General features: G+C 34.7%; 1 protein-coding gene across 2 annotated transcripts; it reads right to left on the bottom strand.

Annotated features, from left to right (window-relative positions):
• Positions 1-12,936: 12,936 nt before the first annotated feature.
• Positions 12,937-35,548, bottom strand: MYL1 (myosin light chain 1). 2 transcript variants are annotated; one of them, XM_039844154.1, is made up of 7 exons: positions 35,277-35,548; positions 22,924-22,951; positions 18,886-19,029; positions 16,671-16,844; positions 16,164-16,241; positions 13,791-13,833; positions 12,937-13,248 (listed from the first exon to the last, which is right to left on the bottom strand). In XM_039844154.1, exons 1-6 carry the CDS (start codon positions 35,394-35,396, stop codon positions 13,805-13,807), a joined length of 573 nt encoding a protein of 190 aa, XP_039700088.1. In that variant the 5' UTR covers positions 35,397-35,548; the 3' UTR covers positions 12,937-13,248; positions 13,791-13,804. The 2 variants fall into 2 exon arrangements, with proteins under 2 accessions (XP_039700088.1, XP_039700090.1); XM_039844156.1 differs by lacking the exons at positions 22,924-22,951; positions 35,277-35,548 and adding exons at positions 23,193-23,217; positions 23,952-24,019 and having other exon boundaries at positions 12,942-13,248.
• Positions 35,549-71,064: the final 35,516 nt, after the last annotated feature.

Genomic DNA, 71,064 nt, shown 5'->3' on the forward strand with positions numbered 1-71,064 from the left:
CTCAGAGCATAATTGATAATAACAGTATTACTTAAGACAAGACAGGAATAGTAGGATCACTTCTGATGAATAGTTGCCTCGCGTAAAAGTAAATCAATTTTTTTTCTAAAAAATAAGAATAAACATTTATAATTACATGGATTGACTTTCAAATGAGACTTCTAAAGAATGACTTATTTTGGATTTTAAAAACTCAGTTCGATACACACAACAACTTGGATGGAGCTCAAGTGAATTATTCCAAGTGAAAAAAGCCAATCCTATATGATTCTGCTATAGCATTCTTGAAATAACATAATTATGAAGATGGAGAACAGATTAAAGGTTAGAGATTCGGGGGAAAGGGTGAGTATGACTATGTAAGTATAACAAGACGGAAAGTTGGTGTTATGAAATAGTTCTTTATTCTGATTGATATGGTAATTATATGAAGCTACACATGTGATAAAATTACATGGAACCACACACACACGCACACACACACACACACACATTAGTGCATGTATAATTGGTAACATTTGAATAAACTCCGTGGATTGCTCTAATGTCAAATTCCTGGTTTTGTCATTGTACAACAGTTATGCAAAGTGTCTGTATTGGAGGAAGAAGAATGAAGGATTCATGGCCCTTCCATGTATGTTTATATGCAACTTCATTTGAAAATACAAAAATAAAAAGTTCCCAGATATCCCAGATTGCCCAAGAAACACACAAAATCAAACCTCAAATGAAAATAACACGGAATCATTGGATGCATAATTTAGAAATGAAATAATGAGTTGTAGGATACGAATGGTATGAAATTTAAAAGCAACACTTAAAGAAGCTTTTCTTGTTTTCCTGCCTCGTGTAACACAAACTATTGACTTGAATTCCAATTGACTTTCTGACATTTAACAGACTAGGAAATTACTTTTAATATTTTCCACATATTTGTTTTTTTAGCCATTAGTATCTATATTTTATTCATTCATTCATTCATTCATTTATTGCTAAACTCTTGACTTAATTCTCCATGGAAATGGGTTCCAGAAACTCTACATGTCAATGCAGAATTGTTAATGCTTCCTTTTAGTAGATGATGATAGTGATGTAGCCCATTGTTTCCATTTATGCCTTGACTCTTTGGAAGTTCAGAGCTCATGTATAAGAAATACAAAAAGATTTACATGCAAGAATTACTTTCACACATAAGTGAATAAATAAGATAAAGTTGTTTAAAATGTTATTAGAAGTAAATGAGGAGTTCTTTGTCACTTACATTAACTTTGGTTCTTTTGTAGCCCTCTCTGTTTCATATTTTTTAGTAATTAGCCCCACTTTATTACTTCCTCTAATGCATATTTGACTTCGGTCAGTTTATTTCTTGTTTCTCAGAGCAGGCTGCCTCTGTTCAACCCTCTTCCAACTATCAGAGTATCTCCCTTACAGAATAATTCCTCTCTTTACTTTCGCTAACCACCTGTAGGAGCAATGGGAGCAAGTATCTACAGCAGATCCTAGGAAAGAACTCAGATTTTCTTAAGGTGGTGTATTGCTCTATCTATTGGCAAGACTGTATTCCAGGGTTTGATTGATTATGTTTATTTAAATTCCCACAATCATAGGATTCAAAAGGGAAGATTTAAAGAGACAGACCCTGATCAAGTTCATACATCTGGGTAGAAAAGGATCCAGGGTTCTACACTCCCCGCTTCAGTGCTGTTTTTGTAGATATCATGAAGTTGGAAGATGACTGTTCGTACACATGCACATTGCTGTGTAATACTTTTGAAATGAAAGGAATAATTATACTTTGAAATCTAATTGGAGTGAAAGTATTCTTTGAAAATGTGCTGCAATAATGGGGATATATATATATATAAAATATTATATATATTCCTATTTGTATATTTCAACAGTATTTCATTTCAGTAAGCATCAGTATGTGAAGAGTCGTTCATTACAAAATGTTTACTAGGTCCTTGTGGATAGCAGATAACAATGATTTACATATATTCAGTGCTTTTGTTGTTTCTCAAATATTCTCATTTGATATTCATACCAATGAAGTGAAATAAGCAGAATTGGGTTTGCCATCATTTTGTAGCTTAGAAATTGGCCATGGCCAGAACCAGTAGCATGGTAAAATTAGAACCCAAGTTTTCTGATGTTGAATTTAGTGCTCCTCTGACTAAATCAAAGTACTTCTCAAGTCAACAAATGTTGTTTGAAGACCTGTGGAGGAACAGACAGTATCTCCATGCTTGCTGCCACCCCTGTGCCGAGATCTGGCACAGTGCAACCCAAGGTGAATGTGGACCTTGGAATATTTATTATTTATTCTAACTTAAGAGACTTCAGTGCTCAATAGGGGCAGGAGAGAGTGGTGCCCAGCAGAGAAGGCCAAATGCAGCAGATACATAGTGGCAAATTGTGAGTGTCCAACAGACATACTGGTGCTCAATGGTCCCTGTGGAAAATGGCAAGAACACAGCAGTTTGGGTAGTATCCAACAGGTGTCACCAAGTTAAGGTGCATGGTGGTTCATACTGAGTGCTTAGTAAGGCAGCAGTACTGGAAGTCTTGCTTTAACAAGATGGTGGTGGTGAGGGAGGACACATTAGTGAAATCTGGCTTTTTGCTGTTATTGTCTGCCCATCTGTTCCCTTAATCTGGTGGGAAGTCTGAAGTAATTCAGGTTACACAGATAAAATTTAAGATATACTACTTCTTAATGCAGCTCATCCTTAATATTTTATTTGAGGTCAAACAAAAAAGATTTTAGGAAAAAAAAAATGTGCCCTGGTGAGATTCCTACAGGAATGTTATGTATATATTTTTCTTTCCTGGGAAAGAAAATTTGATAGGCTTTTATATTTTTGTACAAGCCAAATCCAAATAATCCTACAATTAATTCTTACTTTAAGAAGGAATGATCCTCCACACCCCATGAATAACTAATAAAAGTGAGCAAGCTGACAGTTGCAAATTGACGAAGGTGATTGGGGAGGGCGGGAGGCGTTGCAGTGATGCACAAAAAACAAATTCTAGAGTTTAACCAACCGAGGAAAACAACTTTTTGGAAGGTGAGAAATCACTTAGAAAAGTTATTTTGGTATTTAATTTAGTAATTAATTTTGAGAGAGATGGGAAGGCAAAGAGGTTTAGCTGCACAGCCATTGTCACCTTTTTAGGTGAAAAGACAGGATAACAAGAAATTATAGTCCCAGAACAACTGTGTTTTTGAAGGCTGGCCGTGATGAAGTACAGCAGGAAACAGCTTTCTTCAGCCTCACCACTCTCCTGCAGTCTCTCAGTTGAGTATCTTCCCTCCTAGATCAAATCCTCCATCATTTACAAAGAATTTTCCTTAGGCAACAAAAATGTTCTTGTTACTTTCAGTCAGCATATCAAAACATTTCTTAAAAGCATATACAACATGCTTCCCAAGAAAAGTTCTACTAAACATAGTTTTTTTTTTTTCTTCATCCTATTACATAAAACATGAGTGGTATAGTTGAATGAATAAGATTGGAAGTTGGGAAAAAATAATTCTTTCATTCATTGACCGTTTCTCCTGTCAGATGGAATATGCATTGGATAGGGGAGTCCTTTAGGCAGAAACCACTTCCACTTATTAATTATTTAATGGTCGTCTTGTTCCAACATTTGCACTATTAAAAGGGAACCACCAGTGCATTTGCTTTACATAATTAGAGCTTGCAAGGTAAGATAATAAGTGTCAGTAATTAAGTAAATTGGGGCTTTTTCCTTGGAGGAGAACTTTTATTCTACTTTTTGAAACATGCTAATCCTATTTTGACTCTTCCACTTCAGAGACTTGGGTCACTGCAATGACATTCTCAGAGAGATGCCTTCTGCTCTTTCTGCAAGCTCAGCTCTGCTCTATTGCTACACCATCGGGAGTCACTAGAGACCAACTCCAATTCCTCTTGTCTTTAGGTAGGCCATTTTAATGGCTTTCTAGGCATTTATTAAGAGGCTAGTTCTTACAGTGTTCCTTCCAAAATTATTTTATCCCTGTCAATATAGTAACAGGCATTTAGTAACATCTTCAAGATGACAGACAACCAGATGACTCTCTAAATGTGGGTAATTAGGGTAAAAGCCACAACAGTTCACTTCCTAATATCTTTTGTGTTAAATTCAGAAGGACGTTTTAGAGAGAATTCACCACAGGGAAAAATGTATTTCTAAAATCACAGAGAAATAAGTCGCACGTAGTCATCAGAATAGTAAGTAGTTTACACTTATAGATATATGTCAAATGCAGGCAAGGTCACTTAATGCACAAGGCCGTCCGATCTCCATCATTTCTGGGAAGGTAGTTTTATCCCTATTTTAATAGAAAAGAAAACAAAAATTTAGCAAGATTAAGTGGCTTGCCTATAGTCTCATTTCTAAATCTTTTTGGCCTTTTAGCCCATAACCTTCTATCACAGCAGCCTGCCCAAAGAGCAAAACAAATGTAAATCTTTCCTCAGTATTTTATAAAACAGGAGGAAGTGAGTTATCATTTATTCAATAAATATTTAATTTATAATTTTATATTCCACCTCATTCCAAAAAGGATGAGGAAGCTTATCAAAGCAAATAGAGTAAACTCAGTAAGCTATAAGAGAAAAGAAAATTGAGTACGGGGAAGTAAAAGCAAAATAGGTGAATCAAGAGAGATAAAGTTACTATAAAGTATGTGCAAGAGCTGTATTGTAAGTTTGGACCCAAGGACTTATGTAATAAGGGGAATCCTCCTTGTCTTTTCATCACAGCATTAAAATATACATTTTCGGTATTTCACACGTTTTTTTAATTTTGTTCTTTTTCTTCATCATTGCATGTCTTGTCAACCAACACATGAATGTGGAATTGAAGCTGATTTTCTGTTCGGTGTGCTTAATAATTTCCATCTTTTTTTATTTGTTTTAAATTTATGGAATCTATGCTTCTTATCAATATCATAAATGCTTTCAGATTTTAGTTTCGAACTTGTTTTTATAGAATACGTACAAAATAAAATAAATATTCAAATAATTCCAGAAAGAGGTACAGGCAGTTCACTGTACAATCCCAGATAGTGTTGCTAGCCAAAGGAGCACTGTTAATTGATAGGAAATGACACAGAAAGACAGGTGGAAGAAGCCATTTGACTGGAGGCCAAAAAAAAAAAAAAGTTAATTTAGCATATGAGAAGTGGTTACAGAATGTCACTGAATAGTTCTGAAGAGTGTTCAAAAGAATAAGTTGAATAAAAGTTGAAACTCAAAGATTCTTACACGGAAACTCAAGTTACAGTCCTTCCTGCACAGACGCTAGAGGTAAGTTACAGTTATGTCCAACAGATCATGGCAAAGAGAAAAATTTAGTTACAGGTTTTACAATGTCATGAAACTGGAAAAAAGAACCCATCGTCCAGGATACCTTTTTCTGGTTTGGAGAGAAATTTTGTTTGTTTGTTTTATTTAGTAATAATTGACACATCTCACTGTATGAGCATGATGGTGTAGAGAGCATGGTGGTTCGTGAAAAGGTTACCACAATAGGTTTAGTTAACTCCCACCATCTCACAAACTCTTAGGATCTACCAACTTTCCTATGTATCACACAGCAGTGTTAACTATTGTCATCGTGTTATATACTTTATATTCTTAGTACTTATTATTATTTCCTGTACATTACATCCCCAATCCTTAGTTATTTTATAACTGGAAGTTTGTACCTCTTGACCGCCTTCCCCTATTTCATTCATTCCCCCCGCTCCCCAACACATACACACAACCACCAATTGGATTTTTTTTTTTAAGAGAAAGTCTATGTGATATGTGTACTTAATTTCTCTCTCTTTAAGAATCAAGAAGTTGCCAGGTAGGAAAACTGTCTTCAGTGTGTGTAATTGCTTCTTGTTCTCTGCAACCTCTTTAGTAAAGTATAGACATTCATCAGATATCAAGGCTGACCTTTAAGCCTATATCCAAGATTCTGGAAACAGGTTTGTATTAGGTACAGACTTTTTGTTTGTAGTCAAGCTTAGCATAATTCAAGAGAAAAATCACACACATAAGAAAGTGGTAGTGTCACAATCAAGAAAAGAATTACATAGGATTTTAATTTCAATTCTGGTTACATATAGGGTATTATGAAGAAAATTTCAAATGTCAATTTGGTCTCTAAAGTAAAGAAACTCACAATAAGAGAGTCCATTTTCTCATTATTATTCCCTTGGTGGACATCTTCATGTTTTCTGTTATACTATTATGACAATTGTCATTTCTGATCTTTTTTATTTAGTTGGAACAGGAAAAAAATAGAATTTTGGTTGTTTAGAAAATCTTAGCTAATTCTCTTTTCATCTAGGTTTAGCAAACTCAGCAAATAAGCCATGTGAATTTCAAGAGATATTAAATTTGTTTCTGATATAGTTATACATTACTCATTGAAATATTATTTGGTAGAAAATGCTTGATGTCCAGAAACCTTATGAACCATTTTATCATCTTTTTTTTAAAAATTTGTTCCAGGAAGTTGATTTTCATGGGTAGAAAATAAAGTTTATATCTCAAAAGATTAAACCATGAAGTCTATCAATATGGTTATTATAGTTTATACCACCAATCTTTCCAAACAGATTTGATATGACTTGCAATAAAAGCATTTTCAATAGGGCAGTTAAAGGTAAAAATTGAGATAAAAGATGAAAAGAAAAGAAAAAAAATTATATAATTTTTATATAATTATAAAAAATTATATAATTTATAATTATAAAAAAAATTATATAATTATAGAATTATAAAATATATTTGTTCTGAGCTTCCTGAACACCAGTACAAAACACAAATCTCATGGTTTTACTTGGAAGCAGTCTGACACTTTGCTCTACCTTCATCTTGAAAAGTGTATACATTGCATTATAAGAGCAAAAGTTGAGCAAGGAAACCAACAAACCAGGAACAACTTGCTTAAATAGTTCTCCAAATGAATGAAATCCTGAGCCTTTTTGCGAAGTACTGCCAAACAAACAATTTCATCTTTATCTCTTGAAATCACGGAAGAAAATTGTGTTTGTTTTCACCAACTAAATGAAAACTAGGTAATTTGGTAATTGTGTGGAAATTTTCAATAAGTATCTATTTAATTTTTATTTAGATACCTATTCCTTTTAAAACCTAAACTTTCTTACAGTCTTTTTTTTTTGTAAGTAAAGTATTTGTCTTTTAAAAATGATTTTGTTACTGAGTCTTCCTTTTGACATTAGTTCTACTACCACTACATGATTTAAAAATTAAAAGAAACTTTTATTTTGTTTTAAATTGCTACTCACAAAAGCAATTTACCCCAATTATAAAAAGTCAAAAATGCCCACGTAAGCATTCATACAAACAAAAATCTCATAATTATACCTGCCTGTACAGAACCATCAATAACACCTTGTATCATTCTTAACTTTTTGAGCGTGTGTGTATATTTTGTAGCATAAAGTTTTATTGTGTTTTACTTGCTTAAACTAATAGAACTTGAATTTGGAATATTGAGACAAAAATCAACCGCAGAGATGCACTAATTTTACTGAATTAAATATTGGTAGATTTTATTTGCCATGTGATGTTCAGGGGCAACAACTTAAGGAATCTGACAGATAAACTCTGAGGTTATATATTGGTAAGGGGACATAAAGCAATGATTTGAATTACTTATCTACAAGGAAGAAATGATTTTTTGGAATTAAAAACACGTAAGAACTGGGTTAACCTATTCCGAGTTTTTTCTCAACTTTTTCTCGTTTCTCTGGTCTTTCTGTCCCTAGCTTTCCTCTGTCCTTTGTACTCTCCATTCACTCACCCCTATTTATATTTCTCTATAGCATTATTACTTTCTAACTTTCTATATTATTTACTTATATATTAGATTAATTATCTGTTCCCACCAAGAGACTGTAAATCCACAAGGACTGTTGTTTTTCTTTCTTTCTTTCTTTTTTTTTATGTTTTGTTCACTGATGTGTCTAGATAGAGCAGGGCCCAAATGAATACTTTAAAAATGTTATCAGTTCAATATCGTTCTCATAATAGTTAGCATTATTGAAATAGACTTGATAAAGAAATTGATTTGATGAAGAAAACGCCCTAGACTCCCAGGAGCAGCAAATTTAACGCATGCATGCCACCTATTTTATGGCAGACTTCACAATAATTCTTTTATTGCTCATCAATCACGACATGCTCTCTAATTGAACTTGAGCACTGCTGCATAATCTTGGTTAAAATAGTATTCCAGACAAATTACCAGTTGAAGAGAGTTTGTACCCATTTGTACCCATTTGCCGTGTGGTTCTAGAAGGTGGATACATACTCCAAGGTCATCCTACTGGTAATTTTAAGAATTTTCACTTATCAATATGTTCTTGTATTCATTAATTCATCAACATAGTCACTAAATTTTTATTGAGAATCTATTGAGTTTTATTACTCACTTAATCATTCAGGATAGAAATATCCATAGGACATGTTTCTTATTTTCAAAGTTAAGGGGAAAGAAGTCATAAGAAAAGTCATAAGAAGTTTTATTTATCCATCTATGTATGCTTTTAAAAATATTTATTTAGTGCCAACCATGTGTCAGATACTTTTCCAGGTTCCCAGTATACAGATATGTTGTGGCGGATATTTGTTGGTGTATGAAGTGAGGCAAGGTCAATAAAAGAGGTGATACCTGAGCAAATTCTTGGAAGATGTAAAATAATTTTTCTGAATAGGAACTTACATAAGTTTAAGAAACGATGATTATAATAGCCACTATTTCATTTATTTAGCCCATACAATAACTAGTCCTTACATAGACATTTTATCTTGTTGTCTCATTTAATTCTTGCAACAGGGTTCCCTAAGTATTTTATGCATGGTAGAATCAATTACCTATCTATGAACAGATCGAAACCCAAGTCTGTAGTCTTACCCACACCATTCAGCATGACTGGGAAAAAGAGTAGTTAAGAAGAAATACCAGGAGAGTTAACTGATAAAGTTCCTAAAAGGTCTTATGTGTCTTGATAATTTTTTAACTTTATCTTTGAGGCAATTGAAATTTAGTAATGATTTAATCCGATACTTCATATAAACTTAGAGGATAGTACTAAAAAAATTGAGAAGGAAAATATTTGAGTGCTTGCTGCATATCAAATAATTCATTTTTAATTTATTTTAACTCATAAAACAACCTTTTTAAACACCATTTTATAAAGTATAAACTGGAGACTTTCAAAGACAAATAATTGCTCCATGGCACACAGCTCAGAAGTGGTAGCATAGGGTTCAAACTTAAGCCTGAGTCTTAAACACCTGCCCTTTAAGCCATGCTCTGATTTTCCTAAAAGTCTAACTGATGACAATGGAAAAGTAAGCAAGATTAAGTTTATGTTTGTCATTTGAACATTTCTTCTGAATTATAGTTCAAATTGAGCATCAGTTTTTGTCAAATGATTAGCACTAAGTATACTTTTATACATATTACAGGTAGAGTCTTTAAAAATATTCTTTAAAGTATAAAAATATTTTTTTCCAAATATATTTTTATTTACTCCTTTTAAATTTACATTTTTTTATTACACCACCAGGTATTATTGATTATCCACATCTATTCTAATAGCAATATACTTATTCTCGCCCTATACAACGGATATTATGAGATGAGTTGATTTTCTTCTTCACAGGTTGGAGGAAGACAATAGAAAAGGATAATCTTATTTTTCTTTTCAAGGATAGAAAGAAGAGCCTAACCTATTCACTGCTCTAATTATTCTCTGCCACCTACGTGATTACTGACAAAGAAATTATTATTATTATTATTATTATTATTATTATTTTAAAGTTTAAGCAGACTAGGCCCATTTCTAGTATATGTTGGAGTATTTCTAGGCAAATTGAAGATCTGTCTCTACAAAGTCTGCATTTTATCCCTTCTCAGCAGGTCCACCTTTATGTTTGCTGGGCTGGGCAAAAGTTCAAAAAGAGGTCCACTTACTATAAATTTAGATTTTTAAAAGTTATCATTCAAACTAACAAACTGTTACATAATATATACGCTGGTACTTCCTTGACAGATATAGTCATAATGACTTGGAAGGCCAGTTAGAATTCTTGGACTCCTTGGCATGGTGGTGGCCTGCCGTCCTTCCATTTCCACCCACAGTTCCATCCTTCACTACAGGGGTCTTGTGGTTAACTCTATCTTTACTTTACACAAAACAAGACAAAGACAGCTGGCTTTGGCCACCCCTGGGTCTTTGGTTTGCACACACCTCTGACAGTCTTCCCTTAAGAGGCTAGACCTAGGAAGAATCCCATCCAGGTCCCAGAAGAGAGCTTGGGGCCATTTGGGCAGAGAGGTCTGGTGTCCTGGGTATCCAGGGTGTGGTCGAGTAGGAACACGAGCTACAGAATTGTCATGCTGTATTTCCACGTAGACTCCTTGGCTCTGGGGATGTGTGGCTGGAGGAAGATGAGGGGTGCCTCTCAAGTGTGGGGCAGGGCATGATTGGTTCTGCTTCTCATTTTTGCATGGTCATGGTGCAAGCAGAGTAGTTATAGCCAACCACATTGTTAAGAACCAGTAGGTGAAGGCCAAGCTAGTACAGCTAGTTCTTCTTCCTACCAAATGTTAATGATTAACTAAAAAAGTATCTCCATAGGAGGATTCTAGGAAGATTCTCAGCAGGCGTTTGGAAGGCCATCACACTTACTTTTGTGCTGACTTTCCTTAGCCTGGGGTTCACTCATTGAGCTGTAAAACTGAGATCTTTGCCTGAATATTTCCATCATTTTGCTCATCTTTAGCTTCGGTTATGTTGATAATTCACGCGGGTCTAACTTTTTAGTCTGAACTCCAGATACTCGCTGTTTAATCTCGTCTTTTCTTTTGGGATATAGACTTGATTTGCTGAATAAGTCTATAGATTAATGGTTTTCTCTAGGCTTAGAATTTAAAGGAAGCTATTCTTTCTCCATTCTATTAAGCTCCAAGTTATATCTGCCACTATAGAAAAAGACATGTAAATAAAGTTAGAGAGGGGTATATTAAGAGTTCTTTTTGATATGTTTCTTGAGAAATATTATCATGAAATCTAAAAATAAAATTTTATTTTTCTAATTTAATAATCATTTATTTCATTCATAAAGGAGGATAAATTAAGTTCCTGTGGGCTAAGTTTCAAATATATTTTGAGGCAAAAAGTTAATATTTTTTTGGTCAGGAAGCAACTTGAAGATAGTTAAAAACAAACTTGGAAATATTTGCTTATGCAGTGAAGATTTTTTGAAAGTTATTTTTAAAGACTGAGGAATTAAGCACCTGTCATTTTTGCCATCTGGTGTAGATGTTAAAAATTATTGTCACTCTTTCATTCGCTACTCTATTTTGCACCTGCTACTCCCTGAGTTATGGGCATTTCACACATAGTAATTTAATAAGGTTAGGTCCCATGATAGTGTACTAGACGTTATCCCATTGGGAGTTATAGCAGTTGTATAAGGTCTTGAGGGAAAAGCATTAAATATGAATCTTGAGACTAAATATTTAGTACCTTGTAGATAGCACATTTTTCTAGTTGAAAAATGTTAAAGGAGTATAATAGTTGGGAAATTTAACAACATATTTCGAAATAAAAATGAGCCTTTTGTGATTGGATTATTTGTACCAGTCAAGTTTTCAACATGGTGACATTTGCAATTTTTCAAAAACATTTTTGTTGCCTTATGTAACAACGAAATATAAATATATTTTGAAACCAACACTGTTCTGTATAGTATTCATGAACCACAGGTGGCTACTTAAATTAATTAAAATGAGATACAATTTAAGATTCAATTCCACAGTCACACTAACCACATTTCAAGTGCTCAGTAGCCACAGGTGGCTAGTGGTTACCAAACAGGACAATATTTACATTTTACTGAAAGTTCTGTTGGACAGCACTGGGTGAAATTTCCAGTTCCTGATCTTAGGTGACCTTGGTCTTAAATACCTTGAGGTCATGGTGAATTTTCCTTAAAAGTGTGATTGTAATGTCTGAACATAATTTTGGCTACAAAAATAGGTCAAAGTTGAAGCTGTTGGCTACTAAAATCTGAGTGACCTTTTTTGAAGAAAGAAGGAGCATGTTGACCTGAAGTGCCCAACATGAGGAAAAAGTTGTTTCAGCTTTCAAAAATGCCTAGGCAGCCAGGTCCTTTACAGAGATTTTATAATCTCATATTATACCGACATATTTTTAGAGAGTGGGAGAACTCTTTATCATTTCATCTCTTCTAAATATTCAACCATTAACTTGCAAATTCTGCCTGATAGCATTAAAATATGACAAAGTAAGTTTGCACTGTGAACTTTTCTATCAATTAGTCTAACCATGTAGGACATGTAGTAAAAGAATGAACCAAGATTTTGAGACATGGACATGCAAAGTAGAGGGGGTCATAGCAGGAGAGAGAATATTAATAGACATATTCTTGAGTAACAGTCTCATCTCCAGAGAGATTTTTTTTAAGTAACAGCTGAAAGGTGACTTTAAAGTTTATCCTTGAAGACATTCAGTGAGAAGGATCAGGGCTTATTAGAATTTTCTAATAGGCCAGATTGTCACTAGAAATGAAATAGATCTAGCTATGAATACAATGATGTTCTCAAAACTGAAGAAATCTGCTTTCATCTTAAATCACCTAGTTTAAATTAAAACATTTCTGATCCTCTGAATTTCCCCAGTTCTCTATTTCACTTTTTCAATAACGTATGATAATCATTATTATTCAATCTGTTATTGCTATGTAGTCTGTAATGATTTTTCTTTTAAACATTTATAATTTATCAGTATTCTATACATTAAGAAAAGGATTGAGGTTTTAAAAATCATTTTCTCTAAGCAAGAAGATAAAAACAGAATGCAGCTTGAACATTCCAGACTGACCAAAATTATTTATTGATTTATTAATTTAAGGATGTTCATTGACCTATGTTAGAAAATAAAGAGTGGTGTTTGGGTTTGAGATTGTATTTTATTCTTGTCTAGAGCAGGAGACATTTGGTTTGTATGGTCTGAATACAATTCAGAGAGAAATGTAAGGTATAAAAAAATTCAGGGAGTCTTTCAGTCTAGAACAGCCCACATTGTTTTGTTTTCCTGAATGATGGTGCACAGATCTGGACGGTTAATCATGGGTGTTATTAAAATATGTTTCCAGCCAGTCTTCCTAAACAATGCTCGACCTGTAAAGGAAAAGGGAAAATGAGTTGGATATTGATTGTATGCTTTCAGAAAGAAAACTGAGGAAGAAATAATGTGAAGTGCAAAAGAAGAAAAAGCATAAAATGAACCAGCACTTCCAAGGTAAGCCATTTCCTAGTTTTAAGAGCCTGGTTGCCTATGGACTGTCATAACACGATTTTCTAGAACAATAATTGTTAAAAACTTCATGAGTTATTTGAACTTAGGCCCATGCTTTTATTAGTGTTATGTCTCAATGAAATTAATTAACTCGTCTCTGGCTTGTTTAATCTCCACTGTATACTTATAGCACAGTCAGTGATAGAGTTTATAGATGGAAGCAAAAACATCAGAAGTTTTTGCTTATAAATATATACAAAAATGCTCTATTTCTAAATAACTTGTTTCAAGGAGTTGATGTTTTATAAATAACTCTTAATTAAGAATTAATACTAATTATATCTATGGCATATAAAGTGAAACTGTTAAAGTTTTAAAAGATACAATATCAAGAAAGGCTTAATAGTAAAAAGGAAACACATACTTTGAGAGCTCCACTTAGATAGACATAATATGCTTGACGAAAGCTGTAGGCAGAATACAGACAATTTAGGGTTAGAAAACTGTCAAATTTAATAAAAGAGATTTTTGCAAGTTATCTCAATCCCAGTTATTCTTAGCTATAACACTAGAGTATATACATATATATGTATATATATATATATACACACACACACACATATATACGTGAGTGTGTATGTGTGTGTTTGTGTGTGTGTGAATATATATATATTAAGCTCTGTACAGCTCACTATCCTTTTACTTCATTTATGGACTTTCCCCTGATTTTTTAAATTTGGTTTTTGAATAAGTAGTACATTCACATCGCTAAAATTTTCTTCTTTAAAGTATAAAAGAATTTATGACAAAAAAATTTCTCACTGCTGTCTGCCAGCTATCTAATTCTTCTCTTTATAGCTAAGTTGGTGGAGCTATTATTCATGTATAAGAGAATATACATATATATTCCTAAAAATATTTTTACAAATGGAATAGTCTATAAACTCTTTTGCTTTTGTTTTTCTTACTTAAGACTATGTATTGGAGATATTATCATAACCATAAACAAGACTGTCATTATTTTTAGGGCCATAGGGTATTTCATTGTGTAGAGGTACTGGGATCTATTTGATATATCCTACATCAATGGACATTAAGTTGTTCAAATATTTGGGCAATACAAACAACACTGTTAATGAATAATCATGCATCGTTCATTTCACTTGAGTACAAGTATATCTAAAGACTACCTTCTTGAAGTAGATTTTCTGGAATTAATAGTACCACATCACCACGTAGGGATTTAAATGGTTTACATTCCCATCGAGAATGCATGAGATCAGTTTTTTCCACACATTCTCCTCAACCTATAGTGTGGTCTAACTTTCAATCTTTTACAATCAGCTTATTTAACAATGGCATCTCAGTGTAGTGTTAATCTACATTTCTTTTATTATTAACAACGTTTAGCATATTATACTGTATTTATATATTTATTTCCTTTTCCATGAATTGTCTCTTCATGTATTTGATAATTTTTCTATTGAGTTGTGGCATTTTTATTAACTTGTAATAGTTTTTCTTTTTTAATTAGGGAAATGAGCTCTTTCTGATGTTAATTGCAATTTTTTTGTTTGCTATATGTCTTTTGACTTTGCTTCTGGTGGCTTTGCCATATAGATTTAAAAAATATATATGGTTGAACTTATCAAAATTTGAAATGCCTTCTGGGTTTCTTATCATTATTAGAAGGGCCTTTCAACTCCAGAAGTTATATAAAAAAAATTCTTCCATGGCTTTTATGCTTATTTCCTTTACATTTAAATTTTTGACCCATTTGAAATTTATCATGGTATAAGATCCAGATCTGACTTAATTTTTCTAGATGACTATCCACTTGTCCAAAAAATATTTATCGAATGGTTCTTTTTTTATGTTGTATTAATGGCAATAACCAAATGTAAAACATTATTTGTGGGGAAAAGTGAAGTTTAATCAAGATTGTCAGTGAAGGTATACTTGGCTGATTACTTTTCTTTTCTTCTGTCCTCTCCTCTTCTCTTTCTTCTTCTCTCCTCTTCTTCCTTCCCTACTTCTCTCTTCTTTTCTTATTTTTTCCAAATCGTTAGACTTCATAAGTCTACATTTACATCAAAACTATCGACATAGCTTTATTGAAATGTGACTAGATTAGTCTTTTTTGGAAATAGATAAGTTTCTCAATTTTATTGGAAACTTTTAAACTTACAAATTATATCATAAACCCTTATTTTGCATCTTTAGTTTGTGTAGTGCATTGCTTTTCAGATCCTCTGTATGAAGCTGCTGTAAATTGGTAGCAGGAAATAGACAATTAGTCACTATGAGATGACTTTCCTTTAAGCGAGAACACCAGACAAGAACTAAATTTTAGCACTAGCCCTGCCGTTAATGATGTGACCATCACTAATAACTACACCTCTTTGGGCCTCAGTATCCTCATTTTCATAATTACTTGAAGTAAAGGATTTTGAGATCTCTCTAACTTTAATATTCTGTTAAATTTTATTCTGACACAACCCTGTCTATCTTATAGAGATGTTGTGAAGATCTAATAAGAAAAAGTACATATGAAAACACATTTAAGCTGTATAACAATACACAGGAGTGCTAAAACCCACTAAGATAAATCTTAAGTATGTGTAGTCAGATCTTCACAAGATATCTTCTAAGAGTTACTATGTAATTGATTGGTAATAAGTAGCAACTGCATGTTTAATAAGGGAGACAGAGAAAAAGATTTTAGGCTTAAAAGGAGTCCATAATCAACCAAATCGGTTAAGAGTTGCTGTAACTACCAGAGCATGTGAGATTGTACCTTCATAGTTGATGCAGCCATTAGAGTCTTCTTGACCTGCCATTAGGGCTTCCACTTCTTCCTCTTTCATCTTTTCACCTGAAGAAGCAGAACACTTTGGTCAGAAAGAAGGCCAGAGGGCATTTTAAAAATTCTACCATAAGGGATCAGTTTTAGGCTCTTGGAGACTATGACTAAGCTCTTGGCACTTAATAGGTTGTTGATAAATTGTTTTTGAATAAATTAATTAAAAGCACAATTGTACTTGATTACCCAAATTATATCTTACAAGAATTACAATGTTTTACTTTACTTATTCATTACCATTAATTTAAGTTACCATTTCCCCAAAACAAACTCATTCACACTGAGGCCAATTGGAATGGTCATTAACTTTTGGCTCTTCTTTTTCATTTTTCCTTTATAGTCTTTCCCCATACCTATTTTTATTCTAACACAATTCCCTTAAGTCATGTTCTTTGCTATGTATTTTGTCCTATTAAGTTCACAGAAATAAATTTCCCTTACCCAGTGTAGCTAGAACGTGACGGAGTTCAGCACCCATGACTGTGCCATTGCCTTCCTTGTCAAAAACACGCAGACCCTCAACAAAGTCTTCATAACTGCCCTGGTCCTTGTTATTGGAAATAGCTTGCATCATGGGCAGAAATTGTTCAAACTCAATTTTCTTAGCATTCATTTCTAGAAGAAATTGCAATTTGGAGAGTTATTAGCTACCATAAAATGTTATCTCTGAGTTTCAAATTAAACTTGAAAGTTCATTCTAGATGATTTGAAAAGTCTTCATACAGCTTACATTTTAGTTGGTAAATTGCTGATGACAAAAATTTGGTAATAAATAATAGCATGAGCTCTGGAGTCCTAGTGCTTGAACTTTTATCTCCAATCCACCATTTACAACTATGTGATCATGAGCAAGTTTCTTAACAATTTATGCCTCAACTTTTTCATTTGTAAAATACAGTTATTTCATAGTGTTAGTATGAGAACTAAATAATACAATCTAAGTTTATTAACATTATTAAGTACCTGGGTCAACTGAATGTTTAATAAATATTAGCTACTATGTTATTAGTATTGTCAATTTAATATATTCTATAACTATTAGGGAAGCAATATAAAATTATACTCATATAGCAAACTCATTAGCATATGCATATAGTAAAACTTAACTGAACTTTAATATATAGTCCATCTTTGTCCTGAGCTTTTGTAGGGCCTTTGATTTCTTTTAAATTTTATGTAATTTAAAAAAGAAGCTTATGAGGAGAGAGTATGTGTCAAATGCTTGTGATTGCCTGACTTGCTTGCAGTTTAGAGGCCTGCAGTTCATATGACTTTCTTTAACATCTTCTGACAAGGTAAATCATATTCACAGTAACAATATAAAACAGATTATCTGGATAGATGCAAGTAGATAAAGTTATGTACCTGTAAAATCAAAGTTCCCTTTTACTACTCTCTCCTCACAGAAAAGAAATCTAGTGCATTGAGTAATAGTAAAAAGATTCTGTTGGAATGTCAAAAATGGCATTTAATAAATAAGATTTGGCTTACCGCTCTCTCATTTTACCTCATGCTCTCATGTACTTTTTGTGTAATTTACCTGGGAATTTTCCTTCAAAGAAAATGAAATTCAAAAAAATTCTAGCAGACTGATTTAGAATTAGATTTTCTTGAAATAAGTTTTTTTTTTTTTAAATTTTTAACAGAGGAAAATAATTATTTTAATTTTCAAGAAAAAATGATTATTTGCTCTCTCTTCCTTTTTCCCTTGGGCAAAGTGAAACAGCTCATATATCCACTTAAAAAAACTTCAGTTTTTGTCTTGTTTTTCTTATTTAGTCTGTTTTCCAATAGACTATTATACTTTGCCATGATCCTTTGGACTTAAAAAAAATTCCATGTTCCAGACTAATGACTAGATTTCTGTATTGAGCAAATAATCTCTGCAATTTGCCATTTACGTATCTCACTGAACTTTGTCCTAGGATTTACCTTGGGCAACTGAATACAGGTTTTAGCTTAGATTTTTAAGTCTTTTTGTAATTCTTTGGAAATGAAAAATCTTATTAAGATGTCATCCTGTCTAAATTAAGATAGCTGGGTTTCCTTTAAGATGGTTGCAGAAACAGGGTGTCAAAAGACAGACTATTGGGCAAAATTAGCAGATATTTTCAGTGTCCTGAAAACATGTTATTTCATTTCTACAGCTTTTATCAGAGTAGATCTCTAGAAGTGTGACATCGTAATTTGCTCAGAGTTATTTGAAAAATACATTATGTTTTAGTCATATTTAACATCTTTGTCAAAATGTATTTTTGCCTTTAAATGTTTGAAAAAAATAATATATAGATTTGGGTACTATTTCATTTCATTAACCTTTAAATTATGAGCATTAGGATGATGGCAATGACTGTGTTAGCATTAGATATTATTTCCTTTCATTAGCATGAAATTTAACCATGCTTGCAAATTCTCAAAGGAAGATTAACTTATTCTATGAGGGAGGGGAAAACAGAGACTCTAGACAGCCAAGTGGCACACTTACTATCAAAAGCAAATTAAGCCCTAGTCTTTGGAACTTATATCTTAATAAATATCTCTCTCTGTCTCTCTGTCTCTCTCTTTCTCTCTGTCTGTCTCTCTCTCACACACACACACAAGCACATGCACATGCACACACACGTGTTTCCAGCTTCTTGGAAAAACATGTGGTTACCTTCATTGCTGGGATTTCCCAGAACTTTCTTGACCTCTGCATTGGTGGGATTTGTGCCCAAAGCTCGAAGGACATCACCAACTTGGCTTAAGGTGATCTTGCTTTCACCTGTTCTGTCAAACAGGAGAAATGCTTCCTTGAAGTCTGCAAGGAACAAGAAGCATTAGGGTACTGTATTCTACCCCAGACCTATAAATTAACCCTGATTTCATCAAAGATCCAGTTCAAACTCTCTTTTACAATTTTTGCCATCCACTTAGTTGAGTTGAATCTCCTTTTTTGAGTTCATTGACAAACTCTTTTGACATTTCTTGGGGACTTTTAAAGCTGCATTTCCAATTTTGAGTCATAATTTATTATTAATCAGATATGGAATTTGAGCTCCAGTCATATTTCTTTGTATTTCCTTCACCTACTTGGGAAGAACCGGGTTAAGAAATTTTGGGATCTCGAGAAATCTTAAGAATTCCTCATACAATCCTTCATATAGTAACAAAGTTAACAAAATTTCAAGGAAACAAATTCAGTTGGGGTTGTGTTTTGTGAGATTAACCCAAACTTCTCAAATTATATGGAAAAACCTCTTCTTGAAGTACAGGTTTCTTACATACACCCCTTAGCTAGTTTTCAGCAGGAGTAACTTCATTTTTTCAGAAAAAAATTAGAAAGATGACCCAAATCTCTAAGTCCTGTAGTGTCATTTAACCACTTCAATGTATGTCTCTAATAGGCTCCTAGTATAATTGATTCAGAAAGAGGAATATTTGTTTGAGTCTATTGCTATGGTACTCTCTTTAAACTTTACTCTTTTTACAGATAATACACATGACATGTTGCTATATTAGCTTTAGAATTTAAGTACATATTTTCTAATTATAGTTTTATGGAGATAATTGTAGATTCACATACCATTCTGAGAAAAAATACAAAGAGATCTCTTAAATACTCTGTCTAGTTTCCCCTAATAGTAATATTTAGCAAAATTATAATATACTATGGTCAACCAGGATATTCACATTGATAGACTCCATCAATTTCACTCAGATTTCCTTCGTTTTACCTGTAGTTGTGTGTGTGTGTAAATACATATTTTAAAAATGTTATCTATTTTCATCACCCTCTATTGCTTACTTTTCCTAAATTTTGTCATTCTCTTTAATAGACTGGTTTTTCCTTTCAGAACATTAAGCAAGAATTAAGAAGTGTACACCAAAAAGACAGAGAGGGTGCTACTATGGCATGGGGGCCAGTAAAGACATTTTAATTGAAGCTTTTAAGTAAATGAAATTTTCTGGGGGAACCCAAAAGTGCTAATGGCAACTTGTACACTCAGAAAACCATTTGAGAATGAACCGGTAGAGGTGAAAGCATTATATTTTAGGCCATTAGTGGTCTCAGATCAAAAGATGCCTTCTAGATAGAGTACTCAGCAAAATACCCTATGTTACGATCCTTTCATTCCCTAATCTAAGATTGGATCAGACATTATAATCAAATATCGTGATCATGTTACCTCTTTGCTAACATTTCCGCCTTAAATTCTATGCAATTTGACTATAAAAGCTCATTTCCCTAATCTAAAAACATGCTGCAGGTACTGTCGGGTCATTAGTCAAATATTGTGACTGAACTATTGTGAAATATTGTGAAACTGACCTATTCTTGTTACTGGCTCCAGGCTTTCATGCACAGCTTGCTCAGAGGGCTCACTATTACCCTGGTCAGATGCTTGATATAGAAATAAGATTTTATGGGGTGTAACAGAATCTCACTGACATTAACCCTTTTGTTGATATAAAGGCCAAAAGCAGAAAGATATTTCTCTTTCTACCTCAGATTTTTAAGGTGTAAGACTTTCTCTTGAAGACTCTAGAACATGAGTTAGCAAAATCTTGCCTAGGGGCTGACCACCTGTTTTTGTAAATAAAGTTTGATTAGAATACAGCCATTCATTTTTGTATTACTTATGGCTATTTTCATATCTCAATGACAGAGTTTAGTTATTTTTACAGAGACTGTACTGCCAATGAAGCCTAACGTATTTACTATTTGGCCCTTTGAGAAAAAATTTGCTAGCCCCTGGTCTAGAACAACACTGTTCTAGAACTTTTTGATGATTGAAATGTTCTATATCTGGGCTGTCCAAAAACGTAGCCACTAGCCACCTACTGTTCTTGAGCACTAAAAGGTAACCAGTACAACTGAAAAATGGATTTTTAAATATATTTATTTTTAACTAATTTAAGTTTAAATTTAAATAGCCACATGCATCTAGTGGCAACTCTCCTGGACAGCATAAGAGGACTCAGACCTTTGAATGCTTTAATTTTCCAGTTTTTTTTTCTTTTCTCCTAACCCATGATACATTCAAATAGAGCTGGTATGAGCAAAACTACTTAATCATGAAACAAGGAAGTAAAGAAAGGAAGTCTTTATTCATTTCTGAAAATATAGGATTTCCACTTAACTTAAAATGCTACTAAAAAGCATTTGTTTTCCTGCACAAGAGAAAACCAGTCCACTACTGTTTACTGAAACTCTATCTCTAAAACTTACTTCATATATGGAATAATAGGTTTAATAGTAATAGTTTAATAGATTTAATAGTTTCCTTCTATTCCTGTAAGGGTTTTTAAACCTTCTGTTGCTTGGTCCTGTAATAGTTTAGCTGTTAAAATAACATCGTAAATTAAATATTTGAAAAAACTGGGGTGCAGTAGCTGATAATGTAGCAGTATCACTAGTTAAAAATGCATTAAAAATTAAACAAATTATAGTAGAATTATCAACTGTTTTCAATAAGACAAAGTAGTCCTTTGTAATATATTTTCATATGATTCTGAGTTCTGAGTCATCAAATCATCTAATTTGTTTACTTTGAAGCCATCAATCATGATGTGGACACAAATGAGTCTGTACTACAGCAAATAACATTTTTTTCTTAATTCATATTTGCATATCTGCTATTCCAGACACTGAAACAGACAGAAAAATGTGGAACTTTTTAGGCAGAGAACTGAATATTTGAATAGGTCCCTTTTAATTACCTATATTTATCATTATTTACATATATATCATAACATATACATACTTACTATTATGACCAATATTTTAATTTATGTGATATTATATAACTAATTTTTTCTCTCCCTCCTATAGATGTATTTCTACTTCAGTTAATTTGACTATGTGACACTTTCATTCCATAAGACCTGCCTCAGTACATTTTCAGTGAAAAAAACAGATCTTGTGGAGCACGAGATTCTTGGATTCCAAGACAAGAAGGAGAAAAATCGGAAATGATAGGGAAACTATTCAGATTTCTCTTAAAGGTTAAGAGTTTGAAGTTTTCTAGTTAGTAACTGTTTCATGAAATAAATTTCTAATTAATTTAAACTAATACCAGATTTTGATCCTATCACTAATTCTTGGGGTCCTTGAGCAAGTCCCCGCTCCCTGGTAGCCTGACCTCTATCTCTAAAGATGGCCCAGGAGATGTCTATTGTTTCTTCTACAGTTTTATGATAAATTACTCCTCCCTCTTTGTCTCTGAATTCATTTTTATTCTGTATCTACTTCCCCACTATTTCTCTCCACTCATTGTGGTGCCCATTGAAATCGTATAGATGGGGTAACTGGCACTTCCATAACCAATTTTATTTTCCAGATTGAACAATTCAGGCCTGCCAGATCTCTCTTTAAGGATTTAGTTAACAAATTAGCCATCCAAAATCTGCACCTTTTGGGGGTATATATATATGGTATTGCCTGCTGTATAAAATTGGTTTCATTTAGAAATCAGTAAATATAAGGATCTATTTTGTAGTGTTTATCTATTGTTTGCTTAAACCTTTGATTACTAAAATTAAGTGAGGAGTTCAGGTTGTGCAGAGAATTTAGAGTGAGAGCATTTATATTTAGAGTGCCAGTGGGGATCATTAGAGAGAGCTAATCTCATCTCAAGGGAGTTGGTTTTCTCACATGCCACACTAACACTGTTAGTGTGCACATACTAACAACTATGTCTTTTAAACTTACCATCCTGCTGTTCCTTAGAGAACTGGATCTGTTAGAAAGAAAGTAACCACAAAGAATATTTTAACCAAACAAAATGTCCTGATTTTTAAGTGTATCCAAGCTCATTCCCTGAGTAATCTTTAAAGTAAGCTCCCAGAGGAAGCCTACTTTTCAGAGTTCAGGCATAGCTTGGACACTAACAGGTCGTGCCAAATAGCCTTGGAGATAAGTGATATTTCAGAAACCAGTGTTCTGCCTCCTTCTGGAGGAGAGAAGCTCAATTCACTTACCAGCAATCTGGTCAGCACTGAAGGACTGCAGTGGCGAAAGAGAGGGAGAAAGAAAGAAACAACTAGTACTTTTTCAAATGCATTGACAGAAGAAGGATTGCTTTCTGCTCTGAGATTTTTAAGAATCCATGTAGGTGTCATAGAAATAGAAGATTGCCTTAGGATATTTTTGAATCTAGGAAAAATAAAAAGCTATTGCAAAAGATAGTTACGGAACATCTCTCAAAGATTTAACAAATGCTAAGTCAAATACTTCCTGGAATAATATAATAATCTATAGTGTATATATATGTTTAATACAGATACACTGTATTAAGAAGTGCAGATACATTGCATTAAAAAGATCACCTTAAATCTGTCTTCTGTTTAACCACCACATTTTTACCCAATGCATCAAAAGTATTTAATTTTAGGTATTGGCATTATTGGATTGGTTTCTAAGGTATAATATTTTTCTATAGGTGCAGGGTTTTTTTTTCTAAATTTAAATACAATAAACATTATGTGATATAGCAAAAATTGGTGAAGCATAAAGTACTATTTTTGGGAGCAAGTTGTATTTTTCCAGTTGGCATAATAGATCATATTAATTTCCTCTATCTTCATCCCACCAACAAAAACCAAAAGTAGATTCTAAAGACTCATACTGAATATGTTCTCACCTCAGTTCTACTTTTTATCTGCCTTTCTTCTCGATAAGATCATATCCACTATCTATTCTCTCCTATAAACGACAAATAGTTTTCTCATAGGACCCACCATGATGGACCTGCTGGGCTGCAAAACAGCAACGAAGCTGAAGAGTGAGTTGAGGGCTCTTCCAATCCCTGAGTGGGGGCCTGGTGTGCTGAGGTTCCCTTTTATTTCTGGGGAAGCTGTGACCTAACAGCTAGCATTAGGTTTCAGAGAGAAGCGGCCACACCCCCTGGAGAGTTCAGCTTTCTTAAGGCAAAGGGAAAGAGGTTATCTGTACCCTGAAGGCTATTTTTAGGAAACCAGAAACCAGGAGTGGACAGCCATGATGGGACCAAAGCCTCTCACTACTTTTATGGTCTCTATCTCTGAGATGTTTGTTCTTTTGGAGTGTCTTCAAGAAGCTTCTTATTTGTTCAGGGGCAGAGGAGCTCAGAATTTCCTAAGCCTTGCTCTGTCCCATTCTCCTGGTGAATTTTGGACTCTGCAAACTCTAAGTTGTTAAGTTTTGGTATTAATGAAACTTACCGGATAGGACTGGTTTGGAGTTTCAAATAGCAACTGCTATACAAAGAACATCCTCTAAAACACTGTCTCATGTGGTAAAGTTCAGAGGACTTGAAAAGCCATCAATGTTCTGTGTGTCTCTTGGGGTTTGCCCAAATGATAATCTGGTCAGTTCTTGAAATCTCCAATTAAAGACCATTCTTTGTAAATTGTATTTTCAGAGGTATCGAGTGTCTCTAAGCCGGGAATGGTTTTCCCTTAGTTTCCTTACCTTAGGGGTAAATGTTTTCTTTCTTCCTTATTATCCTTATGGTGGCTGACCAGTCGGATTTTTAAAAATTTCTGAAGTTCTTCTAGGCAAAAAAGTCAATAGACCTTTTTTTTTTTTATAATGTGTACTTAAAAAAAAAATTTTTAAGCTTCATTCTTGGTTCTTTTTAAAGTTAAATTTATTGGGATGACATTGGTTAAGACATTATATGAATTTCAAGTATACAGTGCTGTAATATACCAAGTCTAGTGTCCTTCCGTCACCATATATTTGACTTGTCTTTACCTTCTTTATCCTCCTTCTACCTGCTTCCCCTTTGGTAACCACCATACTGTTATCTGCTGATAGACCATTTTTGCATTCTTTTCTCCTCCTTCTATTTGAAATTTGAAAATTTTGTTTACGTTCTTTCTAGACGTGCTGATTCTGTTTGTGTCATGCCAAGCGTTTTATGGCTTAGTCTCCAGACTGAGAAAGAAAGGAACCCAGCGGGGGCTGTGGAATTCAAAGTTGTACTTTAGAATTTTAAAGATGTCTCAGGGTTTGGCTGGTAATTGGTTCTCATGGCAGCTTATTTAAAAACAGAGGAAAAGGTTGGTCTTGGTATGTCCACTCAAGTTCAGATGATATGTTTATCAGTTTTCTACATATTTAAAGCTGCTTACAGGCATAAGGAATGTTGAAAGTGAATTTTAACTTAAGTATGTTTCGGCAACTATTTTCAAGGGAATGGTCACAAAAAACATAAAGTCTCTCTCTGCTAGACAGATTTAGACTTTGCAGATTTCTCTCAAGCATTCAGGAAGAAATCAACATTTAAATGTGTAGCGCTTTTTGTCCAAAGATTACAGGTAATGAAAATAATTTCATAGGGTCTTGAGTCCCAAAATAAGTATCAAAAATATAATTTTAAAAATATTAATACTCAGATAAACATATTTTCATAAATAGATGGAAATTTTGAGAGGTTATTGGGAAATGAAAGTTAACAGAAAAATTTTATATGCTTTGAATCATTAAGGGAAAATGAGAAGAAGGGACAAAAGTAAAAGTTTGTAACCTTTGATAATTGTGTAAAATTTGTAGCCTAATGATTTTTGATGCAAAAATTAAAGCCTTTAAAGCCTTGTTCTTTGATGTTTCTTTGCATGTTTTTTTTAGACTTAGCCTTGTAATTATTTGTATTGTGTCTTTAAATTTGGATTGACTATGATTAATATTGAAAATTAGCATATACCTTTAGTAGAGCTAATAACTATAAATAATACAAGATAAACTCATCAAAGTTGTCCTACATAATGCTCATTTTGGTGGGCTTTTTTTTTTTCCAGATAGACACATGTTCTTGAATACACATAAAATATGGTTTTTTTTGTATGAAATCTTTTGAGTAAACTGGAAATTCACTTTAAAAGTTGTGTTTGTGTTATGAATAAGCTATTCCTAACCACTTGGGTATTATGTAAAGGTTTATTATTATTCAGATAGAAGTGGTAGGCAGTTGCCAAATTATTTCACTCTAGTTCTTCTCTGTATCTTTATCATACAGAGAATGAGAGGTTAGATTTTTTTTTGTATTTATTGAGAATCAAAATAAACATTTAAGCAAGTTATTGACAACAGTAGAGAAGTCTGCAGTATAGTCTAGTCTAGAGAATAAACTATACTTTACAAGTTAGAAAACCTAGGTGCCATGCTCATAGTATAAATGGGAAATGCTATTTATTCTCTGGTACACTTTTACAAATAACGACAACTTCTTCTGGCATCTTTTCTTTGGTGTTAGAATGGTGAAGTAATCAGCCTTTTGAACAGAAGCATGATGTAAATAGAAAATGTCAGCTGATTTTGAAATCAGTTTGCTATGTCATCATTTGGTTTGTTTTAAAAATGTGATTTAAGTCTTTTCTATCTGGAATGCTGTTCTCTCATCCTTGCTTCTTAGAAATTAACTATTCTTCAAAACCCTGATAAAATCTCCTTTTGAAAAGACATTTTCTCTGTTTCCCTAGCTCCTTCCTTCTGCTAAAAGATGTTTAACCTTCCAGATTGTAAACTTCTGAGAAGCACAGGTCATCATGGAAACCTTTTATTTTTGTCCATGATGAGAACTCAGAGATGGGCTTACCCCAACCTCTCCCTGCCTTATTCTTCGATTCCCCCTCGCCATAATTATAAAATACCTTGCCTATACTAGATGCTCAACAAATTTTCATTATTTTAAATCATTAGAACATCTGTATAATAAGTTCTTCATTCAAATATAAGCTCTTTCTTTAGAATATTGTGTTCTCTGAGGGAAGAAACTTCGTCAGTCTCTTCAAAGAGTTAAATTCGTACCATAAATTAGAAGAGGTGCATACATTCTCCTTTGATACTGCACCTCCAGCACCTAAAACTGCCAAGCACATAGACATGCTCATCTAGAATTATTGCTGTATGTGCCTTTATATTTCTAGAGCCTTTCCTTAGATTTAGTGTAAAAGTTTATGATTAGAACTTCTAATTCGCCAACTTTCGATTTTTTTTTTAAGTATTTTTTTTTCCATCTTTGCCTATACAATTATATTAGACCGGTAGTAAAAATAACTGTTCCACATTTTTATGACTCATGTACTATTTGTTATTGGAGTTAGCTCAGTGGCAGTGTACTGGTATTGAAAAGAATGGATTCTATGAGAATGACTTCTGCTGCAATGTTTACAGATCTTTTCTCATTTTGAGAAACACTTTTCTAATAGTAATCATGAGGTCTGGTTAATTGATTAAAAGAAAGATAAAGTCTCTGGTATATAGAAAGAATTTATAGGAAAAAAAGTCCTAAAATTATTCAATCAAACAGGCTCTGGAATTGATGTATGTTAAGATTTAGTATAACAAGCAGAGCTATAATTAAAGATGATCTGGAAGATATGTGATCTTGAATACTGAGGGAAAATGCTCTAGGAAGGAACATAGGCTGCAGTCTTTAAAAACTTCATCATCACTGCAGGATACGTTGGGACTTAATGACTGGTAAAGTAAGTAGCTTACAGGTAAGTAAAGAAGTTAATCCAATCAAGGCCAGTTTTTAATCAACAAAACATTGCTGCACGTTCCCTGATTTAATGCCTGGCAGAGGATCAAGACCTGGATGTACGCAAACCCTAAGGAAAACTTATTAATTTTCACTCCAATCTCATAGAGTTTCTAGGAATCAATGTAAAAGGCCAACAGAAGTGCTATTTTGGAACTCTGAGAGTTTTGTACTTTAGAATAATTAATTTAACAAAGTATATACTTAGGCAGGTGATTCTAATATGGTATCAAGAGGAGACTTTAAGAACAATGAGAATACAGTACCGGCCCAGGTTGTCTAATATAAGAGAACAGATGGCTATATTGGATATATTGACCTGAACAGAAGAGAAAATAAGTAATTTTACACTGAGGAAGACTAAACTAGTCAACTGAGTAGTCACATTAGAGCAAAATCTAAATAATTAAAATAACACAATTCTGAGCTTTAAGAATTAACAGAAAGACCTAAGTGAATTTTAATAAAAAATTTTAAATAGGACTTAAGTCTACGCTTCTTCAGATTTCTCATCAGCTTTCCCATGGTTAATAGTTGATAAATAAATTTAACATTTCTTGAGAGTTGTACTTTTTCTACATTGTGTATTTGTATGAAATTTATTAAAAATCCATGTTATGTCTTTGTTCCTTCCTTCCTTCTTTTATTTTAAAACTATGATCATTGGAAAAATTCTTTGTATGTGTTTTAAGAAATTATAAGTACCTGCTTTTTCTTATTTGGAATAAAATTTCCTTTTGTGACCACAGGGATATATGAATATTGTTATTAGCATTTTAGAGATTCCAGGTCTTTTGATATGGTGGAAAGAAAACTAGGCAGTGATTAAACTATTCAGAATTTTGTTCTGGCTCTCTTATAAAAAAATATGTATTTTTGGGTTAAATAACTTCTCTTGTCTTGGTTATAGCATTCTTAAATATAAAATATACTGCGTGATTTCTATGGTTGCTTATGGTACTATAATGTTGTAAGTTTTCCGTCTTTTTGACAATAGAATCCACCTCAACTCATTTTTTTTCTAATGGAAAAGGTCATGGTGCCTAAATATTCAATTAATATTGTTTTGAAGTAGTTTAGAGTTAAGCAAAATATAATTTCATAATGCTGTGTTCGATTGAGTCGGATGTTTTATAAACAGGAGACAGCATACAATTGGGCACTTACTAGGTACAAGGAACCTCACTTGGCACAAAGAAAAGAAGAATATAAAGTTGAATATGATGTGGTTTTATCTTTAGAGAAAAGTTTCTTCTCTGGCTTCAACTCACTATTATTAATTTATGATCAAGATAGCAAAGATTTATCATCTATATAATTTAACTTTTAACTAGTATAATTGAAGCTATTACTACTTGTATATTATAATTTTTGCCCTCCAAATTCTGATTTGGGTGAGAAACAAACTGTAGAAGTTGAAGTAGAAATAAACTATAAAAGATCCTATTTTCATACAAAAAATATTTCAGTATGAAGAGAAGCAGAAGAAAGTGTAGTATCAGCAGACTAAATATAATCCTTTCCACAATTTCCATGAGTCAGATGGTGCTTAATGCTGGGTAATTATGGAATGACTTCTAAAGACATCTTGCCAGGGGGTTCATTTGCAGCACTAAAATGTCGAGAGGCTAAATTTGACACTGTCGCTTCGTGATCTTGTCTTCCAAAGATTTCATTTCTTTACACTCAAAAGTACTATTCACTATTAATTGCTTAACATAACTATCCCTTTCCAAACTGCATTTTACTTCACAAAGATATTATCCAGTTACATATAATTCAGAATATAATTTTAGAGAGAGTTACAGATGTTTTTTAAAATTTTAATAAATAAGTAGCATCATTTAAACTGGAAACCCCAATCAAGTATTCTTTGGAGTGGTATGTAGAAATATAATGCCACATATATAATGATTAAATCTTAACCTTAACTAGTTTGAGGAAAACAACTAGGAAAAGAACACATATGGTCAATTTCTAATTAGACAGAGTGGGAGAAAACATATAAGTTGTTTTTTAAGTTTTCATTACATAATTTTAAGAGTTTGTCTTAAAATTATGCTCTTTTCTTTTACAGCCTACCTGTTTGAAAGTGGAAACTTGATACTGATACTGGTACATTGTCAAAGAGTTTTTCATTTGCTTCCGACGTTAAATTCATACCATAAATTAATATTGCAATTGGTTGACATTATAACTGTATTAAAATTAATTTATATTATTGAAAGACCAGAGTAAAAGAAGACAAACTCTTAAAATTATGTAATGAAAACTTAAAAAACAACTTATATGTTTTCTCCCACTCTGTCTAATTAGAAATTGACCATATGTGTTCTTTTCCTAGTTGTTTTCCTCAAACTAGTTAAGGTTAAGATTTAATCATTATATATGTGGCATTATATTTCTACATACCACTCCAAAGAATACTTGATTGGGGTTTCCAGTTTAAATGATGCTACTTATTTATAAGTAAAAATCCCTTATCATTCTCAGATTATTATCCTGGTGAAAAAATTTGGAGATCAGGTTTGATATATGTGTATGTTTAACTAAAACCATAATTATTTAAAAAATTAAATCAGTTTAATCACATTTAACATTTTTTAATATTTTAGTGTAGTTTAATTTTTTCCAGCTTTATTAAATGAATATAATTGACATATAGCAATGTTTAACGCAGGGGACCCCAACCCCCAGGCCGTGGTACTGGTCTGTGGCCTGTTAGGAACTGGGCTGCACAGCAGGAGGTGAGAGGCTGGCAAGCGAGTGAAGCTTTACCTGTATTTGCAGCCGCTCCCGGGAGCTAGCATCACCGCCTCAGCTCCACCTCAGATCATCAGACATTAGATTCTCATAGAAGAACCCATCCCTAGTGCCAAAAAGTTTGGGGACTGCTGGTTAAGGTATATAATGTGATGACATGATACATGATAATTTTGATTTTGTGAAATAATTACCACAATAATGTCAATTAACACATCTGTCGCCTCATAATTATCCCCCCCCCCTTTTTTTGTAGTTAGAAACTAAGATTTACTCTCTTAGCAACTTTCAGGTATACAAAATGGTGCAGTTAACCATAGTGACCATGCTGTACACTTGATTCCCAGAAATTACCATCTTACAAGTGGATACTGGTATCCTCTGACCACCTGCAGTCCCACCCTTGGCAACTATCAATCTACTCTTATAACAGCATTTTTTATACCCATGTTCTGCTTACAGCTTTTTAGAGAAAGCTGGAGCAAAGTGACTAGGAGTTTTTCTAAGCTCCTAATATTTTACCTTCAATCTGTAAAAGAGAACACTTGACCTGTCAGTAACAGGTACTAAGATAGGAGAAAGCCTTGCAGAACAAAACAGTAGTGAATTGCCAAGGTCAAAGTCTTGATGAACTTGCTCTAATGTGTGCTTGTTACCCCCTCTTCTGGCTATACAGGGCTGTGCAGAGCAAGAGAAGATTCACTCTACCTCTTATGCTTGAGAGCAAAAAAGGCTCCTTTACACATTCTTAGACACAGCAGCTTACTCTTTAAAAACAGGAGGCAGTTTAGAATATGATTAACACAGCATGGATTTGGCCTGCTAGGTTATTCATTTCTTCATCACTTACTAGTTTCATGGGCATAACTGTGAACCTCATTTAGGCTCAGTTTCTTTTCTTGCAAAATGAGGCTAAAACAACCTCAGTGTAATGTTATGAGAATTAAATAAGATAATAGCATACAAAGTAAATTCACAATGAATAATGACTGTTATATTATAAAGAACTTTATAATCTTTAAAGCTTTTCACGGGTCATGACCTCATCCGATTTTTGAAACAGTTCTTCTAAGTGCAACTGGATTCGTATTAGCCTTGTTAGAGATGAGAAAAAGAATCTATAGAGTAACACAAACAATCTTATACCCAGACCAGAATGAGTCATGTGTCACAACATATGCATAATATTTGCCACCACTGAATACCCATCAGTAAATAGATGTATTTATTGGGAGTGCTGTATCTCCACCTTACTCATTAAATTGAAAGATTAAATCTTCCCAAGTATGTAGTCGCTATGACATTTGTTACTTGATGAGTTTCTGTCAATGCATTCCGTACCTTTACCACTTTTTGTAATCTCGCCTGCAGTATCTAGTCAGGGATGACCTGATTGAGTGATGAATACAATGAGAATTAAAATTTAAGCAGTACAGTGAGAGACATGATTCAAAATCCCATCACCTCACAGCAATCCTGACATATCAGCTAAGGCATGCATCATGCAAAAAATTCACATACACGTTGAAGATCTTTAAAAATCTAGGCACATGGTCATCTCATTACTTATTTATTTTTGTTATTTCACTTGGTTGCAGTTTGGGGCATCAGGTGTTCATTTTTGTGTTTGCACCTACAACTGTACTCATGGTAGATTTCAGTTCCTATTCTGAGCTTCCGTCAGGCAGTGTTCTATAGTCTGGGCATTTTTGCTGGAAATATCAGCTCTCTGAAAACAAAAAGTGCTTAGAACCACCCAGGACAGTAAATTTAATGTTTAGATATTAGTAGTAAATGTGTTTTTGAAAAAGGATACTCATAGAAAATCCATGGGACAGGACATCAAGTAAGTATACCCTCAGCTATCAAAGGTTTTACGTCAGAACGATTGAAGAACTGTTCTAAACAAATAACCAACAAACCAAGTAATCAAATTGAAAAGGACATTTTAGAAATTGATAAGACTAATTAATAATATTTAAAATTCTTCAGAGTCAAATATATGGCTATTAAACATGGTATATTATAATACGGAACATAGATATCAGGTGGGAATAATATTGAGGAATTAAATGTAACTATGATTATAATACTACACAAGATGGTTACACTTAAACTAGCATTACTCAAAGTCTGAGGTACAGATAGATTTCTAAATCACATGATTTATGAAAGAAAGTTTAAAATCCAATTAAGTTTTGTTCTTTATTGAGTTTTCAGAAAGTTAATGAATACACTTAACAGTTCTATTAATTTATTGAAAGTTCATTTTCTCTGCTTGAAGAGAGTCTATAACTTATATGAGGTAATACAGCTAGAAACATCATTAAGTGATTAAAAGCATCAAAATATGAAATGTTTTAATGTAAATTTTAATTAGCCTTATTACCTACTGGGATGAAATTAAATTTTATAAAGTTCTCATGTTGTATCACCTTCTTTAGCTGTATTATAATACCTTTAAATATGCATTGATTTCATGTTAATGAATAAAAATCATTGAAGGCATTTAAATTTCTTTACAAAAATATGTTAGCTTCAATTCTGCAATTCTGTTCTTTTCTTTTTTCTCTTTCTATCAGGAATGGGCTCTTTGAATGAGAGATAAAGGATAATTTCTTCCTGTTTCTTCTAGATTCATTTAACTTTTTTTACCTTCTCAGAATCTATCACATCTTTTGTTCTGCAATGAAATAGTGAAGATGGAGTAGTCCCCATCTTTACAGAAACTCTCTAGGAGTATTTCCTTCTTTTGCTTAGTTGTGCTAGCTCATACTAGTGTTATTTCAACATATAGATGAAAAATAAACAAATTTTCAAGATTCAGAGAAGTGTCACTTTCCTACTGAAGATGAACAAGTAATCGGTTTAATTGCTGGATTTAAAAAAGTGATGTTTTGTCTTTTCTTGGAGACCTCTTACCTGCTGAACTAAATTTTTATTTATTTACTTATTCTTACACAGTTCCTCGGGGAAGAACATTAATGCCTGTTTTCACTGGTGAGATACTTTTTCTTCTTAAGAAGGCACTTTCTTTTTTCCTTTCCAGATACTTGTAGTCCCAGATACAAGGAGATGACATTGTCTTATAAATCACAATAAATATAAGAGGAGTAGGAATAGCTTTGACACTGATTCTTATCTCTGATGTTAATATAGAGTGGAGAGTCAAAGAACAGAGACAATTATAATAATTGGAATGGCTGTAATCAATCACACTCATTGTATAATGTAGTGTGTATCTATAAAGATACATTAACTAGGGTTACTGAAGGTGAAAAATTTGATTTCCTCTTAATGAACTGTATGCATGCAGTCCTCAAGGTAGAAGAATGTTTATTAGAAGATCTGACATACATTTCTCCTTTGAAGTGGATATTCATTAAGAATAGTTCCTAACCAAAAAATAAAAAAAATAAACGAATAATTCCTTAGATTCACTTCAAATATGACTTTAGTTTAGTTACCTACAAATGCAAGATAAAATATTTGTGTTAATCTACTTCTACTTTGAAACATAAAATTTCATGTTTAACTGGAATGCTATAAAAATTATGAATATATTTATTTAATTTCATCACATATCTAAAGGTGATCTAATTAAATATTAAATCAAGACTATTTTTAAAATCTACAATTATACTAAAATAGTTAATGAAATGTTTATAGGTCAGCATTGCCATTGCAAGAAAACAGTGTTAAGTGAGCAAAGTTCAGATTTATTATGTACAGAACTTTTGACTTAAGCAGAAAGATCACTCATAGGCACTCTTGGCCACTAGTTTTCCATGTAAGGCAGAGTTATTAGATGAAGATATTCAAACTGTCATTTGCACCAATCTGAGCCCAGTGAATGAGGACAAGGTACACATTTGATGGGTTACATCACTGAGAGAAAACAGACACATGCAGTGCGTCATTTTTCCAAAAGCAAATAATCATTTGGTATTTGAGAACTTTGATCACAGCGAAGTGTTGACACAAAAATTAATCACATTCTCCTTAGTTCAAGATCAGTATGAAGAGCTCAAAGACATAACCTGAAAGCCATATAACCAACAAGTTTTGCAGTATTTTTTGGTTAGTTTCATTTAGAAGCAGCTCACACATTCTGAATTAAATTCTATGTATAAATAAACAAGATGACAGTTATAGTCACTGAAACACTTGAGTACATAATTGTCTACACTGAGATCTCATTTAGTGTTGTATCAAACTTTATTAAGCAAAGCTGAAGGGGGAATTAACTTGAATTGCAAAAATCTTCTCTTCTTCAGATGAAATAAAGCAGCTGTCAAATAAGTACATCCATGACAACTGGGTCATCAGCTGTTTTTAAACTTTTGGAAACAAGTGACTGGACTAAAACTTTCCTTTTGCTATAGCTTTAAAGTATGGGATCCAGTTTCTACGGAGATTTTACTTAAACAAAGCTACTGGTTTAAAATATTTGTAAAACACATTTACGCATATGTATTTTGCCCATAAATTGCACTTTGACAAATTAGGAGAAAAAAAGGAAACCAGAGAAGAAAAGAAATAGAGCAAATACAGGTATTATGTTCCCCATATAATACCATACTAATGCTAATTTTACTAAAAGTATATGTTTGAGTTTATTTAATCAAAATTTTCTTCTCCCCAAATCTACCAGTTCACTTTATAATGTCATTTCTCAATTTAAAAGAAAAAAAAAAAAACCCTTTGCAATTTATTAGCGTTTCCTACTTTGAAAAGATGTTTCAGTGACCAAACGATTCATCCATTTAGTTACCTTAATGGCAGAGAGGTCAATTTTTTCTTCTTTGGGTTTGGCTGGGGCAGGTGCAGGTGCAGGGGCAGGGGCTGGTGCGGCAGCAGCAGCAGGTTTCTTCACATCCTTCTTTGGTGCCATTTTGTTTAAAAGGATGGGTTAAAAAAAGAGAAGGAGCACCTCCAAAAGAACCTGTCAAAGTGATTCTTGGAAGAGGAGTGAGCGGTGGTTCGGTTGATCCACAGCCCAGTGTCTTGAAGGTAGAACCCAGAGTATTAAATGGTATAAGGGCATGCATATATATTTCACTTAGTGCCTAATAGAATCTTGACACATGCGGCTGGATTGGACAGTTCGCTAGTCAAGGGGGATGGCATTCCTGCTCCGACTATAAATGGAGTCTAAAGGGTCAGGGCTTCATCAATTTTTTTTAACTCTTCTTGCTTTTTTTTTTTCCTTTGTCACCTCCATATACAAAGGGAAATAAGTATGACAAAGTCAGCTTGAGCGACTTGCTTTGGTGACAGGAAAATAGATTGATACTTTTTCTTGGTAGAATTACAGTTCTGCTGAAGTTGTAAATCTCCCCCGCTCCCCAGCCTTCATGCCTAGGAGACATTACTGAAGGATTTGATTTCAACTTGGAATTTTGGCAGCGAGTATTACCAACTTTCATCCAGCTCCTCTGCTCATGCTCCTCCCTCCTTGCCATAACTTGCAAGAAAATGTTGGTCAGCAAAGAGGTAGTGGTGTTTAAAAATAATCACGTGTAAGGAAAACCCATCAAGTCTTAAAGTGGCTTCCCTTCTCTGGCTCTCTTTCTCTCTTTTCAACTGTGGTAAACTGTATGCTAAAGCAAAACAATTTAAAACTACTTCCTATAACTTAATTTTCTTTCTGTAATTTAATGAAAAGTATCAAATGGAATGGAAATAACGGCAAGATTTACCTTCTTGCAAAATTACTTTGCTGATAGGAAAGTAACTTTCTATTTAGGTATTTATCCATTTTACTTCTTAGGTGACATAAAGTCTGATTATTTACTTATCACTTACATTTTCTATCTATACTTGGAAGATAAGATAAATTCTTAAATTAACCTAAGCAGCCAGAGAGATAAAGAAAAGGACTTCAATTATCAATATGGTGTAAGTTTTGGTGAGTAACTCATTCCTTTTCTGTCCTTGGCATCCTCAGTTTGCTAGGCTAGACTCTTATATTAAGAAGCATAAAAATAACCAGGGTACCATCCTCATTTCTGTTTTTCTAACTTGTGAGATATTTAATTAATGAGTAGTTATTAATTAGGAAAAAAACTAGCTAATTTGGGATTTTTAAAAGAGCCATATTCATACATTACATGTGTAAGAGCACATATATATACATATAAATATATATGCATAAATATACATATTATATATTCTAATTAGCCATTTTCTTTTGGTCTGATATAAAAGCATTTTTCAGCTTGGGGAAGGTCATTATTCCTCTCCATATATTACAACTAAGAGAGATTAAGACTCTCATATTAGCAATAATTCACTTAGGTCACAACTGACCAACAGTTAATCAGTCTCCTTATCTCACACGATGGCCTTTTCTACTGTATTATTTGATCCACATATATGCAGGAGAAGCTTTTTGATAAGCTCCCTCCCCCATGAAGCCCCACACCAAGGACTCAGTTATGATCTAAATTAGCTGCTGATACACATTTCTTGCATTTCAAGACAGTCATGAGAATCTGAACATATTTTGTCTAAGTATCCTCCTTGTCTCAAATTTAAATAAGTAGAATAGAATTCAAAAGATAATGCTATGTTTTATAATAGAAACACTATTTTTGTAAATAGTAAAAATTTGTCCACTGGTTTGTTTTCCTTTGGATTATCAAAGGATACATAGGTTTTTTTTCTGTAATTACGGAATGGCGGATATGTTCTTACTTGATCTCGTGGCCTATATTAATACTTTGCTCCATGTGCAGAAATTTCTTAAAGACCATGCCAGGTTTTACACGTAAAAGAGTTTTATGTGTTCTAAGGCAAAATTTTGAAATAGGAACACATTTTTTCATATTAAGGGGAAAAATGGCTTCATCTCACTATATTTCTAAATCTCTTTGTGTTACCTGATATATATCACAGATTTATGACTTCACAGAGGAAAATATGTTGGTATAGAATTTTCGACTTGAAAAGTAGAACTCACAAAGGAAAAGTAGAACTCACAAAGGTAAAGTGCCGTTCATATCGTATGAAGAGAGCATACTATCAACGTGACACTACTGTTGATGTTAACCTTGAATGTGTGGCTGAGGTACGTTAGACAGGCTCCTCCCCCAAACCCATAACCTAGTCCAGTCATAACAAAAGCACCAATCAAACCCAAATGGAGGGACATTCTACAAAATTCCTGACAAGCACTTTTAAAAGTTGTCAAGCTTATCAAAAACAAAGAAAGTCTGAGAGACTCACAGCCTAGAGGAGCCTAAGGAAATATGATGAGTAAATGTAATGTGCTGTCCTAGATGGGATCTGGAATAACAAAAGGACATTAGGTAAAAACTAAGGAAATCTGAGTAAAGCTTGGACTTTAGCTAATAATAATGCGTCAGTGTTGGTTCATTAGGTGTGATAAATGTAACATACTAAAGTAGGGTGCTAATAATAGCGGAAACTGGGGATGGGGCCCACGGAAACTCTCTTCTCAACTTTTCTGTAAATCTAAAACTTTCTAAAAATATATTTTAAAAAATGAGAAATAGAAGTAAAAATAATTTACCCTGAAATTTCAAAGAAATGAGGTGTAAGATCTCATTCACTCCCACTTGTTCAATAATTCTTTGTGTTTGATCAGGTATATTATAGAAGGAACCTCTAAAAAGGTTGACAATTTATAGCACTGAGGCTTTTTGGCCATTTGGAATAATTAGTCCTATTGGACACAATGTATACATCACTTACTTAGGCATTAAAATTATGTGTGGAGAAAGAAGAATTTAGGGGCTTTCTGAAATTATGATCCTCAGTAATTTTATATGAGAATCAGAATCAAAATGAAATTTCTCTCTTGACCCTTCCTTTTTACAGGACTGTGAAAGAGTTACTTGTAAGGGGAAAGAAGGGCAACAGCTGAGGAATCATGTTCTCGGTGACAGCTGATATGCTCTGTGCTCAGATCTTTCAAGTGTTCTTCATGCTTAACTGTACCATTTGCTGTATCAATTTTTCGTTTTTCGTTTTTTCTTTTTGATGCTTAGCAAAGTGCAGGGGAATGGCAGAGAAGGGACAAATTCATTACTAAAGATGGCTTATTATGTTCTACCTCTTAATCTCATTGTGGGTTTTTCTTAACTGTATGGTCAAGATTCTCCACACATTAATTTTTATCTTATATGATAGTGTAGGTTTTTAGTTTTTGTTTTGTTTTGTTTTTTGTGGGTTTTTTGGCTAATATAGAATACTTGTTTTTCTATTTGGGATGTTGGACCTAGGAAATGAGAGCAACCAGCATTCTCTTCATTTTGCTGGTCCTTATCACAGCCTAACATGCTTCACTACTGACCAGGCAGCCACAGGGCTTTATTTATTGCACACAAATTGTCCACCTATTGTATGCTAGGCTCTGTTATAATAGGCATTAGAATTACTGGGAGAACAAAGTGGTTTGGTTTCTGTTGTCTTGACGTTTTATAGGATTGTGGGCTGTGAAAGATAGTGATCAACTAAATGAATTGATTGGAATTTGTCATGAGTAATACAAAGAAAACGAACCAAATGCCATGAAAATAATTGCTTGAGGTGAGGTGGGCATCCACTTTATACAGGCCTCTGTAAGGAGCTGCCATTTGAGCTTAGGAGACCCTTTCCTGGTAGTTGGTTTAGACTCTTAGATTTCCTGATAAGCTTACTTAGAGCAGAAGAAATGATAATATCACATAATTTGCGATTGTATAGAACTTAACCCTTTACAAAATGAGTTCAAAATGTAAAATGCATATACTCTTCAACTCAGCCATTCCTATTCATAATTAGTAGTGATTCTCCACTCTGGTTGCATAGTAAAATTACTTGGGGAGATTATTAAATACTCATGCCTGAGCTCCACTCTCAGAGATTCTGATTTAAGTGGTCTAGTGGAGGGAGAGACTGGGGAGCCTGGGCAGCAGTATTTTAAAAGATCTCTGGATTATTCTAAGGTGAAGATTTGAGAAATACTACCATAGAGAAATACTCGCATCTATGAACCAGGAGCCTGTACAAGGATATTACTACGGAATTTTTATATAGGAAAAAGATCGCAACATAAATATAATATATACTGATATGGAAAGATCTTTTTTTTAAAATATTTTAATTAATTTTTTTATGGCGACATTGGTTAACGAAATCCAATAAGTTTCAGTTGTATACTTTAACAGTTAGATTTCTTTCTGTCACCACATGTTTGACACCCTTTACCTCGTCTACCTTCCCTCTCCTCCTCCACCTCTTACCCTCTGATAACCATAGTCCATTGTCCATGTCCATGAGTCTCTGTTTGTTTGTCCTGTTCATTCATTGCTTTTAGGTTTATATCCCATATATAAGTGATATCATGTGATTTTCGACTTTTTCTGTTTGGCTTATTTGGCTTAGCATGATTATCTCAAGGTCCATCCATGTTGTCGCAAATGGCAGTATTTCATTTCTTCTTATGGTTGAGTAATATTCCATTGTATACATGTACCACAGCTTCTTTAGCCAGTCACCTATCATGGGATACTTCGGTTGCTTCCATATCCTGACCACTGTGAATAATGCTGCTATGAACAACGGTATGCAAATATCTTTTCATATATAGGTTTTCAAATCTTTGGGGTAAATACCCAGTAGAGGGATTGCTAGATCATACGGTAGATCAATTCTTAGTTTTTTGAGGAACCTCCGTACTGTTTCCATAGTGGTAGAAAGATCTTAAAGACATGAAAATAGCAATATGAATGATATGAGGTATAGTTTGATACTATATATATATGTATGTGTGTGTGTGTATATATATAAAAATCCACAAAAAAATCTACATAATTCTGTATGCACGTATGAATGTATGCCTGGGTTGGCTACTGTTCAGATAAGCAAGAGAGGAATTATGAGACCTTCAGAAAGATCTAAGCTGAATGCGAAATAAGGAATTGTAGGGAAAGATTATGAAGACTTTACTTCCCGTTGTGCCTCAGAAAAATGAAGCATGATATCGTGATTTATGATATAAATTTTAGAGATGATATCACTGTGCCAAAATGTTAATGTCTTTGTGTGTTGCAGAGGAAAGGTGACAGTAGAAAGGGGCTTGGAAACTGGAAAGAGAAGCTACAGGCAGCTACTTTCACATTCTCACCCACTGCGATGCTCTTCCTTTGAGGGCACTGTCCCTTCTTCTTCACTCTTTAGCAGTGGTGCTTAATCTGTGTGAATCTCTAGAATACATATCCTACGTGTGCATGCGTACGTACACACACACACACATACACTTTTTTCAGCAACCAAGTATTGCCCTGAATAATTACATTAGGCTAAGAGCATCTTACTATTTATCAAAAGAGATAGGTTTTGAATGCTTATAACTGTGACGTGAAAAGTATTAATACATGTAAATTTACAGCTTCCCCCTCGCTATTGTCCTCAGTTAAAAGTAAAAATCTTCAGAGCAGTTCTTGTGAGGAAAGCAATTAAAACAAAGAAGACCCATCCTGCTCAGGGGTTACTAGGAGGAAAGGTGAGAGAATTTGGGTGTGTGCTGTGGGGGAACACATCCAGTGGGGTGGGGAACCAAGATAGCAGGACAGGGAGGGTTTCTCTAAGGGTAAAAGAGAGAAAAGGAGAGACTTGGGAATTTTGAGGTACAGAAAATTGTAATAAGAGTTGTAGTGGGCTAAGCTCTTGGACTTCTTTGATGTTTTAGAGAGAGAAAAGTGAATGAAATGTAGAAACTCGTTTCGGCTGGATTTCTTTGTGACAACACTCCGTACTGTAGCTGATATATATTAGCTGCTCAATGTTTATGATGAATAGATAATTTTGGATAATAACATATAATTCATAACATGTATGAATTAAAAGAGTTTTTTTGAAACCACAAAGAAAAGCAAAATGTTTTTCTTAAATAAAAAATAAATGTGTCGATTAACAAGTGATTAAATGGCAACAACTTTTAATAGAATTTTTGATTTCTCTATTAATATCAGAGTCATGAGCTAACTTGGTATTCCTATTTCTTAGGTATGGGAAAAAATAATCATTGAACTCAGAGTTGGATCTTTCCATAAACCATGGACAGAGAGTATAGATTTACACTATGCTTCTATTTGGTGATAATTCAATATACAGAGCCTACTGCATGTGTTGTTATGACTGACTGAGCTATGTTTAGAACAAGTTGTTCATGTTAAAATGGAATTTCTCAGTTTAGATATGGAATGGGTAAAAAACATATTACTTATGATTCTTCAAAAATTATATTAATGCTAATGTATAGTAGAGTTCACTAGTTGAACTCATACTTATTGAATTCTATACTTATCGAATATCATGCATTTAGCATATACTACACCTACCTTGTACAGAGCTCTGCATAAAGATTAGGAATGCATTCAAATTAGGTTTAAAAAAAAAGATGAAGATAGCATCTCTAGTCTCAAGGAATATTATTCAATAAACATTTTTTCTACCATGTCCTGTGTACTGTGCTAGGCACTGCAGATATAGTTGTGAGTAAAATCTTAAGCTTACAGTCTGATGAGGGATAGAAACATCGGTAAATCATTACCCAAATAAATATGAAATTATAACTGAGGTGAGTGTTTGAAGGAGGATATAAACAGGGCTATAAGAACATGCAGTTGAGAAAACTTATGGACATCAGCAAAGTCCTCTCGAAGGAAAGGGTAATTGGGTTGGAAATAGGAAGAAAGGAGATAATAGGTAAAGGGAGAGAGGGGTGAGGATTCTAGACAAAGGAAGCAGCAGCACATGAGCCATCTTAACAAGGGTTGCCTTCCATATACAATATAATCATATTTGTATAAAATAAATATTAAAGTAAATAAGAAACAAATTAAATGAGAGTAAAATTAAAAAAGTAGATCAAAAGTGGCTACACTAATTGTTCTTGGCAAATCAAAAAGATATTTAAAATTTAAAAATTTACCTCTTTGGTTGAGTCTGTAATTGCAAAATAACTTAGGGATCCTGTCTGTCCTGCAGACTAGAATAAAAAGTAGGTGTAAGCAAACAAAAAATCTTGAGAATGCAAAGTATGTAATGGGTTTTACCCATCTTTTCTCTCTTATACAGCTCAGTTTGTATCTGTATGAAAACTATGTGAAAACTTGCCAATGACATCACTTGAAATAAGTGGGCTTCACATAACTCTATGCCATACAGCTACTACTCTAGATTTTAGCCCTTATTTGGCATATCCACTGTGCCCAGTAATTTGCTTACCAAAGCTCTTCTATCACCTGCAGCCTATTTCTTTGTCCGAGCTTTGTCTATAATTTACAACCCACATTTAGTAAACAGTATCTTTATGAAAATCACATCTTCTTATTGACTTTTCCACCTAACAAATTGAATAAAAAGTAGAGTTTGTGGCTCTGAATCTCTCAAGCCTACTAACTAGCATTTATTAAACCACACACTGTTCCAATCACAATTTGCCCCACCAGGAGTCAGGCTGTATTTGTGATTTATTCAGTTAACAGTTATGCAATTCATAAAGCCCAACCTCAAAGCAAGTGACAAATTGTTGAATTATTCTTCTATTCGAATATTGACTAGGGAAATCGATTTACTTCTCACTAATTATATGACCATTGACAATTACTTTAGCTTCAGAGAGACTTAAATATAAAATGAGAGGAATGGATGAGGTGAGATTCAATGTTTCATTTTACTGCAAAATTCTGTGATTTTTGCTTTTTGAATAGTATCGTTATTGTTAATGTCCATCTATGGAGTGTTAACGCGCATTATCTTCAACAATCCTTAAAATAACTCTAAGGTAGGTAAATGATTTCCACTTTACAGATCAAAAAACTCAGAAAGGTAAAGTAATGCGTAAGTTACACACAGTAAAAGTGTCAAAAACAAATAGAATCTGGTTTTGATGTGATCTAAAGCCTAAGCTCCTAACTTTTACTTCCTATTGGCTGAAGGAAGTATAATTACATGTGAAAAACTGTGTGGATTGCACCTCAGATCTTCAGTTGTGATAGAATTAAATCTTGGCTTGTAAAAATGATCTACTTTAAGTTTATGTTTCAGAAGAAGAGGATCATAAAGCCCGGACATAACTACTAGGACACTAACGATGCCAATGGTAGAGACACCTTGGGAGTACTGGCAACCACAGAGTGGAAGAGAGCACACAGTAGTGATAGAATCACACTCCTGGCATTTATTATCCAGAGAAAAACTTATGTATATGTGATCATTCATTAATGGGATCATTATCTCTGGAACTTACAAGATGAACTCCTGATGACAGCCAACAGGCTGGATTTGACCTGGTTCCTACTGCCTCCGCATTCTCCCTTCTCTGTTCTCTTCCCTTTGCATCTCATGCTGTAGTCACACAGACCTTTCTGCTCAGAGCCTGTCATCGCTGCATCCTTTGCCTGGAATGCTTTTCCACACAACTTTTTATGGCTGCTTCCTAAGATTATTTAGATTTTGGTCTTAGCATTACCTTTTCAGAAAGACCTTCCCCAGTCATGCTAACCTAAGCAGCCCCTATTCCGGTCTTCTTTAGGCCAGCGTTCGGTTTTATTTTCCTCATAGTCTTTATAAGTTTCACATTTTAAATGTTTTATAATATATTTAAGAAATGAGATCTGTCTGGTTCTATACTGAATCTCAAGTTCCTGGCTGGCTGGCTGGCTGGCTGGCTGGCTGGTTTGTTCGTTCGTTCGTTCGTTCATTCATTCATTCATTCATTCATTTATAAGTAGACAAATACATAAATGAAAGAATGGCTAATTATAAATGAATGACCCAAGACAGTTTGGAGCTCCAAAATTTGAGAGCTAGGAAGAACTTGGGTGGCTAGATGAGAAAAACGTCAATGAGTAGAGAATTGACTATTAGAACTGTGGATAACAAAAGGGGTTCTATGGCAAGTAACCTCCCAGCGTGAGCTGATCATAAATTCCTAATTGAGCAGGTCTAAGTGGGTAGTCATGCTCCAGGCATATAACTTCTTTACTGAAAGGTTTATCTTTGCCTTAAGCAAGCCCAGTCCATTGTTTCTGTGCCTCTAGGCTAATATACTTTTGAAATAAGCTGCAACCACCTTCAGGGGAGCACGTAATCTTGTTAACTATCCTCTAATCCAATCCCTGACTAGTTTCCTCCCACCTCCATGTAATCTTTCTTATGTTCCCTCCTTAATTTCGAATACATAGAAGAAGCTGTAAAACTGTTATTCTTTCGACCATTTGAGACCTCGCTCCCTGGTATATGTCATTGGTTTGGCTCAAATTAACTCATAAAAATTCTCTACAGGTTTGAATGTTTCTTACATCAATAGAACTCCTTCTGAAAAGATAAAAGCTTTGGCATTATTTAGTCAAAGGTAGGAAATATGGTGGCTTACAAGCAATTTTAATTATGTAAAGTGTCACTATTAAGAAAAGAGTCATTAGTTGTTCTTAATAGAAACTAACAGGGATGAGTGAAAAGATTTTCAGTTAAAAATAAATGATTTACCAGCTGGAGACTATAAAATACTACAAAGGCATTCTGTAATGTTACAAACTGTTTTAAGAATAGTTAGATGTTTTAAGTGCAAGCTTGCTAAGGGATTAAGAGTGGATAATAAAGATGATTTTTTTTTTTAGTTATTTATGCGCTGGCTTGAAAATTACTGCTTGGCTATTGCCCATGGTAATATAGGTCATCACCCATGGGAACATAACATTCTAACAATAAGCGTTCTGTTTCTGTAACCCCGCTTGCACAACCAACTTGTGGGTTGACAATTAGTAAATAGAAGAAAAATAAACCTTTGTGTTTAGACAGAATGAGGAATGGGGTTTAGGGCTTAAAAACCCTGTACCTCTACATTTCAGGGCTGCTTAATTTGGGGTCTGCGTACTCCCGGCAGACCCAGCTGGCTGAATAAAGAGTGTGTTTCCTATAACTCACTGGTTTCTGGTGGTCCGTGTGTCTATTGGGGCCTGGCGGCTACAACATTTATACTCCTTTCATCACTAAGTTTTTAACCAGTGTTATTTCTTCAACACTCAATAAATCTCATCCATATATAACTAGGAGACTGGTATTATTTTTCTCCTTCTGCTCTTAGGGTTACCTTATTAGAGGTCACACAATATCCAGGGCAAGCCAGGGACCCATGTAGAGGAATCTTGTCTTCTGAGAGAGATAGTGAGCCATGTGGAAATGGAGTCAGTGTGATTCTTTACATGGTTAACATGCTGCTTCCCTTGGAGGTGGGGTGTAAGATTTCTCAAGGAAGGACATTTATAGTGATTAAAATTGCTCAGAGCTTGCTTCATTGTGTAATTACGATGCTGTAGTATGTAATTCTGGCAAGAAGGGAATATGAAAGAGACAGAAAATCTCAGACAGTGACACAGAAGGGCATGTGGTGCAGATGCTACCTCAAGAAAGGGGGCGGTGGCAGCAGGAGAATACTCACCAATTGGTATGGAATGCCTCTCGGTCACCTCCCAGGAGAGCTGAGAGCACAAATGCCCAAGGGCAATGACTGTCTGTTAGCCTGCTATTATTCTATAATGTTTAGTATAGCATTATAGTATAGTTTGTTTCTGCCAGAGAACAAACTGGCAGAAAAGGCTTTTGGAAGTTGATATTTTTCTGGGAAATGAAGTGCAAAGTATCTCGTAGAAAAAAAAAGTTAAGAAATTTTAAACATGTGCATACCTTAAAAGCCAGTAAATCCACTCCTAGGCATATGCCCTACAAAAATGCCTACATATGTGCATAAGATGTACATAAACATCCTTAGTGACATTATTCATAGTATTGAAAACTGAAAACAACTCAAAGTTCCATCAACAGTAGAAAGAATAAGTAAAGTATGGTATATTCATACAATGATATATTATACAGCAGTAAGAATGAACAAACTACTGTTACATATAATAATGTGGATCAATCTCACATAGTGTTAAGAATACAGGTTAAAAAATATATATACTGTATGATTCCATTTATACAAAGTTCAAAACCAAGTGAAACTAATGATGGCATTAGAAGACAGCGTGGTGGTTACCTCTGAGAAGATGGTTGGCTAGTAATGATGAATGAAGGGGCTAGCGGTTACACAAATATGTTCACTTTGTGATAATTCATCAAGCTGTACACTTAAGATATTTGCGCTTTCCCAAAAGTATGTTCTATTTTAAATTAAAAAAAAAAATAAATTAGGAAATGATATAATACATCCCTCCAAAGTGAAATGAATGATGTTGGATGGAATCAAAGGGACAGAGTGACCCTGCTTTCCAGCCTGTTTTAGGGGCTTCAGAAAGTTTAAGGATGACTGTCTTCATTCTGGAGATCGGCAGCAACTGCAGGGACAAGAATAGCCCGGGGCTGACAGTGCATCTGTTTCTTCTCGTCCTGGTCAAGGTTTTCTAATTTGGGCCCAGGAGAGAATCCATGTCTCCAGGAGGCCACACTGTGGCATGTTAAGCATTCTGTATGGACCAACAGCCTTGGTCTGTGCATTTGGAGGAGTTTTACAGGAGAAGACAGCACAAAGGGCACACTTGTCCCACTGTAAACTGGCACCAGGATTTAAAAAATGCAAGACACCTGTTCTTCTGCAATTATAAATTTCAGTATGAGATTTCTAGTGTTTTAATTGCCCGATACATTCTTTTATATCAAATAATTGTGGGCTTTTCTGACATGGAAGAAGTTAGGACCATAAAAGCAGGAAAGAAGGCAAAATGGAGTGGCGGTAGCTTTTTTTCTCAGCTTGTAAGGAACTATTTTGTAGTCAAGACCAAGCTACATGTATTAATTCTCATCAAGTGGGATTCTTTACAGAATGAAAACGTCGTCTGCCCTTGAGGTGAGCCCTATGGGACTGTCCACATCATACTCTTTAAAAAGAACAGATTAAACCTCTCATAAAATGCTTCTTCTGACACATCCTCATTGTATATATTAAAATTCCCTTGGTGCCCTTTTGGCAGGTGGGATTCTTGTAGTTTCAGTGTTGCACAGGCTGTGTACCAGCTGGCAAGATGATATTTTTTTTCTTTCCCTGGGATATGTAAAGGAAGAAGTAGATTGCTGTTTGTTGAAATAGACTGTATATCTCACAAGTCCCATTTCAATAATATTCTGGAGGCAAGAATGAATTTGGGATTGGAAAGGGCAGTACCACATGGCTAAATAAATAGCATGAGGTCCCTCAACACCTAGCCAGCCAGCAGAGTTACAATGTGACTTCGAGGCTTTACATTTCACAGTTTCTTTCTTTAGCAAACAGTCTGAAAGGTCTTATACAGAAACAGAATTTTAAGTCTGAATGCTCAGGAAACTTGGTCTTCGAACTCTAAAGCTGTCACATAATCCCTTAAGAAGTGCCAAAAACTTTCCAACTAAACCTTTTTATGTCTCCAGTAATCGTTAGATCCAGTATGCTTTAGGTTTTCCTTCATAATTAGTCTTTTGAGATGTAGACATATTCTTGTACATTTCTCCAGCTTTTAGACTGGACTCTGCCATCATAGGTGTATGGAGCACACCTATAGTGTCATGAACTGGTATTGCGAGTCTAGAAATTCAAGATATTTTGGCAAAGGCGGAAAGATTGGGGCTTGGAGGAGCAAGGAACCAGCAGGTCCTGAGTGCTCAAGTTTGATGTATGGCTTGATCTTATTTCTTCTCTCAAGTTATATTTCTTTAGGTGTGAGGGAGAGGGACTATCTAATGCAAGTGAGTGGAATGATTTTTGAAGTGTACCTTCTCAAATGGTTTATTTTATTATTCTTTAATGTAGAAGAAAAATGAAGGGCTCTCACCTCATCTCATGCTAGTCTCTTTCTCACACATTGGACCCTTATCATTCTGGACTTCTTTACTTCATTTTTTGTGTCTCCGGATCTCAGGACCTTTGGATATGTTACTCTTTCTCCCCTGGCTGCCCTTCCCACCTTCTTTTCCTATCCTTCAATCATAGTCCAGATGTCTCTTCAGGGAGGCCTCACCTATTACACTATCTAAAGAAGATGCTACTCCTCCATGCCATATTGCAGCACTTTATTTGATGGACTCATGGCATTTATAACACTTTGAATTACTTATTTACTTGATTATTGTGCATTTCACTTATTATGATGTAAATTCCACGAGGCAGCATTCATGGCTAACTTGTTTATCTCACGTAGTACAGTATCTGATATATATAGTATACTCAATAAGTGTTTGTTGAATAAGTGAATGAATAAACTCATTTTGGGTGATAAATTTTTCTTTTTACTCTACTAGGGTTTTCCTGAGGCTCGCGTCTTAGATGTTTTTCTCTCCAGGAGACTGTTATAACTGGTTAAATAAAAAGAGTAAGGATAACCATTTATTACAATTTTAGAGAAAGAAACAATGAGAGTTGCTCTTATTTCCTCTTTCCAGCCCTGTGTTAGTCATCTAACACTGCATGACAAATTACCTCAAAATTTATCGGCCTAAGACAACAATAAACATCTATTAGCTCTGTGGATGAGGAACTCAGGACCAGCTTAAATGAATGGTTCTGGCTCATAGACTCTCACGAGGTGGTACTCAACACATGGGCTGGGACTACAGTCACCTGCAGACTTGACTGGGGCGGGAGGAACAACTTCCAAGGTGGTCCACTCGTGTGGCTAGCTCCCAGGGGCTGGCTATTGACAGGAGGGCTCAGTTCCTTGCCAGGTAGGTTTCTCTGAATGGCTGCCGAGTGTCTCCAAAATGGCAGCTGGCTTCCCCCAGAGCAAGTGATCCAAGAGAGCAAGCTGAAGCTGCACTCCGTTTTGACTGAGCTTCAAGAGTCACACGGTTTTATTTTCAGTATACTATTTATTACTCGTCAGTCCCATTCAATGTGGGAGGGGATAATAAGGGTGTCAATATCAGAAGGGAAGAATCATTTGAGGTGGTGTTAGCAGGTTGCTTCCACACATCTCTACATGATCGTGTCCTTTGGTTTTGGGGCCTTTTCATCTTGTTTCTCTCCCTCAGTCAGTCAGTAGCAATATCAGCCAATAGCAATATCAGGTCTTGGAGATATCTCAGGACGCAGAGACATCGTAGTAGTAATCTGCATGCCAGAAACCGGTAGTGTTTGTGCTTACTAGTATGGGTTTCTGCATGCATGTAGAGATCCTTAGGCCTGTCACTGTGCCTGAATAAATAATAAATACATAGAAGTTTCTCTACAAATACAATTTTTTTTAACGTGAGATGAAAAAACAAAGGGATCAATTTTTCTCCATCATGAACCTGAGGGTTGGTTCTGTGCTGTGACTTATATACACAATTGCCAGACTTCAGAAATACAAATCAATTTTAATAGAAAAGATTTAAACATGTCATTAACTTTTAATTTTCATAGTCTGAGTAGATGCTTGTTAGTCTTGAAATCTATTCAGTACAAACCAGACAATTCTTTCACTTTCATTTACGGGCAGTTTGATCTCTTTCTCTGGTATTGAAATCTATTCAGTACAAACCAGACAATTCTTTCACTTTCATTTACGGGCAGTTTGATCTCTTTCTCTGGTATTTGCATTTGGTGGAGTTTAGTTCCATGATTACATTTAATTCCTAATACACAGAATGGGTATTTTTAAATCTTATACTTACTTGCCTTAGTCATATTCTATCTCTAAAACAATTCCATAAATGTTATCAAACCTCAAATTTAATATAAAAATTTTAAAAAGTTTAAAAAAAATTTTACATTAATTAAAAAAATATAAATTAATTAAAAAATTTTAAAAATTTAATGTAAAAATTTTATTTATAAGAGGGTAGGAAGGTAAATGAGATCTGGGATTGTTTGACAGAGAGATTTAATTGTAGTTTTAATAATTTATTTCTTGTGCTAGATGATAGGTGTATGGTTTTTGTTTCGGTATTCTTACTTTGCAGAATATTTCATAATTTAAAAAATCTAAATGAAGTACTGAAACCTTCTGAGAACTATAGGCTTGGTTGCTCGATAGTGAGAATTGGTATAGGATTATAACAATGTCCAACATGTGTGTAAACAACACTTATGCACTATTTTTTACTGGAGTTTCCATATTTTTTGTATAGGCCTCTGTTGCTTCCAACGTTGACTTCACCTTTCATCCAGGTAATTACTTTGTGTAAAATCAAATGTACCTTTCCCTCACTTTCATCTGTAAAAGCGAGTCGGTTGCATTAGGTCATTTTGAGCTTAATGTATTCGTTGGCTGTAATATGACTTAGGTATAAACATTTGAGTATTGAAAATAAAGGTCCTAGAAAATAAATCTAGGCTTATAAAAGGAAGAATTAGCCTTTAAAAATTTCTCAATTGCTTCTCTCACATATTTTATTTCATTTTATTTTTTATTATTATTTATGCCTACAGTACCTGGTCTTCTTAGGTGGTCTCCCATCCAAGCACTAACCAGGTTCAACTCTGCTTAGTTTCCCAGATCATACATTGGGCTTATTCAGGGTGGCATGGCTGTAGACCATGGATCATGATTCCACTGGGGTGTGAACCCAGGACCTTCTGCATGTAAAGCAGATGTGCTAACTGCTACACTATAGAACAACATCCATTACATATTTTAAATAATCTTTAAAATATAAACATTCGACGAATACTTGCTCTTCTGCACTTTCTGTTTGCCTTTCAAGTGTTGCAAAAGAGTTCAGGGAAAGTAAGAAAGAGATGAAGGAAGGGACACTTGGTGTGGCTAGCTTTTTTTTTTCTGTATATGATGTAGTTGCTATACTTTTATCACAAGGCGAATGCTTAGAGATTTGTAGATTAAATTTCAGTGAATGCTTTGGGGTTTCCCTCATATAGTCTCTGAGCATTCTACCTTTAGTTGGAGAAATATAGGTCTTGACGCTTGTCATTGGCTATGCTGGAATGGCTGTACTTCTCTAAGTTCCAGTAATTATCTCTCTATACCTATGATCTCTAGAAAATGACACCTCAGTGTTCACAGAGTGATGTTTCTAGCATCTTAGCTGTCAGAAATATAGGGAAAAAGTACTTAGGGTATAGGAAAAATAAATCCCAGATGCAAGGACATCGTTGTCCCAAGTTTCATTACAGTATTGGTTTTCAACCTTGGCTGCACATTGGAATCACTTGGGAAGTTGTAAAAACCAAACCAAACCAAACCAAACCAAACCAAACCAAACCAAACCAAACCAAACCAAACCAAACCAAACAAAAACAGAACAAAACAAAATAAAACCAAACAATGATGCTTGTTCTCATTTCTAGAGATTCTGATTTGTATAGTATGGGTACAGACTAGGCATTAAGACTTCAAAGAATTTTTCAAGTGATTCTAATGTATGGTAAAGTTTATGAAGCACCACATTAAATTGTTAAAAAAATATTTTCTGTATGCGAGGGCCTGAAAATGTGATTCAGACTTACCGATGCCTAATTCACATACAGTCCTAACCACTGTTGAATAAGGTTATGCAGATTAAAGGTGACTAGTTAAAGGTTAATGTTATCTAGAGTCAGGCCCAGTGTAGACAGAAATGAGAGCTATCAGCCAGAATGCAAGGGAGGGGGAGTAATGTCCATTCTTTCCTCTTGTGTGAGTAGAAGCAGAAACCTATTACCAGTAATCCTGAGTCTTAAGCATCTGTGAAATGGTATGATGTTTATTTAGCAGTACTTTGGACATAGTGAGCATTTAATACCTATTCATTGAATAAACAAATGAATATATGAATAAAAGAAGGGAATGTTGACTAAGAGAAATACTCAATGAAATAATCATGCTCGTGAGAATTACCTAGCAATTCTATAATACTCCTGAAATAAAGAAGGCAAAACTCTTATATCTCTCTTCTTTTTATTTCCCTGGCATTTGTAGAAAGGTACTATATCTTAGTAGTATTGAGTCTCCTTAAATCCTAAACAGGAATGGAAATTGCAGCTCATCTCAGGTCTGGTTTGAGTTCACCTATCATTTAGTTCCCTCCCAGGAAGCTGGAAAAAGTTTCTTTTTTCATAGCTGTTTCATGATCTAAATGTTCCCCAAATAAAATTAAACTCTGAATATTCAAGGACATTTCAAAATGAGATATGCTGCCTTTTTTTTTTTTTTTTTTACTTTCTCAGCAGTATCTTAAGGATTGAAAAGAACATTTGATGAATACATTTGATGAATGATAGTTTTGGGGCTATTCTTAATTTCCTCACCAACTCTGGAAGCAGGTTCCATTTCCCACTCCTCCATGTCTGCACCTCTGCCCCAAGCTGCTGTAACTCATTCACAGACGATGTGCTTTCATTTTGAGACAGCAGTCAGCTCTCCTACTTCAATTCTGTTAAAGGAGCTTCATCTCAGGATATTTACACCACTTCAGGTTGAATTAAGTTCTCCTTAACGTTCCCAAGGGAGGCAGAAAAATACTGAAGTGCCTGCTTCCCTTATCCTTCTGCTAAATCAATGCCACACTTGACTGGCTTCCACTTGACTCATTATGTGCAGTATTAGAAAAGAATTTTTTCAACTAACATCGAAGAGGATCGGACCGAAAAATGAAGTGCCTAAGTATGTCAGACGAATGAAGACAGGTGAAAAACAAACCAGGAAATAATTTGAGTTGACTATATTTGAGTACTGTTGTCATGATACAAGGTTTCTGTTTCCTTTGGGTTCATGATACAGAAGAGAAGAAAGGTGAAAGAAGTGTTTGTTTTCTTTTACTTTAAAAATAGAATTACTGTTGTTCATTTACTTTAGGAAAAGGCTTATTTTTTATGTTAAACAAAAGTAAAAAAATTTTAAACATGAAAATAGTAATAGGCAAAAAACTGAATGACATAACTCCTTGGGTTAATTTTTTTTTAAAAAAAGTTAAAAAAATTTAACTTTGTAATATAGTTAAATAAGGAAGAATTTATAATTTAACTTTGTAATAGTTAAATAAGGAAGAATTTATAATTTAGAAAAGGTAAACTTTCCATAATTCCACTCCTAGCAATATTAATCTCACATGTACAATAATGATAATTTTTATAAAAACAGATTATATTTTTACATAATACTCTGAAACTTTCTTTTTCTTAGTTCATAATATATACTTGTTACCTTTTCCCCTACATTGAAGTATGTTGTATTGCCAGTTCTGGGTCACTTAATACAAAAAATATGTGTCAAGTTTTCTTGTGTCAATTGAATTCAAAATCTTATCCTCGGGCACTTGCCTCAGAAAGGATTTTGTTATCATAATTGTTTATTTGCATTTATAGAAATGATAGTCTAGCTCCATTAGGAAAGGCAACACAATTATTAACTAAACTCATACCATACACTACGTGTAGGGGTGACACAAAAATCAGTAAATTGTGTTCCTGTCCCGAATCTAGTGTAGGTGACAGACAGGAGTAATTACAGACTAAAGCCATTCATTTTAAGTTCCACAACAATGGTTTAAGTGAACCTGCTTGGTAAAATAGAGGAGGGAAAGACTAATTCTGGTGAGGGGAATGACAATACATTGCTAAGGAAGTGCATTTTGCATTCGACCTCAAAGGTAGTATTGAATTTTGAAAACTGGTTAAGGAGAAGGCCTGGTGGGAACAGTGTGAGCTAAAGTATCTCATCCTAAAGGATATGACACTCTCAAGGAAATGTGAGAGTATGTGTGTACAGGGAGGGGTAGAACATAAAGTTGCAAAGATATCTCTGGGCTAGATGATGGAGGTCCTTAAATGGAAGGCTAAGGCATCTGGTGTTGGATGTAAAAGTCAGATCGATGCTTTCTGATTAAGTGGTCGTCTTTCACATACAGCTATGTTACATAACATTCCTTGTTTATAAATATCTTCTATGAAAAAACCGGAGTTCTTTTAGAATAAGAGATCATTTCTTACTCATCTTTATAGCCTCAATACCTAGTAGAGACTGTCATATTAAGCATTTAATAATTGTTAATTGACCTTTTGAAAAAGTTATTTACTGAGTAACTGTGAGCCAAGTTCTCACACAGGCTACTTCAGTCCTCTTGTAAGATAGATATTATTAAACTCATTTAAAAAAGAAAATATTACTCAGAAAAGTTAAGCATTTTGCTTGGAATCACACAACCAAAGAGCTATAGTTCAAATTCAGGTCTGCCAGACAGCCAAGCCCTGTATTTTCTTCCTTCCTTCTTCCTTCCTTCCTTTCCTTCCTTCCTTCCTTCCTTCCTTCCTTCCCTTTCCTTCCTTCCCTTCCTTCCTCCCTCCCTCCTCCCTCCTCCCTCCCTCCCTCCCTCCTCCCTTCCCTTCTGCTTTTTTCTTTCTTTCCTTCCTCTTTCTTCCCTTGCTACTCCAGACTACTTTCTCATAGAAATTCCTATGTTTAGAGTGAATTTTTGAGTTATGAGAGTACATTTGTGTTAGGGTATACTTACAGTGGAAAATTATTTGCTGTTTACCTGAAATTCCAAACTTAAGTAATTATCCAGTGTTTTTATTTGTTAAATGTTGCATTCCTACTTATGTATAGTTAGCCTTCTTCAATTAGTCCAACTAATATCTTCTGTTCCTTTCTCTCGCTTTTTCTTTAACACTTCCAAATGCAGCGTCTAACGGCCTAGATGTGCCAGAAAGTGTTGTGATTCACTGTGCGAGGTTATTTTGCAGATTTAAAGGAATGTGATGGAGGCCTCCCTCACTATTTGCTTGCATTTAATGTCGTCAGACCCCATCGTCTTTGGAAAAAGAGATTGTGATTCTGTTTTGTTTGTTTTTTTTTAAATGGATTATCACATGTAATATAAATTTCCTCTCAGGAAATTTGAGAAAACATAGCACTCATCATGGAATTTGAGTCAACTATGTGCTAAAAAGCTTCTGTGGGGTATACTAAAAAGGGATACCAGTTATCTGCTTCCTGGTACTCATAATGAAAATTTTTATTCTTTTTTCTTACCTATGAAAATTATGGAGTATTTCAGCATATAAAAATATAAGGACTAACAATAAACTATACATATACTTCTGCATCTTGCTTTATACATCCAACGTTGTTTTTGAGATTTACCCATATTGATATATGTTGCTCTAATTCATTCATTTTCTTGACTGTATAATATTTCATTGTATAAATGCACCAAAATTTATTTATCTAATTTCCTTTTTATGCTAAAATGAGCGTTTCCTTAAGGTATATAGCATGGACTTGCTAGTCCATCTTCAATTTTGTAAGATATCGCTGAACAGACCTCCAAAGATGAATCTCAGCTGTATATTCCTGTCATACTGAGAGTTCCCAATGCTACAAGTTCTTATCAAAACTTGAAAAAAATCAGTCTTTTAAAATACCTGTCAATCTGAATGAGTATAAAAATGGGCTTTTATTTTAATTTGCATTTCAATTATTAATAAGGTTGAGTTTTGTTAGTAGTATGCTAATTAAGAATTCAGATTTATCTTTTGTAAATTACCTGCGTGCACCCTTTGCCTATTTTACGACTAGGTCTTTTGTCTTTTTCTTATTCATTTGTAGGAACTATTCATATATTCTGAATATATATAATTTTTATATGGTTTATAAATATCTTATCTCAGTTTGTGGTGTATTATTTTATTCATGTGTTGTATACAGTTTTTAATTTTAAAGTTGCCAAATTAATTTTTTCTTTTATAGTTTGTTTCTGCTTTTTTGTTTAAGAAATCTTTTATAAATTTAAGTTCTTTAATTTCTTAATATTTTCTTCTATATTTTATATTTTGTGTATGATATAAAATTGGGATAAGTTTTTAACATATGAATAATAAAGTGTCTCAAGATGAGGTATTGAATAGCCCATTTTTTTCACCCCTACAATACTTCTAAGAAACAAGTGTTCATATATCTGAGAATCTGCTTCTGGAATTTCTTCTGTGCTCTTTTGATCTATTTCTCTATGCCTGTGCTAAAATCTCAATGATCAGTCACTATAGTTATATAATAGCCATGTTATACAGAAGGATGGTTTTCCCAATGATTTCATCTTAGAGAAACATCATATACAAGTGTGTCGATGGTTATGGTTAAATTAAAATACATTTAGTACTAAATGTATGATCCATAGAAGAGACCAAGCACTTCCTAATTCCCTCCAGTTCTCTCATTTTTATATTGTAAAGAGGAAATTAGACTCTTGGCTAAAAGATCTCTTTTTCTAAATTCAGGTTTTGCAAAGTGTACTTAGCATGCTTGAAGGTCACCGCTGATGAACCATTTAGAATCAGGCTATTAATATTCACAGAACATGCCTATGTGAAATGGATGACTATAAAATATTCTAGAAGCCAACCTTGCAGTGCTTTCTGGTAGCATTAAGTGAAATCCCACTAAACAAGGGAGATTAGTGTCACTAGTAACAACTTTGCATATTTCATCTCACTATAATTTTATCAAAAAATGAATCTAATATACATAAAACTTTGGCTTTGAGAGTTGGTTACATTTTTTTCATTTATTTTTTCCCCTTTTTCTACTTACTTAGTTTTACACCCATTGCTGGATAGCTTTACATTAAGGATACTTATAAATATATTTCACTATACTTGAACATTTAAGCAGTTTCTACTGGCTTCCTCCTGAGAAAGCAGAACACTTAAGTACACATTTACCTTCTTGCTCTCATTTCCTAGAATTTGTCTACGTAATCTGAAATTTATGTCCTGATCTTTTTTTTTCCATTATGCATCTTCTCCAAAAACTACTTTTAACATTAACAATAATTATTTGTATAATTCTCAAATCTATTTTAAATTTTATATCTTCTCCTAACTCAAGTTCTTTATTCTGATTTGCATGTCTTACGTCTTGAATGAAAATTTCATAACAAAATTTCTAGCAACGTTACCTAACCATACAGCCTTTACATGTGGGTTGTAGGAAGTCCATCGATCCTCTTTCAAGGTAGTCTCCTGGACTATCAATCTGGAGATTCAGGCAAGACTGGAATTTTTCCCACAATTATTGCTCTGTCCCCTTCTTCTCACCATCTCATCTTCTGATTGAGGGGATTTTAGTGTGAAAGGGGTGGGGGGTGGGCAGAGAGAGAACCCCATTCTGATTTGGCTTCCTCTGAACCTGTATGAATGGTAACTGGTGTTTCTTCCTCCTACTTTTTTTTTTTTTTCTTCTAGTTGCTATCTTTCTGGTAGAATTTATTCAAAATGTCATGTCTTTGGTGGGACTTAAAACTTCCCTCACAAGTAGTAAAGGTCATTCATGTACTCAGGAAATAATATCTCAAGTGCTTTCAGAGTATGGGCAAATATCTTGTCAAATTGGATTGGAGGTGTCAGAACTTGGATTGATTTGGCTGTAGTGCTTAATAAATGTTGGTTGAATAAATAATGCATGAGTTCCAATTAGAGCAGGGACAGAGGACTAAACTGTCATAGGGTTTTCTACATTATCTGAGCAAATGCCAGCTCATGAGAAATGCTTCAATTCGTCTTTGCTACCTCCCTTGTTGATGTGTTCCTGGTTAAGAATTCTTAGTATTTTCTTAATTAATTTCATAGTGATTCCATATCCAGCAGTTGCAGGTTTTTAATTGAAAGCAGTTTACTTAGTAAAATGTTGCTAATCAATATAGATAACTTGCAATAAGGATTATTATGCACTTACAGTCACTTAAATAATTTCAGAACACCCAGAAAGTGGTTTTAATAGCTAAATTTAATGGCAACTGTTTGTAAAGATGTGAAGGTCTCTTTGAATGCATTAATATTTAACATGTAGCATGGAAGTCTCTGGACATGCATATTCTCTTTCCAAATGGAGCATTTGAGGCAGTGCAAAGTTCTCTTGCAAATGCAGTACTATTACATTTAATTGAATGCTATTGGGGAATACAATGGGCTTAAAGTGGTATTTGTGTAATTCATTCTAAAACACATCTAATAGTGTGAGAGATTCAAAGGGAAAAGGGGCAAAGCTTTGGCTATGGTATTAAAATGAACACCAGCAGGATATTTCTGAACTCTCTTTTCTGAGTCTATTTGTTCTCTGTGTTCAGAGATTATGTGAACAATATTCTTTTTTTTCTAAGCAGCTCAATAAAATGAAAAAGGGAACAGTCCAAGGAGTGATGCTGGGGAATGCTCATAGCAAAAAGACATCTGGAATCGGGAAGACTTTCCTACTAGACGTTTAGATGATTCAAAAATATAATGTTTTGTTTCTTTAGTCCTCTTCAGCGCAGAGGCTATTAACTGCCTGATCTTTTGGAAACTGGTATCACCCATTTAATTATCATTTTAACAACTGCAGTGGTGATATAATTGTAGAATTCGTAACATTTCGTGCTTGCTCTGGCAAGTTTGAGTATGAGTTTTATCAGCATATATACTAGTTTATTTTCTTCTCTCCTCTTTGTCCTAACTATTGCTCAGACAGGTTTTTGGATTGCAGGAACTATTAATCATTGACAGGAATGAGTGCCTAGGATGTGTGTGGCACAATACTGGGCTACAGGTGCAAATTTGGATTTTACAACCGTTGCATGGCTGCCCTTGCTAGGATCCTGAGGGATGTTCCAGGCTTCCACACAGCATGTTACTCTCTAGGGATCTGACTCTGAATCCTGCCTGGTCTTCTACCTTACTTTGTCAGAGCAGTGTGAGTTTTGCCGACTCCTTTTCCTCATTTGATACAGGTAAATAAGACCTGCTTCTATTTATCTTTTTGCTGAGGTGTTGATGAAGTTTTGGAGCTTACCTTTAATAGCTAGAGAAAGAGGTGAGGAAAAATACAGGAAAAAGAGGCATCTTTAATACCCCAAACGAAACTGCCCTGAACCTAATTTTCCCTTTACCTGGTCTTTCCTGACATCTAAAAGTAAATGGGAGACACTTCTGGCCCATTTACCATGCAAACCAGCTGCAAGGGAGAGATAGAGAGTCGTAGAAAGGACATCGTATAAGGTGAATTCTGAAGGGAACAGAGTTCTCCAAGCAAGTGTTTGCCATAGAGCCTTGCCAATAAATCTTTATGACTTAGTACAGGGATCCATGTATATATCTCTTAAGACTCCATTTTGCCCAAGACTTATTGTATCTGAGCTTTTGCTCCTGATGAGAAAGGTGGAGGAAAGGAGAGAGGGAGGTCAGTGTTCATTCTTGAAGGGGAATTTTATTGCCATTTCAACAGTCCAAGCTGAGTATTTAAATATGTAATGCAGAACAGTTATCAAGTATATTGCCTATAATTTAATTTTAAATGCTTAAAACTTTAAAACACGGAGAGTATGATATACGTGCAGATACTTTAATATACATCCTAGGAACAGAAATGCTCATTACATCACTGGATCTGCAGCGTTTGAAAAACCCTCTTCTGGAATCTACACTCCAGAGACAATAAATACTTTAAATGTTGCTCTCTGAACCTCCTTAGAGAGCTCATTAACTTTATAAAGGAATTTAAGATGCTTTTTAAATGGTGAATTGAGTGGCGTTAAAGATATGCGGATTGGCTAGAGATATAGAACAGACACCTCTAGAAAAAAGTTTATAAATATGGAGAAATCAACAACTCACACCCTTTGAAAGGTGTTTTATTCCTAAGACCCATTTATTCCTGGTCCCCATAACACAAGCAGGAATTTAGTTGACTGCTCTGACGAGGAAGTTGATGATTCTGTTGATAGAGCACCATCATATCTGCACTGGGACATCATTTTGTGCAAGGTTCTCATTTGAGTGCCTAGAGGAGAGTGAAGTGATCTTCACAAAGCTTCCCAGAACAGGCTGTATGCCTATATGAATGCTTTTCCGACTGCTGATCAATTGATTTTTGTATGAATGACAGAATTCTATCTGAGATTTGCTTTCCTGGATAATATGCCAACCTGGTAGCCACATTACAAGGAGATATCTTTCTTCTCTCTCTCTCTCTTATTGTTAGAAGCTTACTGATATCAACCAAAAGGACTGGCCAATTGGGAAGCTCAAATTGGCTTGGGTCACTTTGCAATGCCAAGAAGAGCACTGATAAGCTAAGGCACAGTAGACACTAACACTTCTTGATAAGATGACCATATGATTTATTTTCCAAACTGAGACACATTCGACAGTGAAAAGGGGGCACAATTAATAATTAAGCCAGAACAATTGGCATAAATCAGGACACTCCCAAGATGCGTTGTCATTCAACTTCTTGAGATCTTATGTGCCTGTTACTATGCTAAGTCCTAAGGATAAAAAGTAAATATGTTTGCATTTATATCTGACAGGGGCGATGAGGTGAAGTTGACCAGCAGAATGTAATTCCTATTTATACTACATTCAATTCCAAAATTCCCATTTCCTCTACTGGATGTTTTCAGTCTGAATAGGAGGACTGAGAAGCACTATTTTTCTGGGACCTACTTTAGTCCCACCCTGGTGGAGTTTTTATTAATCTTTGAAATCTTTGCCCCAATTCATTTAAAAATAGTAACTTTGTTAATAAATGGCAACAAGAATTAGAACCTGGAGTTTCTAGCACAAATCCATTTTTTCAGTAATTTAAAGAAATGAGAAGGTAAGTTTCTAAGACAAATACAAAAAAAGAAAGTCATTTTTCTAATTTTCTTTTTTATTGAGGTGTGACTTACATAAAGTATACAATAAATTTTTACTGCCACCGAGACTGAGATATAAAATACTCTTAATGTCTCAGAAGGCCTCTTTATGCCTCCTTGGGAAGCCATTTTGAATAATTTCCAGGTAAAGCTAACATTCAAGATTTGTTGTCAAGTTTTATATTTAGTTTCAAGTCCTTTGAATTCTAAGGCTTGGGAAACTGCTCTAACAGCAGGAATTAGTAAATTCTTGCCATGACCCCAAGGAAGGAAGAAAAGAAGTGGAATGGGAAAGGAGCAAATAGAAAGATAATAGGAGAAACAGAAGAACAAGCTCTGCCCAGCTCTTCTTTCTCCTCACTCCTTCCAGATAAGATAAATAGCTATCTGTCTGCATCTTTAACAACATGCTTTCAAAAAATAAAAAAGAAACAGAATTATGATGTGTTAAGTGCTCAGTAGGAGCCTGGGAGCCAGGCGTCACGCTGGACACTTAATGTGCATTAGCGCGTTGAACAGTCACGACCACCTTATAAAGTGCAGAGCAGCAGCATCTCTATTTCACATGTGAGGGATCTGAAGTTCCAGAAATGTCAAGTGATTTGCTCCAATTAACACAACTTGTAAGTGTTGGAACCAGGATTCAAATCTTTTCTGCCATCTTAACAGTCTTCTGCTGGACGTATAAATGCTGTTCCACTGTATATGTATCTATAAAAAAATAAAAATAAAAATGGACTTATCATTGGTTAAATAACTTGATTGGCAAATATTTCTTTCCAGTCAATAGCACTGGTTTGCAGTGTATAGTCAGTTAAGCAGATAGGAAAAGGGGGAAGACAAAGATCATGGCAATTAGCCTTGCTTTCTTTTACTGTTTTCTATTTTTAGGGCAATATGTTAACTTGCAAAGAGAAACTTCATGTCAGCACTGAATCATCTATAACTACAGGAGAAGATATCTAGTAATCACAGAACTATGTCATTTGCAGTTATTATGGTTAGGAGATTTTTCCTGCTATTAAGAATTCCAAGAGGTCTCTACGCAGGGGAGTAAAAAGAAAGAACTGAACCAATTATCTGGAGATTTATAAAAAAATATTTATGTGAACCATACAAAATTGTAGTTTCGTAGGTCAAAAACAGTAGAATTAGCAAGGTAATATGATATAACCGAATATTATTGCAGTGGAAGAAAATTTGCGATTTGAGTAGTAGCTCCGTTCAAAGATGAAACTAAGTATTATTCTTTAATTCTAAAGCTGATGCCATCTCTATAAACAGAGCCAGAATCTATTTGCCTAGCCTTTCCACCCTGATCTTGAAAAATATCCTTTTCACTTAAAAAATCACCTAGTATACTCTCTCAGGAAGACATTAATTTACTTCTAAAGAGAGACAATTTTAAGTATGTCAAGACAAAGACATGGCCTCTGTGATGTTGCAGAACAGCTGCACGATTGACTTGCTGGACACTGGGTGTCCCTCAGGATGAATGTGGCATGTGGCACTTCTACTTGAAGAAGCTTCTCTCAGTGATAAGGCAGTATGGCCTTCACCAGTGAGAAAGTGCCAGGCCTTAAAATGGTAGCAAAGAGACTTGGGGACTAAAATAAAACTAAACCAAATGGTGGAAACATGCTCAACTCCTTAATTTATCTGATTAGAGCCAACAGGCGCCACTGTGCAGAACATTTGCTCCTGTCCCAGATGCTATTAAAACAGCAGTGGAACTATTTCTAGGCTTGGCTCCAGATTTATGGGGGATGAACTAACAGCGGATTTGGTTTCAGCCTGGAGTCACTGTGAAATGGTGACAAACTGCAGTCACTGCAAGTCTGTGAGCATCAAGTGTTCTCCAGAGTCCATACCAGCCTGGAGGAGATTCTTCAGCCCTTAAGGAACATTCTTCTAACTCCAGTTCCAAACCAACCCCAACTCCTCCTACCCTTTATTCTTTTAATACAGAAGCATGGTTGCTTAGACTTAAGGGTTTTGAGTAGAGTTTAGTTAATGTGTACTAACTAATGTTTAATCATCACCTCTTAAAATTGTACTTTGTTGCTGTAGAGGGTACAAAAGAAGGACAAAGGTATTTTTTGCTGTTCTGGGATCTGGGATAGTACTTACTGGTAACTTTGTCCTACGGCAGTGTGTAGAAATCCTGATGACCTTCTCCTGACCTTCCCCAAATCAGCAGGCCTTGCGTCTTCCTCTCCCTCCGCTCCCTCTCTCCCTCCATCGATCTGCCACTAGCTGTGTGTCCTTGAATTACTTAACCTCTTTGGGACTATTTACTCATTTGCAAAAGGAAACATTTGAAAATCTCTAGAGATCTTGAAAGTGCTAACACACTATGTGTGTAAATGTAAGAGTACCTTTATAGAGTAAAGGTGCTATTTAGAGAACTGTTATTTAAAAATTCTCCCCAAATTAGCCCTTTCAAACTCTGCTGTTAGGTGACTGACCATTATCATAAAAGCCAATTTACAGAAGTGGGGATTATTTTTCTAATAATTTAAATGAAATGTTTATTGAGCAACCGTGCTAGGTGCAGCGGCTTATCTGGGTTTGTTGGAACTGAATCTTACATGATTTAGGGGACTATCTTTATAAAAAGACAATTACCAATACAAAGGAGAGAAGAAATCATAAGTTGCCGTAGGTTTAGAGATTTAAATTCCTTGCTTCTGAGCTCTCTTTAGGCAACTTACCAAAATTGTTTATATATAGGTGCTTCTAATTGAACCTTGGCTTTCCCTGCTTATCTACATAGAACATTCTATGGCTCCCATCAACTCCTGCCACTCACTCAGTGAGGCCCATTCAAGTGAGCAAGCCTGAAGTTTAAGCTTCATAATGCTTCCAAGCCAATCTGCCTCTAAATCCTTTAGGGAATCAAGACCAATAAGATAGAATTCCCAGTCTTAAGAAAATGACAGTGTATCATAGTCATTAGACTCCCCAAGAAAAAAGCTACCTGGTGCTGTTCATCTACCTGGAACAGTTCCACAGGCCAGCAAAAGGATTCAAATGATGACAATGATTTATTTTATTTAAATTTCGAAGTAAGTCGATGACAATTATTCATTTTATTTAAACTTTAATTTTGAAATAAGTTTAGACTGACAGGTTGCAAAAGTAGTAAAAGTCGCCCACGTATTCTTGCCTCCCTTAGCATTAACACCTTACTATGTGCAATTATTGACACCAGGAAACTAACATTCTTATAATACTATTAACTAAATCGGAGACTTTATTTAAAATTTACCAGTTTTTCTCCAAATTGTCACCACTAGTCTATTTCTGTTTTAGGAGCCAGTTTGGGATCCCACATTGCATTCAGTTGTCATGTCTCCTTAGCCTTTCTCTTTGTGACAGCCCCTCAGTCTCTCTTTTACTTTTATAATTTTGATAATTTTGAAGAGTATTGCTCAGGTATTTTTTTGTATTTTTCCCAATTTATATTGTCTGATGTTTTCTCATGATCAGATTGAGGTTATGCATTTTTGGCAAGAATACTACAGAAGTGGTGTTATGCTTCTGGATCATAAACCACTAATATTATTTATTTTCTTGCTAAACTGTTTCAGCATTGGACCCTTAGGAGCTGCTTCAGGCCAGCTCTTCTGTCATTTCAACATTCCCTAAAACTTTGGCTAGCATTTCTTTACTTTGTGGCCCTAAAAGATGTTCCAAGTTCAGCATATATTTCCCCTTTTGCAGTCCTGGCATCGATCACTTCCGCAAGAAGCCTGATATCAGGCCTTTTTGGTTAGGTTGTTCTTCTCTTTGTTCCTAAAATCCTGGGACTTGGAAGAGTTATTTCCTAAAACGACTCAAATATATGCATTATTAATCACTAAGAGTGGGCCTATGTGTTCCTTTTCTAAATTGCAGTCGTAAAAGAACCCGGAATATGAGTTCTGGTCAAACCATCAAGGGCTAGGTATGCTAAAGAACTTCCAAGCAAGCCTTCCAAGGCAGTTGCTAAAGCAATACGTCATCCTTGACATTTTCCTTCCCTCATCTCCTGTATCCAATGGGCCCCCACCTGTCAGTTCTCACAAGTTCATCCTCTCTGCTTATCCTCACTGCCATTTCTTGGGTTCCGGTCCTTGCCATGGCTTTCCTGGGATATTGTACTGCCTCCTAATGGTCTTCCTGCCTTTAGATTTTCCTTTCTCCCACCCATCTTCCACATAGATGCATAAGTACTCTTGCCGTTTGCAAATCCAGCCTTATCAGTTCATGCTGCCAAAGAGGGAAGAGGATGGTTTTCTACATGTTGATGGTTTTTCTGAACCTATCATTAGTGACATGGCTCCTTAATATTGACAGCAGTGGTTCTCAAACTTTGGTATAAATCAGAATCAGCTGGAGGGCTTGTTACAACACAGACTGATAAGTTCCACCTCCAGATTTCATTGTCAGTAGGACTGGGACGAGGCTCAAGGATGTGCGTCTCCGGCAAGTACCCAGGCAAAGCTGATGATGCTGGTTCAGACAACATTTTCAAGGAAGGTATTATACTCTTTATTCTGAAAAAGGTAATAAAGAGTTTACAAGAACACTTCAAGATTTATTACTGTTACACTACAGGTGAAAAGGATATTTTGAATAAGAGAGTACCCTAGGCTAAAGAATCAGCCTAATGACTTGGGGACTCGGATCAGTTCTTTAAAACAGGTAATTAGAATCAGCATCCTCTCACAAGTCTGGAATCATTCTATGTGTCTGGCAACATGGCACAAAGTGAAATGGAGATTTGGCAATTCTGCTGTGATCAAGTTGAGTAACTCAGCCCTCATATCTGTCTGGGCTGGTGATAAGCTAACTAAGAAATTGCCAATCCTCCTTTGCATTCTGTTTTTGCTGTCAACACATGCCAGCCACCACAGTGACCACTCTTAGTCTTAATCACATCATACCCATCTACATAACCATAGAACTAGAGTTCTTCACCAACCCTTGGTGGTGTTAAGTAGATTTGGTAGTCTATGAACATGGATGGAAAACAATCACGTTAATTTTTACTAAATTCTAACTGAAATTAAGCATTTCTTTCAATCATTAATATAGGCAACTACCTGAGACTTTATCATTCATAGAAATCACCCATATTTTTACGTCACCTGATAAGTTATTTCTTTTCATCATGACTTCCAAATTAAGAGTTATCAGATATACCACTAGGTTTTATTAGATGCGCTAATAAAGAAGCACATATATTGCACATATTTAAAACTACTTTGATATCTATATTTTAATATAGTTTTCTTTTGTAATTCTACATATTAAAGTTATTTACGTATTTAAAACAAAAATTCTATGTACTTTTTGTATTAAAATATTATTCTTAGAAGGGCTCTATAGCCTTCAATAGACTGTTAAAGGAGTCCATGACATCAGAAAGATTAAGTGACCCCACTGTAGAAGGTAAGGTTAGGATTGAATTCTGTCGACATTTACTTTACAGTATAAATTTGGTACAATTTTTAGAAAGGAGTAGAAAAAACTCAGATTTACTCTAGATGCTCCAGTTTCCCTTTAAGGAGTTTATAAAATAATAGAATGGTTAATGAGTTGTAACAGAGTGTTTCTTTTCTAATACGTATACAAACTGCAAGTGAAACAGTCTTTAATTTCTTGGGCTACATGCTCACAGTGCAGTAATAGTTAAATTAATTTCTAATATATCTCATCTCATTATAGATCTATGCAATAGTCTCTTTCAATTTTAAATTGGGCTTCAGGGAAGATTAAATACTTAGGTATTCCAGTTTGTATAAAATTTCTAGATCCACACAAATTAGACTTCCTCTGTCTAAATGACCCTAATCATTCTAATTTAACTAGATGAAGCTTATTTCCTTTTGACAGAGCTTGTCATGTTGAATCTTACCCATGGAGATGAACAGCATGCCAAATGGGTAATAAGTATTCCAGATGTTGCCTTGCCACTTTCCAGCAAAGTTATTAAAAGTCAGTTGCTTCTTGTCTTTTTTTTTAATCCTCTAATATTGATGAGAATATAAACTTTTCTCCTCATTAAGATATGGCAATTTAAAAGTACAGTTAATGGGCTGCTATAGAGGAAGACGATTTTTATAAAAGTACCTATCCATTGTGAATGGTACTTCAAGGACTCTTAGGGCAATTTGAGCCTTGGTGGGACTGTGGATGGGCTAGAGAGCGAAGGAGGACGTGGAGATTGTGTAAGAGCTTTGAATTTGAGAGGTGGGGTGTGTGTGTGTGTGTGTGTTGGAGCGGACTGAACATCAAAAGAGCCATTTACTTTTGACTGGGAATAAAAATAAAAGTTGGAATGGCTACCACAACAGCCACTTGATTAAAATGACCCGCCCTAGTTACAGTGTGGCAGGAAGCCTAAAGGCCTCTTGATCCCCTTCTATCCATACCTTCATCCTATTCGTGCAGCTGCCCCGAGAGACCTCTTGGCGATGACCGCACCACTGAGGGCCTTTGGTGGGATTTCATGTATCTGCCCTCAGATTAGATATTCAGAGCTGAGAAAAACCTGATAATACTAATGATAATTATAATAATTTTCCAGTGTGATGGCTTCACCAGTCTCTTTTAAAACACTTGGAGCCTGGTGAATCTTAAGTGAATTTTCCTTCAATATAACCAAAATAAAAAACACAACACTTTAAGCTCCCCTTTATCGGGCCCTCTCTCCTTTTAAAGCCAGGCAAAGTCCTTTGTATTTCTAAAAGCATAAAAGTATGGTTTAATATTAATCTTGAGAAAGAAGAGAGGTTAAAATAATTGGTAGAGTGAATAAAGTTCTAGTATTCAGAAAACAGTCTCAACGGGCATCATAATATACATTTGAATAATCTTATATATCCAGTCTTGCACTCCCCTCATCTCTTATGATTTTGGCACTAGTTTGCAGTAACCTGATGTCCGGTTTAAACTGCTTTGACCTTTGAAGTGAAAGAAATTGACCATTAATGCCATGTTTGTTTCGAAGTCAATACTTGTAGCATTTTCAATATGTCAAAATGGTTATGTGGACTTTTGATGTAGACGTCATTTCCTCAAATGTCACAGAGAAGTGCTATTCTGGGTCCGAGTATTTTCCCTCCCATCATCTTTATTAATTTTTCAAATTCATTAACAATCAAAATTATTAAACTGAGCTCTACTGACATCTGCTGGACATCTGTTTTTCCTTATATTACTAAACCTCACGCTCAGGTTTTACTAATTAGATGGTTACTATTAATTGAACCAATCAAGCAAAGCTGTAATAAATGAAACAGAAAACAGAACTAAGCTAAACATAATCAATCAGCATGTAATAAATCTAAGTAAAGGCTTCTACATCCATTGCTCTAGCTGGTGGAACCATATTTCAGTGTGGTGGTTTAAAACAGATTTTCTGAGCACCCTCTATGCTTTAGACAGAGTGAGTCAGTACTTGGACAAGGTCCCTTCTTGCAAGGAGCACAAGGTCTGGTTGGGGAGACATATATCTAAACAGATTATTTCGGAAAGTATTCTATCCATAGCGCTTCCTCTTTCAGCAGTGAGACAATTGTGCTGTACTCACTGTTCCAAAAACATCTTTGCGGAGTGAACAAAGCAGAGCAATATCATCTATCCATTAAGCAAAACACATTTTTTTTCTTATTTTGCATTTGTACCAGGAATTTCTCACGGGCTTACAAATATGTGTGTGTGTATATTCTAAAATACAATAGGAAAATAGCACATTGAAACCAGCAAATTTTAAATTAAATGTTTACAGAACCTGTAATGTTAACCTCACTATTTTTAAGTTTAGTGGTTCTCAAACTTGACTGTGATCAGAATCATTTGGAGGACTGTTAAAGCCGATTGCTGGCCCCCACCATCAGTTTCTGACCTAGAAAGTCTTGAGTGGACCCCAGAATTTGCATTTCTAACAAGTTCCAGGTAATGCTAATTACTGTTGCTGCTCCAGAAACTGCACTTTGAGAACCAACAGTCTAAGAAAGGTAATTTACCTTTTTTTGGCTTGAACATCCAGGTAGTTGGCAACACCATTAACTGAAAAGAAATTCAGGTGAAGGGACAACTCAAAGAAGGGAGGGGTAGAAAGGATGATAAAGTTGGCTTTTGTCAAGGAAACAGAAGAAAAAGCCCTCAAAGCCAGACCTACAAGAGGGTCTTTTGATATATTTTAATAAAGTATGACTGTAACTCAATTTTTAACCGGGCAGGTATGAACTTGTAAAAGATAAAATAATACACACTGTGCACATTCCCTGTTAGAAGCGATAGAAAATGCACTGGTTATGAGTCATCTAAACTTGAATTGATTACTAGTACAGAACACCCAGGGAATATGCTTATACGAATGGGAGTATGACCACACTCACTTGTATTAGCCTTTCTATTTAGGAGAACTAATGGGTTTTTCCTATTTCTAATGAAGTTTCCAAGCTTCTTGGGTCAGCCCCGTTCTTAAGCATTGAAGTGTTCCTGGATAAATGACCTCTGAGGTACTAAAGAACCATATCACTTTATGAAATTCTCATTTAGGAAACATGGCAAATGACAGGTGATGGCAAATTAGGACAAATGACACCACTAGAGTACATTTACTACTCAGAACATGCTAAGAAAAATAATTGGAAAAAAGAATGAGATTGATGTGCTTTTTTAAAAAAAAGAGACCTTAAAAAAAATTGGTTGGCTAATCAAGGTTCCTTATAAATTCTAAACAAGGGGCAGAGGTGTATTAATTTTCCTCATACAAGCCTTGATGATTCCAGGTGGCACAAATTCATTTTTTAATATAGATATTGTCCACATGATTCTCGTATTACCAGAAGCTTATATTTCTTTGGATTGAAAAAGGTTCTAAATCCTTGGTCAGTCTCCCATTAAAATTATAAACACGTATTTGTTCCAAGTCCATTTCTTTCACTCACTACAATCACTACCACAGAAAATTGATCACCTCGAGATGGCACTGCATCGAGATTATGTCTCATCAGAAATCAGATTCCAGTCACTCCAGCCCTATCATGCTCTTGCTCGTAGCGCTTATGCTCTTTGATGCACACACATTAATCTTTTCAGCTCCTCAGCTAACTCCTGACCTTCCTTCCTTCTTCACTATTGAGTCAGGATTCCATGCTGGCAATCCAGATAAGCGATTTATCTAGACTCATCATACTCAAAGCAGGTTCTGTGGACAGCAGCACAGGCATCGTCTGGGAGCTTGACAGAAATGCAGAATCTCAGGCCCCATCAGACAGGCACATTAGAATCATTTTAACAAGATCACCAAGGGATTTGTATGTACTAATGGCTGAAAAACCCTGACCTCAAAAATAATTTTTTAAAAAATAAGTTTCTTTGACTCTCATATACTTCTTTGCCCTTCCATTACAAAAAGCCAGTCCTGGTCTGATTCTATTATCACATTGAAATTACTTATTTAGATTTATCTATAGGTTTAAACTTTTTTTGTGAACAGAGATCATCTTATCTTTCTAATCCTAGCTAGATGCTATCTTTACCTAGCATATTCTAACAGCACAATTAATACTGTTTAGATTGAAGTTCTTCAAGTTAATTGATATGTAGGTCATAAACCAGTTATTAAAGTGCTAATGAGTATTAGCAGGTTGATGAACTATCTTTGAAAATAAATGCATTTTAATAGGATTCCTGAAGGAAGTGGACTTAACCTAAATCCTTAATAATGCTGTTTTGTTTGTTTTTTTTTTTTTTTTTGAGAAGCCAGCCAGCTAAGTGGAAATAATTTGGGGGCAAGTGACTTTTTGTCCTCAAATTTCCCTCCACCTCACCCATCATTAAGATTGTCCAGATGAAAGAGCTCTAAGTGCTTCTGGGCTGGCTGAGTGGCTTTTAAAGTGTCTTCTCCCTGCAGGATTATAGACTCCATTATCTCTAAATATAGCCAGAAACCGCAGGTCACACAAGAGACCCGGGCATTCTTGAAATTT

This window comes from Pteropus medius, unplaced genomic scaffold (assembly GCF_902729225.1).
Source record: "Pteropus medius unplaced genomic scaffold, Ma_sr-lr_union100, whole genome shotgun sequence".
Classification (NCBI taxonomy): domain Eukaryota; kingdom Metazoa; phylum Chordata; class Mammalia; order Chiroptera; family Pteropodidae; genus Pteropus; species Pteropus medius.

Bases quoted from the DNA above. Each gene is read 5' to 3' on its own strand.
- MYL1 (XM_039844154.1), bottom strand. From the start codon at position 35,396: ATGGCACCAAAGAAGGATGTGAAGAAACCTGCTGCTGCTGCCGCACCA. The intron at 16,845-18,885 runs GTAACCACATGT...AATTTCTTCTAG, and splicing joins GGGAAATCCCAGCAATGAAG to AAATGAATGCTAAGAAAATT. The intron at 13,834-16,163 runs GTACAATCTCAC...TTCTGCCTACAG, and splicing joins TGGCTGCATCAACTATGAAG to CTTTCGTCAAGCATATTATG.